Source organism: Lutra lutra, chromosome 11, assembly GCF_902655055.1.
Source record: "Lutra lutra chromosome 11, mLutLut1.2, whole genome shotgun sequence".
NCBI lineage: Eukaryota > Metazoa > Chordata > Mammalia > Carnivora > Mustelidae > Lutra > Lutra lutra.
The window spans coordinates 18,888,846-18,957,374 of record NC_062288.1 but is presented as its reverse complement, the minus strand read 5'-3'; the positions used below and the strand labels follow the sequence as shown (position 1 = coordinate 18,957,374).

Genomic DNA, 68,529 nt, shown 5'->3' with positions numbered 1-68,529 from the left:
GATCACAAGTAGGCCGAGAGGCAGGCAAAGAGAGAGAGGGGGAAGCAGGCTCCCCGCTGAGCAGAGAGCCCAATGTGGGGATCCTGAGATCATGACCTGAGCTGAAGTCAGAGGCTTAACCCACTGAGCCACCCAGGCGCCCCTGAGACAGTGATTTAAAAATTATCTTCCCCTAGGGACGCCAGGGTAGCTCAGTGGGTTAAGCCTCTGCCTTCAGCTCAGGTCATGATCTCAGGGTCCTGGGATTGAGCCCCACATGGGTCTCTCTGCTCAGCAAGGAGCCTACTTCCCCCTCTCTCTCTGCCTGCCTCTCTGCCTACTTGTGTTCTCTCTCTCTGTCAAATAAATAAATAAAATCTTAAAAAAAAATTATCTTCCCACAAAGAGAATTCTAGGCCCCAGTGATATTATGGGTGAGCTATATGAACTATTCAAGGAATGAACAATCCCAATCTTACACAAATTATTTCAGAGTAAAGAATAAAGGAAACACTTCTTGATGTATTTTCAGGTCCCTGGGGAAAAGTATTGGTGACACTTATTAACCGAAAGGAGTTGTATCCAGAATGTTACGGAACTATAACAAATTAAAAAGAAAAAAAGGCAGAAACAACAAAAACAGTAATTTCACAGAAAGAAGAGCAACGTTAAGAAGGGGTACTCAATCTCATTCATAATCAGGGGTATTAAATCCAGTGTGAAATATTTCATACTCACTGAACTGTTAAAAATTGAACATTGAAACAAACCCAAGTGTCTGTAAGACTATGAAACAATGGGCTCCCTCATCCACTACCAGAGGAAATGTAAATTGGTATAACCATTTTGAGAAACGGTTTACATTACCTAAGTTGAACAGGCATCTACACTACAACTCAGCAATTCACTGTATCACACATAATGGCAAAAGCTCCAAACAATCCAAACGTGTATCCATTCAGTATATTTATACAATGAAACTATACCAGTGAGTATTAATAAACTACAGCTAAATTCATCAGCAGGGATAAATTTCAAAAAAAAAAAATGTCCAAGAAAGTAAGAAAACAAACAAATAAACCCAAAATCAAAACCCCAAACCGTTTTGTTTTTATAAACTTCAAAAGCAGCAATCAAAACCACCTATTATTTAGGATGTAAAAGCTACCAAAAAAAAAAAAAAAAAGGAAGAATTACTATAACATTTGGAATTGAAGATCCAATCAGGGAGGGGAAGTGAAAGGAGTTTGAGAGGCATCGGTAACATTGTTTCTTGGTTGGACGGCTGTATATTTTCATATACTTTTATATGGGCTGTATTTCATAACAGAATTATCTTTGAATAGTATAGTAGATTGAATAATGGCCACCCCAAAATATCAAATCCTAATCCTTGGAGTTCATTAAATGTTACCTTGGTAAAAGGGTCTTTGTGGCTGTGATTAAGAATCTTGAGATGTGATCACTTTGGATTATCCAGTGTGCCCCAAATGCCGTCATAATTATCCTTAGGAGAGGCAGAAAGAGTCCAAAGACACATAAGAAAAGGCAATGTGTCTCTGAAAGCAACAACTAAGAGAGATGGAACTCCACTCAGGGAAGCTATTACCACTACAAGTGGATTCTCCCCGAGAGCCTCTGGAGGGAGTGCAGCTCTGCAGACACCGCGATCTCACAGACGAAAAGATTTTGGCCTTCTGGCCTCCAGATCGGAGAGAACAAATTTCTGTGTGTCAAGCCATCAGATTTGCCGCGATTTCTTCCAGCAGCCTCAGGAAACGCATACAAATGGAAAGTGGGAGAGAGCTGCCTGGGAAGGACTGCTAAGGAGACCCAGCCGAATTTAGACAAAGTTGTATCAGTCTACAAAGCTGGGTGATTTTTCCAGCAGAACTCAGCAGTCTGAAGGTAGGACTAGAGAAAGGTGACAGAGTGATATGTGGTTTGGAATCTGCTAGGTGAGGAAGTCAAGAATATTGGCAGAAGGGTTGGGTTAAGGAGGTGAGGGGGAGTGTAATGGGGGAGATCCAGGTTCTTGAGGATGGTATTGTGATTAAGGTCCTATTCACTTATTTGAGACCTCTATCTGGGTCTAACAACAGCCTTCTCAGCTCTGATGATTAATCAATACATCCTGTAAAAAGACTGAAACTTATGTAAATCAATTTCTATATTTCTTCAAACAACCTAGCATCGGGCACAAAAGTCTTTATAGTACTTATATGGGATAATGGCTTGAGACTTCTTTCGGTAAATTACACACAAAGCCGGTTTTTCAGATCGGTCCAGGAGTATAGGATCTGCCATGGTGCCTTCTGTTGACAGGAAGCAATGCTACTCCACCTTTAATATGCATGAAAACATCAGAGGAATGTTCCAATGCAGAGTCAGGTTCAGCAGCTCTGGAGGGAGGCCTGAGATTCTGCATTTCTTCTGGCCCCAAAGTGACCCTGACAGCTGCTAATCAGTGGATGAGTCAGATGAAAAATCTTCCTAAGAAGCTTCTGCAGAACCAATGAGGAATTTGTCATTTTGATGTCCCGGGATTATGATGATGGCTAATGGGACTGTGACAGGGAATCAGACTGCACCTTGGATGGAAACATGAGGTAGTTCACATCTACTAGTATAAGTCAGTTTAGCATACAAGATTAATATGCAAAAAAATTATGTTTCTATATAAAAATATGATTATAATGGCATAAAAATATTAACTATGAGGGATAAATCTGAAAAACCATGTAAGACTCTGTACACTGGAAACTACAAAACACCACTGAAATTAAACACTTATATAAATGGACAGTTACACCATGTTCACAAGCCGAAGGCTCAACATGTCAGTTCTTTCTGAATTATCTGTAGGCTCAACACAATTCCAGTCAAAACCCCAAAAGGCATTTTTGTAGAAACTGAGCTGATTCTAACATTCACATGGAAATGCAAGACCTCTATCAGCAGAAACAACTTAGAAAAAAAAAAGTTGCAGGACTCACGCTACCTGATTCCAACACTTACAAAGTTACAACAATCAACACAGACAAATGGGTCAGTGAAACAGAATATAGTGCAACTGACACACGTATATGGACTTTTTTTTTTTTTTAACAAAGGTGCAAAAACAATTCGCTGGAGGAAGGACAGTTTTTCATCAAATAGTGCTGTAACCACCGGCCAAAAAAAAAGTAACTTTGATCAATACTATGCACTCATAAAACTAAACTCAAAATGCGCCGTAGTCCAAAATGTAAAACCCCAACCTATAAAACTTCTAGAGAAAAAATACAAAATATTTATGACCTTGGGTTAAACAAAGATTTTATAGATGCAACGCCAAAAGCAAAATCCATAAGGAAAACACAATACATTTGAATTCATCAAAATTAAAAACCTGTGGGGTACCTGGCTGGCTCGGTCGGTAGAGCATGTGCCTTCTGACTGCAGAGTTATGAGTCTGAGCCCTGTGCTGGGTGTAGAGATTAGTTAACAACAACAAAGCAAATCTTAAAAAAACAGATTAAAAACCTGTGCTCTCTGAAAGACTGAGAATGAAATGACAAGTTCAACAATGGACTATCTAAGCCTCAAAACTCGGTAAGCAAAACATAATCCGTGGGCAAAAGTTTTGAACAGATACTTAAACATATACAAATGGCCCAGGAGCACATGAAAACATGCTCCACATCATTAGCATCACAGAAACGCAAGCTAGAACCACAATGAGATCCACGCCCATTAGAATGGCTAAATGAAAAGACTCACCATGTTAAGTGTTGACGGAGATGTGAAAGAACTCAACTCTCACACATTGCTGGTGGGAATTCAGAATGCTAAAACCACTGTGGCATTTCTTAAAAGGTTAAACATCCTACCGTGTGATTCAGCTATCACACTCCTAGCTATCAACCCCTGAGGGTGACATATGTCCATAAAAAGCAACTTTACTTGTATTAGCCTCAAACTGGAAAGAGCCCTAGTATCTACCAGGTGAACATGTACACCAATGGTGTATAATGGAACAACACTCAGCACCAAAAAGGAATGGGCTGTTGATATGCAACATGGATCTCTAATTCTGCTGGGTGAAAGAAGTCCCACACGAAGAATAAATACTGTACGAATCCAACGTTTATAACAAATACTCCATATAAATCCAACATTTATGTACAACTCTAGAAAATGCAAACTAACGGTGACAAAGATCCACAGCTGCTGGGAAATAAGTGGGATGGATGGGTGAAAGGGCTTATTACCAAGGGTCATGAGAACATGCTGGGTTTGACTTATATAGATTTATTATCTTGATGTGGTGACAGTTTCACAATACATAAAGACTTGTTAAATTATATGCTCTGGATTTGTAATTATGATATGTCAGTTATACCTGAATGAAACTGTTTTTAAGAAACTGTATTAACTATATTTTTCAAATTTGACTAGCAAGCAAGGTTCCACTTTTGTACAAGCAAAATTCAAATTGTAACAATATAAGAAATTCACTCTGATGGCTGTGTTACAAAATATAACATGTAATAGTATTATCTTATTTTGGTCAATTTAACTTTTTTTTTTTGGAAGATTTATTTGACAGAGAGAGTGACAGCAAGCACGAGCTGGGGGTGGGGAGCAGGGAAAAGGGTAGAGAGGGAGAACAGGCTCCCTGCTGAGCAGGGGACCCAACGCAGGGCTCAATCCCAGAGTCCTGAGAGCATGACCTGAGCCAAAGGCAGACAATTAACTGACTGAGCCACAGAGGCGCCCCTTACTGGTACTTTCATTTATTCCACAATGTAAGAATTGTTGATATTGATCAAATTTTGTATATTACTAGTATGACCAAGATACAAGATGGTATAAATTTGTATTATGTTTGCTATTCTGAAACAAAATGCTATATTTTCAAATGAACATATAGTTCCTATTTTTCAGATTTCAATAATAATCACTATGCAACTATAATTAGAGAAAGATAATAGGAGAAAAAAATGTTTAGTTTCCAAACAAAATGAAGAAATTATTTTTATATATGTCATTTTCCACATAAAAAGTAGGAGAATCTACATATTATTAAAATTAACTAGGCTTAGAAAGGTTACCTTGTAGAAAATCAATAGATAAGTCAGAAGCCCTGTAGAACAGCAACGAAAATGATAATATAGAATATAACTTAACTGCTATGATATATAATAGTAACAAAGACTATAAGACACATAGATGTAAATCTAAATCTTTATGTAGAAAATTATAGTTGACAAATATGAAAGACCTAAATGGAGAGATACACCGTGTTCATAAATACGAAGCCTCAGTATTATAAATGTGATCATCTCCCTAAGTTGATCTATTAATTGAATGCAATTCTTTTCAACTGAGGTCCCACAAAGGTTTTTGGGAACTTGACCAGCTGATCCTAAAATTTATACAATAGAGTACAGGGCTCACAACAGCTGAGACAACTGAGTAAAAATAATGATGGTGCTCTGGTACTTACCCTATCAGACAGTAATTCTTATTAAAGAAAGATAGGGCTAGATATGGTGCTGGTCTAGAGTACACAGAGAGTTACAATTAATACGGAAACTTGATATATGACAGAGGTGACTAAAAGATGAACTTTTATTTTATTTTTTTTAAAGATTTACTTATTTGAGAGAGAAGAAGGCGTATGTGTGCACAGGGGCTGGGGGCAGAAGGAGAGAGAATCTCAAGCAGACTCTGTGCTGAGCATGGAGCCCAATGTGGGGGCTCCACCTGAGGACCCTGAGATCACCACCTGAGCAGAAACCAAGAGTTAGACACTTAATCGACTACACCACTCAGGTGTCCCTTATTTTTTACTTATTATTTTTAAGATTTATTTATTTACTTTAGAGAGCGAGAGCACAAGTGAAGGGGGGGAAGGTAGTGGGAGAAGGGAGAAGGGAGGGAGAGAAAGTATCCCTAAGCAGATTCCCCCCTGAGCACGGAGCCCAAGGCAGGGCTTGATCCCAGGACCCTGACTGAAATCATGACCTAAGCCAAAACCAAGAGCTGACTGCTTAACTGACTGAGTCACCCAGGCGCCCCCTAGAAGATGAACTTTTAAATATAGTATAGTATGAAAATTGGGTATGAGTATTGAAAAATACAAAAATTAGATCCCTATCTCAAACTATATACAAAAATACACTGCCAATGGCTTAAAGATCTAAAAGTAAAAAACAAATCTAACATTCAGAAAACATATTGAAAATTTCTTAAGACACAGTAAGCACAAATCATGAAGAAAGTTAAATCAGAGTTAAGATAACCTTTTGTATGACAGGGGTGCCTGGGTGTCTCAGTTGTTGGGCGTCTGCCTTCGGCTCAGGTCATGATCCTAGGGTCCGAGGATCGAGCCGCACATCGGGCTCCCTGCCTGGCGGGAAGCCTGCTTCTCCCTCTCCTACTCCCCCTGCTTGTGTTCCCTCTCTCGCTGTGCCTCACTCTGTCAAATAAGTAAAATCATTAATAACCGCCCCCAAAACCCAAAAAACTTCTATGACAAAAAATCATAAAGTGAAAACACAAGCCATGGACAAGGAGAAGACAGCTGCAATCTATATAAATGTCAAGGAATTAGTATCCAGAATAAAGAACACCTCAAATCTATAGGAAAAAGAAACACCACAATAGAAAAACCGGCAAAAGATATGAATATGCAATTCAGAGGAGGAGAAAACTAAATGTCCACTAAATACAGAAAGATCATGAACCTCTATAGTCATTAGAGAAATACAGATTAAAAACACACCAGAAACACTATTTCGAACCCATCAGATTGGCAATAGTCCAACAACATCAAGTTGCAAGTTTATGCCACACTGGTAAGGATATGGGCCAACAGGGATTCTTACGTATTGTCGGTGGGAGACTAAACTGGTACAGGCACTTTACTGACCAAGTTGTAATACCTAAGTTTTATCTGAAAATGTGAATTATTTCACATTCCAACAGTTCTACTCCTGGTGGTATGTCCTACAGAAGCCTTCACACATCTCACAAAAATGTTTATTTCAGTATTATCTTGTAATAGTGAAAGTACAAAAAATTTAACTATATTTCAGTAAGGAAAAGGCTGTATCTATGATGTTTGATTTCCTTAAAAAGTCAAAACCAACAAATCTGACACAAATAAAACAAAATGTTTGTAATTTGTTCGATCTCGTGGTAGGGGGACTTGGTCATACTTATACTTATCTATCTGAAATATTATGTAATTTAAAAATTTTAAATTAAGTGTGAAACATAAAAGTACATAACAAGCATCACTGCCCTTAACATTTATAGCAGGTTAAAAATTACTTTAAGTATCCTTATCCAAATGATCTGAATTCACAAAAACATTAGTAATGGGGGCACCTGGGTGGCTCAGTGGGTTAAATCCTCTGCCTTCTGCTCAGGTCATGATCCCAGGGTTCTGGGATCGAGCCCTGCATCAGGCTCTCTGCTCAGCGGGGAGCCTGCTTCTTCCTCTCTCTCTGCCTGCCTCTCTGCCTACTTGTGATCTCTGTCAAATAAATAAATAAAGTATTAAAAAAAATTAGTAATGATGTTTATAAATAATTCTCTGCAACCTATTACCTAGTAAGTCAAAGCTTTTACTTTAAAGAAAAAAAAAAAAGATTTATTTTAAGTACTCTCTATACCCAACGTGGGGCTCCAACTCACAACCCTGAGATCAAGAGTGAGCCAGGCATCCCAAAGCGTTTTACTTCTTCTGTCCTGGAAATTATCCTATAAACTGCTTAACCCTGTGATGTTGATGCAAAATCAGAATCAAAATTGGAAAGTGAAAAAGCAATGGAATGGACTCCTTCCTGAATTTGCTGTAATCTCAATAGCTATTAAGTTTCATGTCATTAACTTTATGTACAACTACCACCAACAGAAAAATAAATGCTAAAAACATCCAGGACTCTGAGGAATAGAAAGGGAGATCTATAAAATCCTGAAGCTTACCTTGCCTTTCTGCCCAAGACCACCACATTCCCTTCTCCAGCTCTAGAGACTCCAGGTTAAGAACCTCTGTATCAGAATCTATCAAACGTTAGTAATCATAGCCAACATTTATAAAGGACCCACTGCTGAATACTATTCTAAGGACTTAATATTTACTAACTCAATTCATTCTCAAGAACAGTCTTTGAGGTCAATAGTTAATCCTATTTTTCAAATAAGCAAATTGAGGCACATGAAAGGTAAGTAATTTGCCTAAAGTTAACAGCTAGTACATGGGGAAGCCAAGATTCAAATTCAGGCAGTTTGGTTCCAGAGAATACACTCTTAATCCAGAAGCTCTGTTGACAATCAATGAGAAAGTTTATCAGAAAAACTTAACCTGAAATTCACACATAAGCATTTTTAAAACAAGACTGAAAGAAAAAAGGATAGAACCAGGGTCTCCAAAGCATTTTTTTGGTCTCTTTTATTTCCTGCCGAACATTTAAAAGAATTATTCCTACTTTGGAAATGAGTTCCATTTTGCATTGTTCCTGCCTTTAAGATGAAAGTTTCTTTGTAATATAACAATCAGTGCACTCTTTCTTTTAACTTCTTTATTAAGTTTGTTGCATAAAAGATATACATTCTCATATTGATAATTCTTGTCATGAACAAACGCAACAAAAAATAAAGGCAACAGCAAGATGTGCTTTACATATAAACAATCATGTGCTAAGAACAAGAAATCTGGCCCTGTACAACAAAAAGATTAGGAAGCAAAATGTGAATAATCCCTGTATTCAGAATATACCCAAATGTGTGTGCAAAGACAGTGCACCCATAATACAGCTCACTTAAATTTCTCTTTATGATGCATAATTCCCTAATGATCTATTTATGAAATAAGAATGAACATTAAGAAACATGAACTCCAAATTGCATTTATTTTCACAATATCAATGCTACACTCAAAATAGCAACTTCATTGAATCTAAATGTTAAATGTTTCCAAAGTAAAAGGCAAATCTTAATTTTTTTTTAAACCCTGTGAAAGGGTCTGCAAAAACAGGTGGCTTATTTTACTCCACTTGCAAGGAGACCATGTCTCAGCCTGCACTTAAGTAGGATGAGCAACGAAGGACAGCAAACAAATACCACTGAGAGTAATGCCCGTACGTATGAAAATATCTAGCTGAACTATGTTCTTTCTACTTATACAGCAAGTCTATTAAACAACCAGCATAATGCAAGCTTACGCCTCACGCGACAGAATCACTAAATTAACTATACATCTATTAGAAATTTCCAAACCCCGTTCCCCAAAACAGTTTTAGTACACCTATTAAGTACTGTAGGTCGCTTAGGAAAACAGAAATAAAACATACAACCAGTCTTTGCAATTAAAAATTTTTCATACCATATAAACAATGTTCAGATACAAATTCTGAACTAAATATGTTTTTCTAAATATGATTTACGTAATCAAGGCTTTCTTAAACAAAGACAGGTCTTAGGTATATGATCTGTACAAACTTACAGTAGTGTCTATTCCAAATAGAGATTTTCTTCCTATTATGATATGAAAAAGTAACTCTTTTCTGAGTGAAAATATATGTTAAGGCTTAAGGTGTAAACACTTTGGAAGGCAAACAACTTAGTAAAGAAATAAACCAGTCATTTAAAAATGTGTATCATCTCATAATAGGCCCCTGAATTTTCAAATTTACATGTGAGAATACATTTACATCTTAACTTTCTAGGAAAGGCATAGACTTTATATAAAAAAGCAGCAAAATTTTAAACCCACCAATTTATTGAAAAAGCCATTACTTTTATTAGAAACAAATAATGCTTCTCAAGATGTTGGCAACTGGTCATAGTATAGACGTTTATTTCATACAGTGTACTTCTCCTTTTAATTACATTCCAGAAGGAGGTGGAATACCTCCTTGGCTGTGGGAAGTGGAAGTGATTGATGGACTGTGTAAACTGGTCTCTTTGTACACAAACCACGCATTTCCTCCCCAAAGTATCAGATTCAGAAAGCCAAAGATCTAAGGAAGAGAAAAGTAAACATGAAAATCTATTATCTACTTAAAAATTTATACCCATCTTAGTTTTCCTTTAAATATTTAACATTTCCAGGCAGTATAGCATTATTTCAATTAAAATGTAAACTACATGTAAAGTAGAATTAAAAAAAGAAGACTTTCCATTTCAATGCTGAATTTGTATAGATAATGACTATTCCCAATGAAATAAAGCTAACGTCTCTAAATCTGTAACATATAAAATTACGACTAAAAGAAAGCTTATCTTTGCATGCTCAACATTACCAAGAAGATGGGGTTAAATTTGAGAAAAATAAGTAAAACCCTATTATTACTTTGCAATTAGACTTTAGTGCTTTCAGGTAAAGAGGAACAGGAATCCATGCTTCCTTCTTTGGGGGCTTTCACTTTTCTCCATCTGAATGGTTATAACCTGCCCCTGGGTCTCTTTTCCTATATCCTTTCTTTCTCCCCTACTGCTTACTATCTCTCCTACTCCAACAGCTGCAGTCAGAAGAGAAAAGGAGTCACACAAGACCTTTACATTACATCCTACATTAGTCAACGTAAAAGGAATTAGTTTTCCCAGTTACAAAGCTGACAAGATAAAAGTCTCAGAGATGAATAAACTGAAGTTACCCTTTTTTTTTGTATATTTTTTTCTCCAAATATAAGAACAATAGTGACTTATATGATGTAAGACTGAAGTAAAGAGCTTGAGAGTAGTATCATACTACTGAAGGCCAAATGCTTTTTATTTTTTGCATATTCACATACAGAAACATTTCTGAAACTGTCAATCTCAGATCACGGTCAATATAAATGCAAAAAAAGACTTAAATCACAAAGTGGTAACACAAAAATTTGACCAAATTGCTTTACAAGGTATGCTGACTTCATCCATGGAAAAACATTTTCTTGGAAAGATAGAGGACTTCCTTAAACATAATATATGCTGTATATTAAGAAAATATTTAGTAATACATTTATCCGTATTTTGGCAAAACAGATGAAATACTATTTAAATTTATATATATCGATTTTTTAAAAATCACTTAAGAAACCATAAAAGTACTACTTTCATAGACCTAGAGCAGGTCAGACCAGAGAACCGGCTGAGAACCGGCAGAGAACTGGCTTGCCAACTTACCAGCTGTGTTACCTTCAGCAAATTCATACATGACCTACATTTTTTTCCCAGTTGGAAAATGAAGATAATAATCCTATCTCCCACATTCCTCTTTGGGTTACTGGATAAGTTAAACGAGATGAGTGTAATGTAATGCCCTTAGCACAAAGCCTGACACGTAGTCTTTATAAATGTTAGTGATGACTATTAGTGCCTTTCAGGTAAAAGTCTTGCCTAGTCAATTTTAATGAAAAGAAAGACTCAATCACGATCTTGTTCAAACCTGTTAACAATAATAATTTTCCTGAAAACTTTTCTCCACTGTTATAAAGGTAACAACTATCTGGTAGCTGGGGTTCTGATATCTCAGTAAACATGCAAACAATACATTCATCGAGAGATTGATTAAAATCTATTGCTTCTTTTATCACTAGTAAGGTTTTTGGTTTTTCTAAGTGAAATAAAGCATCTTATAAATACCACATACATACCACAGATACATTTAAGGATCCCATACTAGTCACAGAGCCAAAATAACACGTTACTTCTTGACGAAGGCAAGGCTGAAGTTCCTTGACAATGCCATGACCAGTAGCTATTTTAATATCTGTAAGAGCTTTAGCCCAGGCTGAAGTGCTCACCAACCACAGAAAAGTGGCAACAAGAGTAACAACAAAGTCCTAAAGTAAAAATAAGTATGAGTTAATGATGAAGAGTTAATTTAAAAATACTATACTTCAAATCCATGATGGAACTGGGATCACAGTGAACTCTATGGTACTGAGAAATGGCCTACATGACATACTTAATAAAAAACGTCATAGTCAGCATTGGACACATCACTGTTTAGCATGACTAGCATACTGCCTGAGCAGTGAACAAAACTCAGTCATCTACTCAGCAGTCTAAGATTTTTACACTAGAACTCAGTTTCACATAGCCCTTACCACAGCCTTGACTAAGCCACTCACTGCCAGGATCACACCTCACACCCTGTTATCACCAAGAACTCTATCCCCTCATAATCCCAGTTTCACCTCACCCACTTCCCAGTCTCATCTCTTGTTCCAGCGCATGCTCCTTTAGGCACCCCAACTTCAAAAATCCTTTGACTCTGCTGAGACTACAATCTGATTTTACCACTTTACTGTCTCTCAACCTCACTCATGCTCTCATTTCCCGTTTAATTTCTATTCTAAGGTCCTTCTTACAACCCCTTGCACAAACTCAACTCCCTCACCTTCTCCTGCTTTCTCATACTCTTCTGGCAAAACTCTAACTTCAGTTAAATCCAATTCCCCATGACTGGAAGGAATTCAAATAAAAAACTTTAAAAAAAAAATCTAGCTGTCTATGATCTGGATAATGAAATGGTGAAAAGCATGCATCTAGGATGCCTTGTTTCTTTTGAAATTCATGACACTAAAATTTTAAGAATACTCATTATATTAAGGACAAAAAAATTAATAATCTCTCAAGGCATCTTCTCACTAGTAATTTCCTCCTAAAGTCTTTGCTATTTACTACATTTCCAAGAACAGGACTAAAGTTTTAAATATTCTGGACAATTTCCTATTGAATAAGATGAAGAAAAAAAAAAGTTTTCTCTTTACTCAATCTATTCTGCTGGGGAACTAAAAATTTTGTTGACTAGCATTGGTTACAAAAATCTAAAGACTTTTTAAATAATGCATTTGTATAATATAATATTTCCTTTAAATTAACCACCAAAGTGGGAATAATGTAAAATTTCTATCTTTTAATGTTACATATTCTTAGCATTCAGGTACACCCAGAGCTACGAGTTCTTACACATCTGCAGCAAAAATCTCTGCAAGCTCAGAAATGGGTTTTGGAGCTTATCAGAAAAGTGGTTCCCTACCCCCATCCCAAATAAATCTAATTGGTTTTTAATTACTTTTTCCAGCCAGCTTTTAGTCATTTATTGAGACTAAACACGAGTAACCACTTATGACATACAGAAACTCTACTATATATATAGCTTGTCCACCAGGTCAAGATGGCAATGAATAAATGGCTTGTGATCAGAGAACCAAAACAATGACTAATTTTACAAGAAGGAGGTATTTGCATTTTGCATTTGAGCTTTCCACTGCTCCTGATCCTCTTTTAAAAAAAATGTAGATCAAAGAAAAAAGGACAGAAATGCAGCTTCCATGTTTTGCACTGTGGGAGTACTCTCCTTTTCACTTCTGCACTCAGCTGTACTTTCGCTGCAGGTAGGTATTTTCTAGAAACAAAAATTGTGCTGGAAACACAATGCCTTTAGGAGAGCTGATAAATAGTATAGGATTATCACACCTTAAACAAGTTCCCTCTGGGCTGAAGTTCATAGCTTTGGCCCATATATGTCAAGTCCTTTTAATTTCCAGGTTTCTTTCTTCCAACTTCCTAATTAAAAAACACTCTGATATTTCTGATAATGCTCTTTAAACCTTCTTTGCTGCGGGACGGCTGGGTGGCTCAGTTGGTTAAGGGACTGCCTTCGGCTCAGGTCATGATCCCAGCGTCCTGGGATTGAGTCCTACATCGGGCTCCTTGCTCAGCGGGGAGCCTGCTTCTCCCTCTGCCACTCTGTCTGCCTGTGCACTCGCTCTCTCTCTCTGACAAATAAATAAACAAAATCTTTAAAATAAAATAAATAAATAAAAATAAAAAAAACAAAAAACCTTCTTTGCTGCTCGCATGACATTCTTATACTTCAAAAGCAGGGGAACTTTTCTGAAAATGATGCACACAGTCACCTTAGGGTGAGGGAGAGGTGGGAGAAATGAGGGCCTCTGAAGATCATCTCTGTTCTACTCAGGACTCTCTTTTTAGGATGCGGCCCACCCACAGTTCTGCAATGCACCAACGGTAGCTGCCTTGGTCCCACCAACGAGGTGGGATAGGATTCATGACAGGTGTTTAGGATTTGGGATACTTTATCTTTGTTTGGTTTCACGTTTTTGGATATTTCTGATTCTCCACATGGCCTAGCACCCTTAAGTTCCTGCTATTTAAAACCAAAAAAAATGCTATATTTACTTAAAAAGGGAAGTTAAAATGCCACAATTGAAATGCTCCTAGAAATACCTTAGTAGAGAATTGAGAACATTGCGAAAAAGGCATGTCCTCATTAACAAAGTGTACTTTAAAAAAAACAATGTCCTATTTGGCTATATTTTAAATTTGGATTTCTCAAGAAAACTTGTTTTACATTTATATGGTTAAATTCAAAGTAGAATTCAAAATTTAATTTAGAAGCTTGAATTTTTACAGACAAGCATCCTTTATATACTGTATCAACAACAACAAAAAACACTTAAAAGGGCTAGTTCTGGATTATCTATAACCACTAACTGATCACTCCAAGACGGAAAATTTCTTTTGATTTTCTGAATGATGCACCTAGATCAGTTTTATAGTTTTAATAGAAAAACCCTTTACAAAAATAGATTTAGGTGCTGCCTTAGAAAGTGTGATTTTAAAAGCTCACTAAACAAAATATGAAAAATAACAGGCTCATTCTAGAGTTAACTTGAAAGTTTCTTGGGATAATGACAAAATGGCAAGAACGGTCTTCATTTAGTATTTAAATTATAAAGAATTTTAACAGGAGATAGTATCTAAATGATAATCATAATTCCTTTATTTTTTTCCTTCCCAAAGTAGGCTCCACAGGGGGCTTGAATACCCCTCCAGTGCAGGACGTGAACTCAGGACCCTGAGATCAAGAACTGAATTGAGATCAAGAGTTGGATGCTGAATTGGATCAGCATTAGAGTTGGATCAAGAGTTAGCTGACTGAGCCACCCAGGTGCTCCACAGTTCCACCCCCCCGCCAACCTTTCAAAAAGATTTTATTTACTTGATAGAGAGAGAGGGAGAATGCACAAATGGTGCAAAGGGGCAGAGGGAGAGGGAGAAGCAGACTCCTTGCTAAGTGGGGAGCCTGAGATGGGACTTGATTCCAGGACCCTGAGATCATCATGACCCAAGCTGAAGGCTGAGGCTTAACTGACTGGGCCGCCCAGGTGCCCCTCTACCTTTCCTTTTTAAGTAAGTCTTGGAAAGTCTACAGAAGTTACAGATTCCTCATATGTAATTTCTGTTGGTTAAGCACTGCAAATTAAAACAGTTGATGCCCATCTTTTTGAAAGACATCCAAGAAAATATTTTATTAAAATGTCAGGTTTAAGAATCTTTTCTCAGATACAAGAAACAAAATAAATAAGAATTTTAGCAGACTGTTTTATTCCTTACTTACCATTTGTATTCTTATGATCCAGGCAGCAAAAATTAAAAATAAATAAGAAATAAAACCCGTTATCTTATTTAATAAATTTTTCATACCCAACTAGCCTTCCCTTTAAAGTAACTTCACAAATAATCAGGAGATGATAGAGTTTTCTCAAGATATAAATGACTGGTATCTCAAAAGCACCCCTACTCTCCCTTCAAGTCAATAACACTTGATGATACTGACTTTGTAGTTATTCTATTGTTATGGACTTCTAGCTTAAAAGAACGGCTTATGTGTATTTGCACCAATAATCCAGAGAAGATTCTACTACTTAAATCTCGGAGATTATTTTTATTTCTAGCTCAGAAGACCCTGAAGCCAAGAAAGATGTTAGAGGACTTCAAATCCGAATCCTTTGTTTCCATCTCCAAGATTCGAAATTAGCTTAGGAACATCACTAGTGAGCATTCTCTAATTCTTATAGAATTATCTGAGTCAGATTTTAAATTAAGGAATTTAGGGATATAGATCAGGAGTCAGCAAACATTTCCTGAAATGGGCCAGACAGTAAATACATTTGGTCTCTCTCACAACTACTTATCTCTGCCACTGTATTATGAAAGCAGTTATAGACAGCATGGAATTGTTTAGGTATGGCTGTGTTATACGACAAAAAAACAACTTCATTAACTAAAAAAAATAAAATATAACCCACAATGAATCAGATTTGGCTGTGGGCCAGTTTGCTGATTTCCGATGTTGACTATTAAGCTCAATAAAACATTGCATAGACATAAAGGAGGTCTTTGAGAAAAGAGAAAAAAGTAGAACACCATCATGAGACTACTACTATGGTCAGCAATTCCTCAAATTAAAGGCATTAATTTCCACTTAATTTCTCTACCTGCAACCTAATATACTCTGTATATTTGAGATCTTTCCAGGTTAAAGTGAGACTGAGAAACAAACAGACCTCTGTATGCCCTAGAGTACAGAGAAGGTGTTGCAAACTGGTGCAAAGAATCAGGCGCAACGTGACAACCAGAGAAAGCTCAACCTCATGGTAAACACAGATCAAAACATGTTTACCTGGTTTATGTCACAAATTTTCATTTCCAGTGTAAGAAAATCTATATCAACTCCAAATATAACTTATATACAACTTTTGTATAAAAAGAAAGTGTTTACTTACAATCATGGGAAGTTTTCGACTATCCCGATACATGCTCATATAACCGAGATAGAGCAGAAGAGCGGCAATGCAGTACAGGAAGACAAAGACTGCAAACGTCACATAGAATTGTGTGGAGGAAGAGTAATCTCCGATAAGCACATAACTTCTCCAATTTACATCACACACGTTTGCATCTGGATGTGCCTGAAATGATGCTTCATTCAACCTATTAAGAAAAGGCTCAAATAAATTTGTGAATGACTTGGGACTAGAATACTGAAACGACATTTCAAAAAACACTCCCAAAATATATCACAGACATTTTCCTTTGGGTAGAAAATTCAAATATTTAAATTAAAAATTTCCTAAGAAATGTACATAAACTATGCCTTATAATTGGTTTATGATAGACAGACTATAGATGCCATTAAACACTTTCACACCCAGAAACTATCTTTCTGCAATAAGAATTTAGCAGATTAAGAGAGCTGATACAAAACAGTCTGCAATTTGAGACATGATATTCTGTTCTAGGAGGCAGAGTCTATGTGACTAGCACCAGGAGAGTCAATTATGATTCACATTTTAACCCTAGATTAATTAGCTGCTAACTTGAGATTGTTTTCAAATTTCCTTATCTATAAACTGCAAAAACACTTATCACTAAATGTGCCATAATAGTTCCTCATATAGGAACTTTTTTTTTTTTTTTAAAGATTTTATTTATTTATTTGACAGAGAGAAATCACAAGTAGGCAGAGAGGCAGGCAGAGAGAGAGGAGGAAGCAGGCTCCCTGCTGAGCAGAAAGCCCGATGCGGGGCTCGAACCCAAGACCTGGGATCATGACCCGAGCCGAAGGCAGCGGCTTAACCCACTGAGCCACTCAGGCGCCCCTCATATAGGAACTTTTTAAGTGAAGGGCTGGGAAATGGAGTGGCAATGATTCATTACCAGGCCCTTGCTATCTGACATATTTTTACCTAAAGGGTTTATTTAATCATCAAAACAACCTTAAAAGGTAAAAGTTCTGGGGCGCCTGGGTGGCTCAGTGGGTTAAAGCCTCTGCCTTCGGCTCAGATCATGATCCCAGGGTCCTGGGATTGAGCCCCGCTTCGGGCTCTCTGCTCAGCGGGGAGCCTGCTGCCCCCCTCTTTCTCTCTGCCTGCCTCTCTGCCTACTTGTGATCTCTGTCAAAAAAAATAAATAAAATCTTAAAAAAAAAAAAAGGTAAAAGTTCTCACTCAATGGCTAGATTTCGAGTCCTAGAGAGGTCAGGTAAGTAGTACATGGAAGAAGATTTACACCACGGCTTAAACACAGGACATATTCAATAAGCTTTTCAATAAACACTTAAGTTAAACAGAAGAATTCACAAAATACTCATTTTTGTCTGAATAAGAACATAAAGAAACACAAACTCCTTGCTTTAAATACATGTCTTAAAATTATATAAAGAATACTTATTTTTTTAGTAATTGCAAATACACGAGAAACTTAAATTTTCTTAAGCTGTGATTGCTTCCACACCATGGCTTCTCATGCTAAGGTGATGGAGCAGTCACTATTTGTTTTTAAATTTTCAATTCACTGTGGGATGACAGAATAAAAATGTCAAGGCAAGGTCATAGAAAAGTTTCTAAATGCTTCCTCTTGTTTTCCATACTTAATTCCTCACAGGTCAGGGACACAGTCTGCAGACAGACACTGGTCCACATGCCACATTTTGAAGAGCAATGATCACCACTTACAAATGAGCATATATGCAATTTAAAATTTTCTCCCCCCACACAAACTGCTGGAAATCTCAAAAAGTCAATATGAAAGTAAAAATTTTCAACTATAAAAACAAACAAATATCTTACCTGAATGGATAACCAAAAGCAGCTGTAATCGTTTTATTTTCATGAAGTTTAGTGCAAGTCACTTGAATTTCTGTTTTGCCCTTAAAACCTCCACAGGTGGCAAAAGCAAAGATAGAAGCAATCTATACAAAGTAAGACCAAAAAGGGGGGGAAGAAGCATTATTGTACCCAAAACATGGGTCACTAAAACCTAAATATAGTACTAAAAACAGGCTCACTAACGTTCTAGGAATTCTTAATTACAAATTAAATGCAGATGCTGAAAAACACTTAAAATCTCACTTCCAACTGTCAACAAATGATTTTCTTTTCCCCTGAGTATAATACAGAAGCTAGTATAACAGCCCATATAATAATTCTTCTATTCATACTGCAGTGTACCTACTAAAATATTAGCATGAAATTCACATGAAGTATTATGAGTATCAAAATCAAAAGGGGGTGATTCGTAACTATTTTTAATGGTAACTGTTTAAGCCAAGAGACTCCTAAGCAAAGAGGAGACGGTATTTCACGAGTTTGTACAATTTCACATTTGAGTATTTCAGTATTTCCAGGTCTCAAAAAGTACTTGGAAATTTGTTCTCCTGATCATCATATACTTAAAAGAATGCAATGTTCTTGTAAATGCTATACATAACAGGAAAAAACTGGAAGCTTCCTAAATGTTGATATGAAATCAAATAAAATGTAATTCATTCATAGGATGGAACATTATGCAGTCTTTAAAAAGTTGGCAAATATTTAATGATACTGAAAAACATTCATTACAAATAAAGTTTGTTTATGGGGTGCCTGGCTGGCTCAGTTGGTAGACCATGCAACTCTTGATCTCAGGGTTGTGAATGCGAGCCCCACACTGGGGGTAGAGCTTAATTTTTAAAAGTTTATTTACACATGCATTGCGCATTGTGTCTATGCCTAGGCATATGATGCACACTGCAAAAATATATCAAAATTTCAACAGTGGTCACCTCTCAACAGAAAATAACAATAATTTCTTTTTCTACTTGAATCTTCTAAATTTTCTACAAAACAAAACAAAAAAGCCTATATACAGTGTAGTGGCCAAAAGCTCAATCATTCAGCAAATTCTGATGGTGCTATTTAAAAAACATATTTGGAATCTGATCAACATCATCGCAACATCCTGATGTAAACCATCATTATTACCTCTTGCCTGAATTACATTCCAACAGCCTTCTAAATAATCCCGCTTCTGTCCTTGTCCCTCCTTCAGGCTACCGTCACTATATCAACCAGGGTAATCTTTTAAAAATACAAGGCAGAAAACTTTACATCCTTTGCTCAAAATTCTCTAACGGCTTCTGAGTTCTCTCTGGATAAAAATCAAAGTTCATATAATGGTTTACCAGATCCTTTCTTCCCTTAATAATTCTGATCAGCCTGCTACTTCTCCCCTTGTCAAATTTCTCTATATAAAAGGGTCTCCTGGGCGCCTGGGTGGCTCAGTGGGTTAAGCCGCTGCCTTCGGCTTAGGTCATGATCTCAGGGTCCTGGGATCGAGTCCCGCATCGGGCTCTCTGCTCAGCAGGGAGCTTGCTTCCTCTCTCTCTCTCTGCCTGCCTCTCTGTCTACTTGTGATCTCTCTCTGTCAAATAAATAAATAAAATCTTAAAAAAAAAAAAAAGTAAAATGGTCTCCTTAGAGCGCCTGGGTGGCTCAGTGGGTTAAAGCCTCTGCCTTCAGCTCAGGTCATGATCCCAGGGTCCTGGGATCGAGCCCCGCATCAGGCTCTCTGCTCAGTGGCAAGCCTGCTTCCACCTCTCTCTCTGCCTGCTTCTCTGCCTACTTGTGATCTCTGCCTGTCAAATAAATAAATAAATAAAATCTTAAAAATAAAAAAAAAAGGGTCTCCTTGCTATTCCTTAAATATAAGGGGTAAACTTCTCCTACAGAGCCTTTGCACTGGCTACTCTTTCTGCCTGGAATACTTCCTACTTCATAGCTTCCTGTTCCAAAAGAACTTTATCAGAGAGCCCTTTCCTAAATACACTATATTAAGTAATAATGCCCTAACCCCACAGTATTTACTTCCTTAATTCATGCTGCTTTATTTTTCCGCCACTGTAATTACCACTGCCTATTAGTACTCAAGTATTTGTCCGTTTTTCACTAGAACACAAACTCAAGGGCAGGGACTTTGTTTTGCTCAGGGTCACATTCATCTAGCAAACAGATAAAATTCAGCGCAGGTCTGATTCCAAAGCCTATACTGTTAAACACTGATTTATAATGCCTCTCATGGATTAATACAGGGCCTTGAATCAGGCCATAACCAGGATCACAACTATCAAGATTTTTTTTTTTTCTGTAAAGCAGAGATAAATGAAAAGGAGTCTGGTTACAGATATGAAGAGTCTGAGGTAATGTCCAGTACACAGTTTGGAATCTTCAGTTAAGCGTTCATAGGTAAAGACAGAAGAATGGATACTCTCTACACATAAATGTTCATGTATACGGAATGAAAACAGAGGCCACAAAATTGGGCATATACCCATTTAGGATTAGAAAACAGAAAGAGGTTATACAAATTTAAGGAGGCCAGAAAGAGACCTATGTGTAACTAGATAAATTCTAACAAAGCTGGCACTGCAGATCACCAAGGAAAGGAGTTTGGTGGTTTTAAAGAGATGTCCACAAACTCTGATACTCCTCCCTGCAAGAGGCAAAGATTAATTTTCCTCCCTTTAAGTGTGGATGGCTTCTAGTAAATTGAATATGGTCTAAGGAATGGGAGACATCCATCCTTTCCAAGACTATGTGATAAAGGGACTACAATTTGTCTTCCTTTCTCTTCTGAAATCACTGGCTCTGGGGGAAGCCAGCTGCCATGCTGGGAGGATACTTAGGCAACTTACAGTGAGATTCTTGTGATGAAGAACCACAGACTATCAGCAACCATGTGAGTGAGCCTGCAAGTGTATCATCCCAGGCTTGCCAAAGGCCATGTGAGTGAGCTGGGTGCTAGAGATGACTCAAGCCCCGCCAACAGCTAGACTGCAAACAGGGAGACTCTGGGCTGAAACCCCTCAGGCTAAAGTGCTCCCAGATTCCTGACCCACTGTCTTAAGAGCTAAGGTTGAGGTAATTTATTATGTAGCAATAGATAACTAATATGAAGTAGGACTTCAATAAATGGTCCAGGGGCGCCAGGGTGCCTCAGTTGGTTAAGTAGCTTCTGCTCAGGTCATGAGGTCCTGGGATCAAGCCCCATGCTGAGCTCCCTGCTCCGCAGGGAGCCCGCTTCTCCCTCTCCCTTCTGCTCCTGCTCTTTCTCTCTCTAATAAACAAAACACAATGGGGGGGGGAGGTCCAGATGGGCTAAAGACAAATGCAAAATGCGAGTCCTTAAAAAACTTTAATGTAAAAGAAAATTTGTGACCACAGAGAAAGGAAAAATTTCTTATGATTAAAAATAAAAACACATACTAACCATAAAAGATGGTTAAATTCAACCACAAAAAAAGAACTTCAGAAACAAGTCAGCTTTTGAACATAAAACAAGCTACAAACCAGGTCAAAGTATTTGCATAAAGTCACGAAGGATCAGTATCTACTAGTATATAGATCTGAGAGCAATTCTCACCCATGTGTACTATAGAACATGCACAAGAATGTTCACAGTGACATGGTTTATAGTATCAAAATAGAGAAGAAGTGGAGCAAAAGGAAAATGGACAAAACATATATATTGTATACACTTACAATGGGAAGTTTTAAAGCAATAAAGATACAGAAACTACAGCTGCCCACATCAATGTGGATGAAACCTAGAAACCTAATGCTGAGTGGAAAAAAAAAAGTTGCTTACGTTTCATACAGTATGATGCCATTCTTTAAAAAGCTTTGGTTACTTAACTACACCACCCCTGCCACTACACTATTTTTGTTTAGGCCCTCACCATTTTTCACAGGGACTAACCAACAGACTCTTCCTCTCATTTCTAATCTCTTCCGTAGCATGGGCTCATGCGGCTGTAGAACATTTTAAAAATGGATTGTCTTATGGCACCTGGGTAGCTCAGTTCTTTAAGCATCCGACTCTTGATTTTGGCTCAGGTCATGATCTCAGGGTCGTGAGACTGAGCCCTGTGTAGGGTTCTGTGTTCAGCAGGGAATTTGCCTGGGATTCTCCCTCCACCTCTGCAAACCACAAACCTCCCCATGCTCCTTCTCCCTCTCTAAAATAAAATAAATCTTTCAAAAAATAAAATAAAAATCGCTTGCCTGAATTAAGATAACTATAAGTGTTAAGTAGACAATGAATTACAAAGATTTAGTATACAAGGGCACCTGGGTGGCTCAGTGGGTTAAAGCCTCTGCCTTCGACTCAGGTCATGATCTCAGGGTCCTGGGATCGAGTCCCGCATCGGGCTCTTTGCTCAGCAGGGAGCCTGCTTCCCTCTCCCTCTCTCTCTCTCTCTGCCTGCCTCTCCGTCTACTTGTGATCTCTCTCTGTCAAATAAATAAATAAAATCTTAAAAAAAAAAAAGATTTAGTATACAAAATGTAAAATATCTCATTGATAACTGTTTATATTGACTACCTGTTAAAACAGTATTTGGATTTATAAATAAAATATAATATTAAAGTTAATTTCACCTGTTTCTTCTCATGTTTTCAGTGTGGCCAGCACACTTAAAATTATTATGTGGCTTGCATTTGTAGTTTGCATTCTGTTTCTACTGAACAGGTGCTTTAGAGTGATGTTACACTGATCTGAAATGAAGATCTGGTCACATTACTCCCCTGTTTAAAAGGATTTCCTCAGTGACTTTCCAGAACTAAATTTAAGAAAAGAAAAAAAGCTCAAACTTCTTCATTTGGCCTAAGAGGCATGGCTTAGGTACCCTCAACCTTATCCTTCCAGATTTATACGCACTATACACCCAGCCAGGTACTGTACAACTCTGTCACACTGTACTACTACTTACTACTGCCCCCCAAACACATCCTGTATTTACAGTGTATTTATTTCTTCTGCCAGGATTTGTCCCCCCCCCACACCCCTCAACTGTTCTCTGACAAGCTCACCTTAAAGGCCCTACCCAGTTTCTTACGGTAGAACTATTCTGTCTCCTGGGCTGCCATAGACTTGGGTTCATTAACTCCACTATAGGCATTTTTCTTCTGTCTTGCCTTATTTAAAAAAACAAACAAAAACAAAACCCAAAATAAAAATAAAAACTAGTTTCTAACTAAATACAAAAATTAGTAGGGGCACCAGGGTGGCTCCGTGGGTTAAGCCTCTGCCTTTAGCTCAGGTCATGTTCTCAGGGTCCTGGGATCGGGCGCTGCATCGGGCTCCCTGCTTGGCAGGGAGCCTGCTCCCCCCTGACCTCCGCCCCCCGCCTACCTGCCTCTCTGCCCACTTGTGATCTCTTTCTCTGTCAAATAAATGAATAAAATCTTTTAAAAAAGTTAGTAAATAAATGGCATACTGTACTTACTGCTCTTTTTGTTTTTTAAGATTTTTTTTTTTTAATTTATTTGACAGACAGATCACAAGTAGGCAGAGAGAGACAGGAGGAGGCAGGCTCCCTGCCGAGCAGAGAGCCCGATGCGGGACTCGATCCCAGGACCCTGAGATCATGACCTGAGCCCAAGGCAGAGGCTTTAACCACTGAGCCACCCAGGCGCCCCTGTACTTACTGCTCTTAAGCATAATGCCTTTCCCTGTCCCTTGGCAGACTGTCATGTCTTTGCACTTGGGTCTTATTCAAGATTTTTAGTGCCTACCTAGGAGGAGGTCTGGCACATAGCAAATGCTCATTAAATAACTGCTTAATTAAAGAAAAAACCAATTTCCAATAATATACAAATAAAACTGTATTTCAGGTCATTTCAAAGTTACCTTTTTGTTACAAGGATAAATAAATGTCATCTTTGCAATTCTGGTCTTTATCTCATGGGAAAAAGGGACAAGATACACACTTTTTACTATATGAATTACAAAACAACCCGAGGGTAAAGGATCTGTCTCACTTCTCCCTCTTCTCTACTGCTGTTTTGATTTAAATTCGAAGTGATACACTGGCAGCCCAGGGTGAAACCTGGCCTACAGATAGTATTTGTGTGATCTTCCCAGAATTCATTAAAATTTTTTTTTAAATTTTTAATTAATTAATTAATTAATTAATTAAATTTTTAATTTAATATTTTAATACCAGCATACTGCACATAAAAATTTGATTTGCTGCTTACCCTGACTGTGGGGAAACTGAAAATACGGCAGCATCAGACCCATATTCCCATAAGCAACAACCACGTGGAACTGAGTGACAGATGACATGCAAGATGGGGCATGTGCTTTTTCCAGACTGTTGCCACTCTGGGGCCTCAACAATCCTCAGGATGCATGTTAGTTACCAGGAATCAATGAGCTTATACTATTGTTTTTCTTCCAAGCAGCTTGTTGTACTCACTCACTTCATGCGGGTGGTTCCTATGTGCGCTTCGGTTTGTATTCCTCGTCCAAACAAGGGAGCACTGGCATGCTCATTTCTACTGCCTCACCACTTACGAAATGCATTTTCCCATTCCTCTCCATTCCATGAAGAATGGCTGAAGCTGCCAGCATGAAATTCTACATGTAGAGTAACTAGTAAGAATCTAAGGACAGGATGACAGCAAGCGTCTACTCAGGTCAAACGGATCCATATTTCATTATGACAGCCTCAAGCTGCCCAAGAAACAGCGCCACTTCACATTCTACCCACCAGACCAATACCAGACACAAACACTAGAATTCTGAGGTTTGTAACTTTGAAGTTAACATTTCAGCTTGGTTCTTTAGAACACTACTTACTCTCCAAAATAAACGGTAGTAGTCAATTAACTGGTATATGAGAAGAAAATATTTGAACTTCTATTTACATTAGACTTAAGGAATTAAAGCCTTATTAAAGTTAATACATCACCGCAACCCATGCTGGATCTGCAGGTCCGAGTCACATGTCAGTAGCACACGCTGGTATCCTGAAGGCAGGATGTCCCCTGACATACAAGGACAGTGATGCCTTCACCTATTCTTTCCCTTTTAGTGTTCATGTATTATAATGTGACTGTGCCTAAGTGAGTTTATGGAGTAAGTGATCTAATTTTAACCAAACCAACCCAGACCAATGGCTTAAAAATGTCTTCAAAGAAACTACAGACTAATAATACAAAAACTCACACCCAAAAGAGAAAATAGAAGCATTAACTCCCTATATGTGCTATATTCATTAGCTACATTCCAAGGAAAAACAGATTCTACTTAATCAGATCACAAGAAGATGGCATATATATCTACATATTTATATATCAGGTGAGTGTTGGAATAAGGATTTAAAAATACGAATGAAATTTACCCCAAGCATATAATACGCCTTTAAGATACTAACATACTGGGGTGCCTGGGTGGCTCAGTCAGTTAAATGTCTAACTCTTGATCTCAGCTCAGGTCTTGATCTTAGCTCAGGTCTTGAACTCAGGGTCATGAGTTCAAGCCCTTAGTTAGCTCACTTAAAAAAAAAAAAAAGATACTGACATAGTAAAATATCCATCTAAGTTATGGATGCATATTGGGGCTCTATGCATAAAATTTTACAGATAGGGATTCAGGATAAAAAGAAGTTTGGAGACCCCTGGTATTTTCAGTGAGTTATTTAGCCTATAGCCAGAGTTCAAGTCCTCGATCCTATTTCTAGACCCTGCTCAACTCACTAATGCTTCTTCAGAGAACACCAGCACTCCTCTATATACGGGTATCTTTTACAAGTTTCTGACTGCTATTGGGTTTCATCATTAATATGACGTCATTTGCTTAAATTTCTGTCCAAGGTTTAGTCTAGAAACTGACATAACTGACATCTTCAGAAATAGACCTAAAAGTACACTGTATTTGAGTGTTTATATGCAAATCAAATGTATGTTGTTTTACTAAATGAAAGAACCACTCAGTGATGAAAATGAACTCTCATGGCATGTTTGCCTTTACAATCAGTAAGATTAGATGCTTAGAACCAAAGCACTGCTTTTTATGAGTTAAAGTCCCCATGCATTTACTAAAGACATTCATTTTATTTATTTATTAATTAATTAAAGATTTTATTTATTTATTTCAGAGAGAGAGATCACAAGTAGGCATAGAGGCAGTTAGAGAGAGGGGGAAGCAGGCTACCTGCCAAGCGGAGAGCCCGATGTGGGGGCTCGATCTCAGGACCCTGAGACCATGACCTGAGCCGAAGGCAGAGGCTTAACCCACAGAGCCACCCAGGAGCCCCCATTCATTTTTATTTTTTTAAAAATTGTAAAAAAGATTTATTTATTTGACAGAGCATGCATGCACTCATGCACAAGCAGGGGGAGCAGCAGGGAGTGGGAGAAGCAGGTTCCTCGCTAAGCAGAGAGGTTGATGAGGGGCTCCTAACCTTAACCCAGAACCTGGATCATGACCTGAGCGGATGACAGATTCTTAACCGATTGAGCCACCTAGGAGCCCCAAAAGACATTTATTCTTAAAAATGTTTTGTTATTGGGGCGCCTGGGTGGCTCAGTGGGTTAAGCCGCTGCTTTCGGCTCAGGTCATGATCTCAGGGTCCTGGGATCGAGTCCCACGTCGGGCTCTCTGCTCAGCAGGGAACCTGCTTCCTCCTCTCTCTCTGTCTGCCTCTCTGCCTGCTTGTGATCTCTGTCTGTCAAATAAATAAATAAAATTAAAAAAAAGGGGCGCCTGGGTGGCTCAGTGGGTTAAGCTGCTGCCTTCGGCTCAGGTCATGATCCCAGGTCCTGGGTTCGAGCCCCACATCGGGCTTTCTGCTCAGCAGGGAGCCTGCTTCCTCCTCTCTCTCTGCCTGCCTCTCTGCTTACTTGTGATTTCTCTCTGTCAAATAAATAAATAAAATCTTAAAAAAAAAAAATGTTTTGTTATCGATGCTGCTATTTCAGTTTATTCCCACTATGAACCAAGCACTGAAGTCCGGTACAAACTGCTTCAGCTTCATTCTTCTATGATCTCCCTCTGCTTGTAAAGTACAATCCTAGAAAGTTCTAAATAGCCTGCTAGTATGGTTCCATAACCCTTAAGAATTTGTATCATGAGAAATTAACTGTTCCTGCTGGAGGAAACGGAAGGGGTTTTTTTTTGCTAACTCTTAACTATTACATGTTGAAAATATCTTTTTTTAAAATTTTATTTTTAATAATCTCTATGCCCAATGTGGGGCTCAAAAATCCCAACCCCGAGATCAAGAGTTGCACGCTCTACCCACTGAGCCAGGCAGGTGATCCTGTTGCGGGCACCGTTACGGCACCCTCACCCTTAAATAATTGTTAAGCTACTGAATAAGAAACTAGAAATCTCTGAGGAACTTAAATATATTTATTTTAAAATCATTTCAGACTGTACTACTTTTACTTTTTTTTGGAGTAAATCTGTATCTTGATTGTTGATCTGGCTGGCTGTCCTGAAGTGCATTTGTGCCACTGATTTTTGAACTTTTAAGTGAAAACTAGTTTTCTTCATGTGTTTTAAGATATCTGATGTAGGCTCGAATTTACAGTTTTTTCCCTCTTTTTCTGTCCCTGTCTAGTAGTTTTATAGTCATTTCTATGTGGCTGCAATTACCACATCTTACAATGGGACCGCCAAACTACCAACATGTGAGAATAATGAAGTGTTCACAAATTCAGATCTTGAGCTAGTGGCTAGGTTGATTCAGGTCTTAAATTAGAAGACTGTATCTCTCTCTTTCCACCTGCTTAAGTAACTGGCTCTTTATAAGTTATAAATCCAGACAACAGGTTGAAGTTTTTTCCGAATATATTACCCAGATCATGAACACTCCTTCTTCTACCCATATTTTGTTTCATTTTTGGTCCCCAGTGATGGTTCTCAATTCTCAATGTGTGGTCTGTGGTGCCTTGAGAGTACCCAAGACTCTTTCAGAAAGTCCATGAGGTCAAAAATATTTTTGTATTATTAAGATATTATTTGCCTTTTACACATGTTGACATTTGCACTGATTTGAGCAAAAGCATTTGCGGGTGAAACTGTTGGGCTTTAGAAAGAATAAACAATAGCATCAAGGTTATTTCACTGTCCTGCCCTTACAGTTAAAAAAAGGCAAGTTTTACTTGACAATGTCTTTGATGAAGCAGCAAAAATTACAATTTTTATGAAATCCTGACCCTTGAGCCTTCTTAATATTCTGTATGATGAAACAGGATGTACAAATACGTTAACCGCACATAATGGTCATCTCCAGGGAAAGCATTTAAAATAACTGAGTTATACACTGAACTAGTTTTTTTTTTTTTTTTTCATGAAACACCATTTTTACTTGAAAGAATAATACACAAAAAGTAGTTATTCAGATGTGGATATCTGGCAGATATTGGAAAACCGGTAGCATTTGTTGCATTGGTGCAATTGAAGTTTTTAAGTGAATTATTACTGTGTTTTAAAATAAATAAATGTGGGACGCCTGGGTGGCTCAGTTGGTTAAATGGCTGCCTTCGGCTCAGGTCATGATCCCAGCGTCCTGGGATCGAGTCCCACATCAGGCTCCTTGCTCGGTGGGGAGCCTGCTTCTCCCTCTGCCTCTGCCTACCACTCTGTCTGCCTGTGCTCATGCTCTCTCTCTCTCTAACAAATAAATAAATGTTCCCTTAAAAGCCTCTGTTTAAATTTCTGATATGGTAAGTATCAATAGATACAACCCACACGAACAAAAAGCTCTTTGAGGTCCTCAATATTTAAGAGCATAAAAGGGTTCTGAGACCAAAGTGTTTGAGAACCATTGTATCAGACACTGCTCTGTTAGCTTAATTTCCCCTTAAATTTCCCTTTTATATTTTATCAGGGATTGCTACTTGTATGTGTGGGGTGAGTGTGTATGAGTGTGTGTGTGTTCTCAAAGAACTTACAACATATATATGTTGTCTATGAAAATTATATCTGGGGCGCCTGGGTGGCTCAGTGGGTTAAGCCGCTGCCTTCGGCTCAGGTCATGATCCCAGGTCCTGGGTTCGAGCCCCGCATCGGGCTTTCTGCTCAGCGGGGAGCCTGCTTCCTCCTCTCTCTCTGCCTGCCTCTCTGCTTACTTGTGATTTCTCTCTGTCAAATAAATAAATAAAATCTTTAAAAAAAAAAAAAAAAGAAAAAAGAAAATTATATCTGATCTACCTACAAGAGTGCTAAATAAAGAGTAGTAAATAATTGAGAATCAGGTAGAAAAGCCAGAGAGCAAAGGCATAGAAGTGAGTCTGTAAGTCTATCAATAAGCTCTAAGTACAGAGAGTCCTACTAGGCATAAAATGCAATTTGAAATCTTTTCCATTATGGGGGCAGAGTAGGGGTGGGAAGAGGAAGTGTACCCAAATGGCAGGGCGGAAAGAAAGGTAAGCTTCCTAAAGAGCAGTCTCTTATAGACTGATAGTCTAAAAATGTAAAAATAAAGCAAATGGACAAAACATCAGTCTGTATATGCCCTGTCCTTCCCACTATGCATTACAAATAATTTGTATTTTCTAGCGTGCTCCTCTGTGCTATTTTTGAATGATAAAATTAGGATAAAACATGGTCTCTATTTGCAACAATTTTATGTTACTTGGGATGACTAAATTTTTAAGTATTTTTAAAAAACTATTGTGTATATTTGAAAGTCTGTTGTTTAAACAAATTGATATATGCAATACTCAAAGAATTACAGGTTTTCTTATTTCCTCTTTTTCACACTAATTTTCTTGGATAATAATTTGCCCCAAAGGAATGTCTTGGTGTCTTTTGAATTTGTTCGTTAATTGTAAATATAAAATTAGAAAAAACATTCAAACTTAATAAAAGAATCAAGAACATCCTACTTGTTTTTAATTCCTAGGATCTTATTATAAACAGGTATCTAACAAACAAGGAAAAAAATCATTTCAGATACCTTCAGCTTTTGTTTTTTAAGCCTTTGATACTCTTTTTATTAATTTATTAAAAGACAATTAGAAACACAAAGGTAGTTATTAAAATGACTAAGAAGAGAGTGTTAAGAGTCCTGAATGTAGTAATCATAATCATGGACACTGGTAAGTTACTTCATTTCTCTAACATGGAGATAACAACACTTATAGGTTGTCAGAGGATTAAATGAGAAAACATAAATAAAGCCCTAGCACATGCATGTCTACTCAATAAATATGTTAACATATTTGACTAGCACAGACAAAAATACTCAGATGGTTAATAATCCTAAAATTCAACTTGTGTGTAATTCCTTCTATACTCCTCAAACAGTATCTCTTCCACAATTCCATGTGTGTGAAATGAGGAAAGCATATTACTTAGATTCATTAAGGGCTAAATATTTGTTCAGCATCCCACCCGATGCAAGATAGCAACAAGAAAGTCCAAAACACAGTGTTTAATATATATATTTTTTAAAGATTTTATTTATTTATTTGACAGAGATCACAAGGAAGTAGAGAGGCAGGCAGAGAGAGAGAGAGAAAGAAGGGAAGCAGGCTCCCCGATGAGTGGAGAGCCCAATGGGGCTCAATCCCAGGACCCTGGGATTATGACCTGAGTGGAAGGCAGAGGCTTTAACCCACTGAGCCACCCAGGTGCCCCACACAGTGTTTAATATTTTAAAAAGATAAAATCATTTCAGGGTGCCTGGGTGACTCAGTGGGTTAAAGCCTCTGCCTTCGGCTCAGGTCATGATCTCAGGGTCCTGGGATCGATGGAGCCCCGCATTGGGCTCTCTGCTCAGCACAGAGCCTGCTTCCCCCACCCCTCTGCCTGCCTCTCTGCCTACTTGCGATCTCTGTCAAATAAATATACAAAATCTTTAAAAAAAAAAAAAAAAAAAGATAAAATCATTTCAATGAAAAACTTTTACCTAAATATTAAGGATATTTGACTAAAAGTAAGAACCAAGTTAAAATTTACCACAGAAATATTGAATACATTAAAAAGCTGATTTGATAAAATTAATCTTTGACTTTCACTTCTCTGTTCTACTTCTATACATGGGGCATTTATTCTTACCTAAATTTTATACTGTCACCTGGATAGACTTCTTCTAAAGGCCTATCAGACAAGTGAAAAGCATACAATTTATCATTTCTAAAGTTTAAAATATGTGATAGGGAACTGAGCAATCTTAAAGGACCAGGAGATACGTAGTCAGTCATATGGAGCTCATAGTTGTCTATCCACTGTTTGGGTCTAGTCTTACAAACACAGCATCTCAGTCCTGAAGAACCTACTAAGAACTACACAAGTACATTATAATCATTCACATAATTAAATATTAACTCAATCATTCCAATAGCCCTACAAAGTATTGTTATTCCCATACAAGTACAACAAAAATTCAACCTTTACTGAGTACTTACAACACATAGAGAAATAAGACAGGTGCCAGGGGTAGTTAAAAAAAAAAAAAAGAAAAGAAAAGAGAAGGAATACAACATGCACAAGATGGTGGCTGCAGTTTAGAAGCAAAGTGCAAATACTTCTGCTCTGGCGATTATAGTTTTAGTCTGTCAATAAATATTTACTGGGCATCTAATCCCTTGAAAGTTATATATCATCAGGTTATATCTTAATCTAACATATTCTAGAAACTTGCTAGAGTTGAGCTGATTGAGGGAATTACTTTTTTAGTTACACAGATGGTAAACAGCCATTATCTAGATTTTAGATTTGTTTATAAACTTATTTATTAACTGTTTTTAGAAGCAACCTGCCACACCTCAATGCGTTATGAAACTTGACCAATTCATTCAAAACAGATTTAAAAATTCCTATGATGGGCCCTTCTCTAGAACCTGGTTCTATCATTCATCCCCTCTCTCCCTCTGTTTTCAACCTCCAACGATACTATTCGCAAGGCTCTTCTTTCCAGCCCACAAACACATTCAGTTTTTCCCATCTTTCAGATGGGTTACCACCCAAATCCCTCCCACCTTCAAGGTCAAATAGTGCTTTACTCTCACTGTCTTCACTTTCTTACCATACATCCACTAGCCTACTACCATCTGGTTTCTGAATTTATTGACGCTGCTCTTACAAAGCCACCAATAGCCTCTGGATTACCAAAACCAAGGTGTGCATTTTAGTCCTTATTTTACTTAACCTCTCTCTTGCACTTCTTGATATTGTTCAATAGTACTCTTTTCTTTAAATTCTAAAAGTGATGCTAAGATGTTATTTATTTTTTTGCATCTTCTTAACCATTCCTTCTCTCCCTTGCTGGCAGGGATCTGCTGAATTTCCAGCCCATTCTTGCCTTTTTATTAAACTCTATAGCCATACAGCTAACTGCCTAAAGATACCTCCTTTCCGTGACCTAGAGACCACAAACTCAATACACCCAAAACTGTACTGAGCTTCAACCAAAAATTTGCTTTTCTCCTTAGTGATGTATCTTGACAGAGATACCACTACCAACCTGTTGGGAATATGGCAGTCCTCTTAGAGTCCTCCTGCTTCTTCACCGTCCAAGTACATTCTAATTTCTATGCCTCTCTTCTCCATTCCCACTGCAATTAACTTTAGGCCCTCATAATTCTCAAGCAACATATCTCCCTTCCTTCAATTATGACCTTTCTAATCCATCCTCTACACTACTGACAAAATGAAAATTTCTAAAAAGTAAATCTAATTATATTATTTATTTGTTTAAAACCCTTAAATGAGTCCCCACTCCAAATGGTAGGCATTCTGGGCTTAAGAAGAAACTATCCGATAACTCCAAATTCTGTACCTACAAATATGTATTTTCCTAAAGAAAGAACCTAAGTTATCAAAGATTAACCCCATAGTATAAACTCCTAACTCTCTATAAGTCCTATGAAACCTTTCAGAATCATCTCAAACTATACCCTCCTTTCCAGTATTAAGTTTAAGTCAACCCCAACTATTTTAAGTTCTCAAACAGGGCTATGCTGCTTCAACTTTTCACACTGCTGAACCCAAGTTTCTCTTTCCCTTGGAAAGCCACGCCCTACATCAGCCCTAAGTGAACACGTACTCATCCTTCAAATGTTCTTTCATCTATGAAATCCTCCCTAGTTCCTGCAAGCAACTGATTTCTCCTCTCTTTCACCTAATACATTTTGCTTATACTTTTATTAAAGTATTTATTGGGATCTCTTATGTAATGGTATGTTGTTCACACTGAAAGTAGTATTTTTTCAAAAAGCTTAAACAGGATATTTTTCAAAATACATCAGACCTATCTATCACTAATAAAACATTATTATCACTAATGTTTTAAAATATCAAGGAAAAAAATTACGTCTATGTTTTAACAAAAAACTGACAAATAATGTAAGCACAAACATAAATGGCCTCATTTATTAAGTGAAAACTTTAATTACAAATGTAATTAAAACCCTCAAAGACTTTTTCTTAACCTTTATATTTGATAAGCCCAATTAAACATGATTTTCCTCCTGCAATTCCATATTTTTATATACTCAAATACTTTTCTTTATATTTGAAAGTGGGTTTATAGAACCCTAGGAGTGAGTGTGTGTGTGTAATACATATATACATACACACACACACACACACATATATATATATAACATATATTTATGTGTCTTTAAGGTAAACATTTGTGTGAAATCAGCACTATTTCAGTTTTCAGAGAACAAGTAAAACTTTGGAGGAAAGGTAGGGATCTTCCTGAAAATCAGCTTCTTGAGTACCCATGTGGGAATTTCTTGTTTCTGTGTGACTTTAAAAAAACAGCCTCAGTCTTTTAACACAGGCAACTGGAAGTTCTTCCTCGTCACCACTCGAACACTAAAATATAGGGTTAAAGAGTTATGGATGTAAATGTCGCTGGCTATAAAAACAACCTGCTTGCACAGTGGACAGATGCCAGCTGCCTATTAATCCGGGCCTGATAATGAGCCCTGAAACATGTACGAGGCCACGAAATCTGAAGCAAATGTGCGGTGCCTGATGTATTCGCTTAACTCCTCCAAGTGACTGATCACTGCCAAGGTCGAATTAATAAATCTCCTTTGATGTTAATGATTGAGAGGTTCCCCGGAAAGGACGGAAAGCTGACTGCAGGACATTGTTTGGAAATACCTAAACGAACTTGATGGCGACTCCTTGCCTGTGTTTGAGTGGACGGGACTGACTTAGACGCGTTTTGCAAAAGACGCCCCCCCCCCCCAACCCCGCTTGCCTGACCCGCTGTTTATTTTTGTCCGTTTTTAACTTGGAGCCGTCTCAAAAGCAAGCTACGAACGGACTGCTCGGCAGCTCACTTGGAGAAGGCACAACCAGCTCTCGACGGAGCGCGGCCTGCAGTCAGCACCGGGCAGAAGGCACCGGCTGGCCCTTTCCGCAGGCCCTTTCCGGCCCCCAGGTTTCGGTTAGACCGCAACAGGAAGTTTTCTCTTCCCTTGCGGGAAGCCTTGCAACCAAAGAGAAATTTGAACTCCCACTCCCGCGGGAGCACCCAGAGGTGAGCCTGGGTGTGGGAGGGCGGCCTCGGCCGGGACGGGACCGAGGCGGTGAGGGACTCGTGATTCGACGCGGACCGCGGCGTCCCCGCCCCGCGCAGGCTCAGCCCGCGGCCTCCCGTCCCCTCCCCGCTGTCCCGACCCTCCCGAGGGCGGCGGGGGCGGTCTCGGGGCCCGCGCGGGGTCGGACGTCCCTGCTCTCGCTCCCGCCGGGACCCCCGGCCTCCCAGCCGAGGGCGCCCGCCGGGCCAGAGTGGGCGCGGGCGCGGTCACGGTCACGGCGGCGCGATTCCAGGCCTCGCTGGTGCGGGCTGCACTTACCCACTCGAGGACCTTGATGAAGCCCAGCGGCTCCTTGAGCGGGTTAATGTTGAGCTGGAAGGAGGACATCCTCTGAGATAAGGAGGGAGAGAGGGTCAGGACTGCGGGGCGGAAAAGGAGGGGGACCGACGAGACCGAGCAGCAGGGCCGCGAGGAAGGCCAAGCGGGGCGGGCTCTGGGAGGTGGGCCGGGGAGACCGTGGGGCGGGGCGGCCCGGGGAGGTGGGCCCGGGAGGCCTCGGGGCGGGGCGGCGGTTGGGCCGCTTGAGGAGGCGCTGAGGCGTGGACGCGAGCGGGGCGGTGGCGGGAGGCGAGGGTTGGGCAGGGGCTGGAAAGGGGAGGTGGCTTCCCGGGCAGCACCTGGCCGAGCCGGCTGATCCGCTGGCGAACCAAGTAGATGTTGGACGCCATGCTGCGTGCGCCGCGCCCCCTTCCCTGATGTCCAGCCCCCCGGCGCTCCGTCTCCTCCCGCGCATGTGCGCTCCCACCCCGCACCTGCGCAGCGCGGTCCGCCGCCGCGCGCAGAACCTTCACTTGGGGATAGTCCCGCGCGGTCCGTCCCCGGCCGCGGCTTTCTTTCAGCCTCTTCTGTTCGCAGTTCCCAACTTGTAGATGGACTTACAAAATATTATTATAGATGAAGCCACGTTTCAACGCTGGTGTTAGGGGCCTTTTGCCAAAATGGAAAGTTGTTACAGAACAAGTCGAAAGCGTTACATCACACATACTTACAGAAATTGAGTTCATTGCCCAAATTATCATTGGAGGCAGAGTTGAAGGATGTATATCGAATAGGTATATTAGACCGCCTCCTCCTGACTCACCTACCCACTTCCTACCCTATCCGGCGTGTCCTCAACTTGGGGGGCTCTAGGTGTCTTTCTACAGAAGGCTAATTCCTGCTCCTTTTCAAGATTCGGCTTAGGTGACGCTTCTCCTCGGCACCCAGTTATCGGACTCCCTGTTGTGACCTCCTTGGCGGCTTCCCCAATATTTTGGGGTCCTTGGAGAGCTGGAGTGGTGGCCTGTTGCCGTGTATGGTAAGATGGTTAACACCGTTTAACACTTAGTAAATAAGGAATTAGCACAGTAGGATCCCAGTATCACCTTGCAAGCACTTGCCTATGAATTAGGTTCCTTGCCGTTGTAGGAGGGTTTGACAACTGTTAATGGGCATCTTTCTGAGCGCACCTGAGACCACTGTAAGTGGTAGTCCAAGTCTTCCGCTGCTTCCTCTATTGTTTTTCTTTTCTGTTCCGTTTCTGCACTTTTTCTCCTGACACTCACTTACCGGAGCTCCAATGTAGTGGATCTCCTTACTGCTTCTCCTGATGTGTTCTCTTTAGTCCATTTTTTCCAAACTTTTATTTGTGTTTTGCTGAGGCCTGGGAGTGGGTTGTGGATAGTAGTGCTCTTTCAGGTTTCATAGTCACAAAGATGCAGTGTTAGATTAGACTTTTTAACATTTCCGAATGAGCTAGCTATACACTGCCAGATCTGAGCGCTGTTCGATTTGCAATTTTATTTATTACCTTTAAAAATCTAAAATATACTGTAATTTAGTGACCCAGCTTTGGCATTTAGTTTTTCATTTTTTGAAGGTCTAAGAAATGAGAATTGGCCAGACTCTTTCTCAGCTTCTGAGAAGATTGATTTTGTGTTTCCACTTTTGTGCTCCTCCTTGCTCTCTCTTCTGCTTCTCATCCCAGAAGTGGAAGGTATGGTTGTTTCTGTCCAGAAAACCTTTAGTGCTAGAGTTTTGCACCTTGAACTTTAAGAAATTCTCATCCTTAGCTATGTGCCACTAGTTTTGAAAAGATAGAGACCACTCAAGGTGAGCAGAAGAGCAGTATTTGGTCACTTGTCGGGACTAATTCGCAGGATCTGACTGGGCCACACAAAGCAGGAGTGAATTACTACAGTTACTTTGTGTTATGTAGAGCTTAGCACCACTTTTGCCAACCATCTCAGTTTAGAGCAACGCCCACTTTCCTGAGAAGGAGCTGGTAGTGGCTGGCAGAGCAAGTGAGATCTAATTAGGCAACCAGATAGTTGTAAATTTTTTTGATCCTGGAAAAACAAGAGTGTTTAAACAATAGCATCTTCACTGAAAGCACAACTGTTCAAAATCTGGGAAGAATGTTCAGATGACTATCACATTGACTGCAACACTGGTCATTTTCTGATTTGTTCTTCAAATCTGAGCTAAGAGCCAGTACCCCTAGGCACAGCGTGTTCTACTCTCTACTCGGGCTGTTATGGAAAATAGTATTTGTAATGCAAAATTGTCCTGTCTGAGGTAGTATTATTGAGTCCTATCCGTGGTAGTATAATTACGCCTGATTTGTCTGCCTAGCTTGTCATTATTTTACTTTATCTTTGCTCTTTATAAAACATGTACCAGGTTATGATACTTGGGCTTTAAGGATGTCAAGAGGTGAGAAGGAAACTGTGTTAGGGAAATCATATTGTTGACTAACTTCCTTTGTGTTTCTCCATGGTAATACCAACTGCTGGTCATTTTACTAGAAAGATGAGACTTTGAACTCATTCTCAATCAATATTGTCTTTCTCCTGAAAAGAAAGTGTTTATTACTGCTGAATTCAAAACCTGAACTTCGTCAATAAACACAGTTCTTTTCTTTTCACTGATGTAGTCAACAATCATTTTAGGAAGATGTAAAAATTGGGATCCTCGCATGGCTCAGTCGGTTAAGCACCTGGCTTTTGGCTCTGGTCATGATCTTGGGGTCTTAGGATCGAGCTCCACATCGGGTTCCCTGCTCAGTGGGGAGTCTGCTTCTACCTCTCTCTCTGCTCCTCACCCCTGCTTGTGCTCTCTCTCTCTCACATAAATAAATAAAAAATCTTTTAAAGAAACTGTTTTAGAAAAATGTAAAAATCACTCTACATTTATTAAATTGTGCAATAGATTAACTCAGAGGGCCCGGTAAATTAATCTCAAAATAATCAAACTGAACTCTTTTTAAATTAAATTTTAATTTTAAAAATAATTTTCAATTTACAGAAAAGTTGCTATATACACTTCACCCAGCTTCTTCTAATATCTTCTATTACCAAGAGATGTGTCAAAACAAGGAAATTAACATTGATGTATTAATATTAACTAAACTACAGAATTTTTCAAACTTCACCACTTGTCCACTAATTTTTTTTTTTTAACCACTCCAGGACCCAATCTGGGATACCACTTTAAACTAGTGAGATCTTTATTGAAGGGATTTTCAGGAATGGAGGGAAATGAAAAAGACAAAATCATTTTCCTTTCTCTTGAAGACTGAACAGAATGCACGAGGATTTGGTAAATGGCAAATGGCTTTGACCCCTTTTGGTCCTGCTCATTAACTATCTGGTGTTAGTACCTGCCTCCCCTTGGTTGTCTCCCTTCACTGTCCATTTCCCAGCAGGTGGCAGTGACCCACTGTGGCGTATGATTGATCCAGCTGCACACCTAAAGCCTTGTGTCTGCTCTCATAGCCGTGGGCCCCACACCCGTTGCACTAAATGTGAGTTTCTTGAGCGCAGGAGAGCCCTCTTGCTGCTCCCAAGTCCATTAGAGCAGTGGTTACAATTTGGTGGTCAAAAGCAGGGCTGTGTTACCAGACTCCTGGGTTTAAACCCTGCCTCTACTTTGTGACTTTCAGCAAAGGCTTTCACCTTTAAGTTTCCCTTTTCTCATTCCCATTTTGTAGAGAGGAAATGAGTGTTGTAGTGAGGTTTACATTTTATAGTTGTCAGAGATCATAGGGAAGAGGGCCCGGTACAGAATAAGCGCTTAGTAAATGTTACCTGTTATTATCACTGTGTTCCAGAAACTGTGGGTGGCTCAGTCTCCCAACTAGGTGGTCAAGAAATAACCAAAACTCAATGTTAGAGCAAAAGCATAAGGACGTCAAACTTTTATTTATTGTCCACAAGAGGATGCGAGTTGTAAGGAAGACTATTCCATTGGTAAAAGGAAAGAACTATGAAACTTGGTAATAGGATTCTAGAAAGCAAAGAAAATGAAAATGTTCACTACTGCAAATCATGCGGGGCAAAGGTCACACTAATCCTCTTGGTGTGGGTCCAATTTTAATATATTTGTGGCTGAAGTGAGCACAGTTCTCATCACCATCTTAAGCTTAGCTCAAGTTTAAGCAATGAATAAACAGGAAAGATGCCCTAATTTGTAGAGATTAATTTTATAGTGACCATCACGAGCACTTCAATTAGGTTTCTAAAGAAAAAAAGCATATTGCATAATAACTTTTATAATAACTCGGAATTTGCATGGTGTTTGGCATTTTTCAGAGAGCTTTTGTACTCCCTTTTTCATGTGACTCTTGAACTAAGGGAGGGTGTTGGAATTACGATATACATTTTGTAGGGACAGAGGCTCAGAGGGATGAAAGCATATTGGAAAGGGCCTCACAGTAGAAGTGACACAGCACCAAAGCTTGAGGGAGGTGAAGGGGCTTCTCCAGGAAGATGGGAGGGGCATCCAGATAGAGGTGCAGCAGAAGGTAGGGAATGATGAGAATGGAGAGGGGAGTTCTTTTGTGGGACCAAATACCTCGATATATCTGATGCTTTGACTAAGGGGAGCAGTGTAGAAGCTGGTTTTTGTGTGCCCGCCTAGGAGTTCAGACTTGATTCTCTGGCAGTGAGTTGCTTTGAGACAGAGGACAATAACACGATCAGGTTTCAGTTTAGGAATATCACTATGGCGGTAGAATAAAAGATAAGCTCAAAAGATAGTTAGTGGGTAGGTTCAAGAGAGCTGAATTTTCTTTTTTCTTTCCTTTTCCTTTTTTTTTTTTGACAGAAGGATAGAGAGAGAGAGAGTAGGCAGAGTGGGAGGGAGAAGGAGAAGCAGGCTCTCCATTGAGCGGGGAGCCTGATGTAGGACTTGATCCCAGAACCCTGGGATCATGACTTGAACCAAAGACAGAAGCTTAACTGACTGAGTCCCCCAGGCGACCCTGAGAGCTGCTGGTCATGGGATCTCAGGTCCCAGACGGGTGGCAATGAGCAGAAGCAGCCAGCCAGGTGACGCCAGCAGCAGAGTACTGCCTGCAACAAAAGCACGAGATTTAGGTGCAGAAACCACTCATTCCTGCTCTGGCTTCATCAGACTTAGAAATTTTCCCAAAGCATTGCCATTGAATTTCCTTTTGCTTACCTCTCTGTGTAATGAGAGTGTAGTATTTGTAGAGCATCAACTGAAGTATGTCAATTAACATGGGTGGGGTACTTCCGACAACAAATCAGGACTGGGGGATGAAGAAAATGTGAAAATGTCTCAGGCTGGTCCCCCAATCCTACCCAGGCTGGAGGGTTCAGCAGGTGGCCTAAGCTATGTAGCAGGGTGGCTATGGAGAGTTTAGTATCCTGTTTTGCACCGCTGCTATCATAAGTAATGATTCAAAGGACTTCCACGTTTTGTTGTTTCCCTGGAAAGAAGAGTGGCCCCAGAGAGGGATACAGAGATTTCAAGTTTAATACTGTATTACACCCAGGGATCTCTCTTGAAACCTTCCAGGAGACAAAACAAAGTGTCCACTAGTTCTGTATGGATGGTTTGTTTATTCTGTTTGCAATTGCAGAGAACTGACTTCCTGCCAGAGAGAGAACAGGGTGTGATAGATCTGGGACAGTAAACTGAGCAGATGAAGTGCTTTGTTTTTAGCATGCTGGACAGGATCGCCCCAGGACCTGAACTTCTTGTATCTAACATAGGAAACCCAAAGAAATGCCCTTCCCTCCTGATTCTGGTCCTGTGGACTTTGGGTCAGGACCACCATGATCTTCTGAGCATTTATTAAGAGAGAACAGTCTACCACAGGGGATGGCTTTCAAAGCTGATCAGTCATACGCCCAGGAGGTCTGTAATCTTATCAGCAAAAAAATCAATTTCCTAACATGATATGAAGAGGGTAAATAGAGAAATCCCCGAGTAAAAGCTGGCCAGGGAAATTCTGATGCTGACGAACTTTTGGCAATGGAAGTTTGTTTACAATTTCTCTTGGAGGCAGAAGAAAGTATTTTATACAGTAGCATGGTTTCTAGAAAGTTAACTGTAGATGTTATTTTTGCAAGTGGAATTTTACTTTACATGCATTTCAGGAGTTAGCCATTTAAAGGATTCTTTTGGAGAACCTCCCTGTGATCATTCTTTATTCTTCATAGGTTTGTATTTTTTGTACTCTTTGCCCATCCCATTTTTCTAAAGCGACGATTATTTGTAATTGTCTTACAAGCTAAATAAGTTGGTCTTGGCTTTCTGAAACAATTTCGTTGGTCTTTTCTTTTTTTCCTTTTTTTTTAGATAAAAGTAAGGTGTTTTGTTTGTGGTTAAAATCCCCTGATTTTTTTTTTTTTTCATTTCCCAGAATGACCATATGATAAGAAATCTAAGAATTTATTGACTTTGACTTTTTTTTTTTAATCAAGGCAAAACCCTGAGAAGAGGACAGCCCCAATCACCCTACCACCTGCCTATAGAAATATATATGCATCCTGCTGCCTTGTCACAGGGATCTTGAAATGCCACCCTAATACTTATGTTAACAAAGTCACATTTTATTTTATTTTTTAAAAAGGTTTTATTTTTAAGTAATCTCTACATCCAACATGGGGCTTGAACCCACAACCCCGAGATCAAGAGTCTCACCCTCCACTGACTGAGCCAGCCAGGCACCCCTACAGCTTCACATTTTAAAATACCAACACCCTGGAGAATTACTGCATTAAATGATCTTTACAGTATAACACTCTAATGGAAAATTATCTGATTATTTTTCTCCTGGCAGTGAGAAACGTGGGAATTTTAGTGGGAGTGCAGGGGGAAAAAGGGTAATCTTGGAATCTGGGGTACCATCTTAGAAAGACAGGCTTAACCAAAGGAAAAAGTTCCAGGCTGCCAAGAAGTTGCAGAAGGGATACTGAATGCCTGGGAAGTATGCTAGAGAAGCTGTTCAGTATTGAAGAAAAGGAAAATGGGAAGCAGAACTAAAGTAAACTTAGATTCCTGCACAACTTAATTTAAGGAAGACTGGATTTTCTCAACACTTTTAATTTCAATAGTTGCCAACCATTTGAGAAGAGACACCTGAGTAGAGACTTCTTTCCAATATTTATCGATCACCCATATGGACCAGGCACTTTGCTAAGTGCTCATCATACAGAGGAGAACCAGATATTTTTGTCTTCAGAGAATTTATATTCTAAAAGGGAGGACCAAAAGCATAAAAAACTAAGGAAAATGTACTTTCAAGTTGTGATATGTGCAATGAAGAGTACAAAACCTATGCTATTGTATTTTTTGTCTTCCACTCTACAATTTGGGTACCTTGCAAAATCTGTGGTACAACAGAGATAAGTTGGCAATGACTACAATCTTCATAATTTACATCATTGACTACTATTGACTTAGGTCCCATGTAAGAAATCCCATGGAGGACCTCTGGGGATAATCTTATGGCATTCTCAGAACCCTCAGAAATTTTTTAAACTTAACATTCTAAGCACTGAGGGGCTCCCCAGAGCCAGCTATGATCATTAAGTAGGTGAGATGAACTGCTGTCTGTGAGGTTCGACTTTAGGATTTAGCTGCTGCCTGCTCTCCCCACCCTAACCCAATGTCCATCCTTCAGCTGCATCTTCCGAAATTTCAGGGTTGAGAATTCTAATAGACTGGCCTAAGGACAAGAACAAAGGGAAAGGTGGTAAGTTATGGAGCTGCTAGTGATAAGAAGAGAGAGGCTTAAGGAATATACCCAGAGCCCCAGAAAAAAAGGTATTGAGAAAACTGATGGAAAATGCTCCATGTAGGAGAGTAAACTCACACTTCCAGATCAGAAACCCAGGTAAAGAGTAGAGGGGGAACAGAATTCCTCCTAAACTTTAAAGGCAAAGTGGGGAGCCATTTGAGGTCCCCGCTTGCTCAACTGTTAGAGGGGACTATAAATCTGTATTACGCCAGACTGCCTGTGCAGTTCTCACCATTCTTTTATGCATGTGATTACTAAAGCCACTGCAAGGAGAAGTCAGGCAGAGGACTTAAGTTATCTCTCTATTACAAGGATCATTGTGCTACAGTCGATAGAATGCTGAGATAGAATGTAAAATATAGTTATGCCTTACCTCTCCCTAGTGAAAGAGGTAATAAGAGGAATATGAACTGGAGTAATCAAGTAAAACTTCTACCGTCTTGAGCCTTCAAGCACCCCCCCCTTTTTTTTTTAATCTGTCCAGCATCCTTTCTGGGGGACCACGTCCCCCAGCCACATTCCAAAGTATTCCTGGTCAGGTGGTTTGGCCCAAGGATGGGTATGTGGTCAAGACGCAGTCAATCAGAGTATGACATCATTCCAGTCACAGTGATTAGTTCCTAAAAGAGTAGTTCCCCAGAAGTCTCTGTGTTTATTCACCAGCTATCCAGAAAAATACCTTTTTTTTCCAGGATCATAGGCTGTAGGAACTCTGGAGGTCTGAGGTAACCAGAGTCCAACTGACTGACGCATGGAGTCAGCTTGAAGATGAAACCAAGCAGAGGCAAACGGGATAGGGAGTGAGGGCAGAGAGGTCCTAACCTGTGCTGTATCCACTCTATAAGATCTTTGTGTGGGTGAAGCTGAGTAGAAGGACAGGTTTCTACCAGTCTCTAGGAATGGGGCAACCTGCTCTCTGACTCACCATAGAACCAGCTATCCCTGTTAGAGGGGGACAATTTCTCATAGGACATTTATCATGGAAGGGGACTGATGATAGCAAATAATGAGGTGGGACTATTTTGAAGTTATTTGCCTTGGGGTAGCCAAGTTTAGTGTATACCTGTCTGCTCTCTCAAGCCTTCCCGTGCACTGCGCTCCCCCCTCCACCAATCCCTGTTCTCATTCCCGTCCCCGTTGCCTTCCATCAACCTGCATTACCATTCACCTAAGGGAAAAAGAGTGAGGAAGAAAAAGCAAGATTGAGATAGCATCCAAACCCATCATAATTAGTCTTCTTGTCTTTCTCAGACATCAGTCTTTAGAATGTTTGAAAGCAAGGCTGTATCTCCCACTCCTGGATGGTCAAGGTCTTACACAGCCCCAGGACTTAGTAAGCATGTCAGTGAACTTGAGTGAATCTGGAAGGGCCTCTGATGGAGACCCCTCAGTATTCAGCCTGAGAAAGTCACTGCTTTGCATGGAAGTGTTGCCTCTCCAAGCATCCTCTTAAAAAATCCAAATACTCAGAGGAAACGTAAGGTACTGCCCTTAATGAAGAGGAGCCCAGCAATTCTCATTTTTGGCAGCTATTGGAACAAGAGGAAACACAAACACTGGATTTTAGAGAACAGTCCGAGTATGATAGAAAGAACACAAGTTTGGTTAACTAATTTGGAGAACAGTTTGGTCTGTCTCCTAAAGTTGAACATTTGTGTGGATATGATCCAACAATTCATTCCGAGGGGTGGACCCGAGGGAAACTCATGCAGATTTGCAACAGGAGACATGTGCAAGAATGTTCATAGTTTCGCAGTGTGAAAACCTGAGAACAGCCCAGGTGCCCATCAACAGGAGAGCGGATGGGTGAAATGTAATATAGTTACATAACATTATCACATAGCAATAAAAACAAATGAACTACTCTAATTCACTACAGTGTGGATAAATCCTAGAAATGAAACAATAAAACATTAAGTGAAGAAAGTAGCTGTCCTAAAAGTATACAGTATCATAATTTGTATAAAGTTGAAAACAACTAATATAAGAATATACTTTATAATCTTAAATCTTAGTTCATCCAAACACTGCCTGAAATCATTGGAAGCATTGATACAAGAGTTAAAACTTGAATCATGAATAGAGTTGGATTGATGGAAATGGAGTGATCTGTTCCAGTGTGTGATTAAGCGTAGACCGAGGCGGGAATATGTTGAGTGACTAAGAGGATAAAAAGATGTCACTCTCAAGAGTACAACTAGACCGTGAACTTTCTAAAGGCTGGTATTGTGTGTTATTTATCCTTATATCCCCCTGGCCTGGCACGGTACATGGATAAATAGAATTCAACAATTGTTTGTTATTTAAGTGGATTAAATAAATTAATAAAAGCATAACTTAGAAAAAAATATACTTTATAGAAATACATATAGATGCAATAAAACTACCTATTAAAAAAAAACACACAAAGGAATTCTGGAGGATGGTTTTCTTGGGTGGATACATGATGGGAGTGGGCTGGGGGACCACATGGTTAGATGAAGGTTATGTCAAGGTTCTAGCTTTTGTTTGGGATTGTGGGTACCAAACACATGATTAAGAACAACAAAATTAGTAAGTCAAGACAAAACTGGAAAGCCTGGGTCCCAGGCTTGCTTGATTTAGAAAGCGCAATCTTTGGGCCATGATGATGAGGGAAAAGTGAAGGGAGGTAGGGAAAGTTCCAAGGAATAACGCTAAGGATGCCTTAGCTTGCTTCACAGAGAGCTCTGAAGACACAGGGCTGGTAGGTGGGCAGGTGTATCTGCTCAGCCACATGGCAGGTCTTCAGGGGGGTTGTTTTAAGAGATGGTGCCTTGGAGTCATCCTTGCAAGGGAGGAGGGTGAAGACGATTGTCGGGCTGGGTCTCTCCAGCACAGAGATAACTACCCCTGGGTACCACTTCTGGGGAAATCAGATCTCACAGCCTGTGTGAGACCTTCTAGCTGAGGCTAGAAGCAGTAGGAGAAGCCACAATGTCAAGGTGTGTGGCTGATTGGCCTAGCTACCCCACAGCAGCAAGGGGAAGGTCCTGACTCTCCCAGGCAGGACTCAAGCTGGCCCCAGGGGGAGTAAGTTCCTGGGCTGTAGAGGCCACAGAGCCAGGGCTGGGGGCTGACAGTCCAGGCTAGAGGGGACACCGCAGGAAATGAAGAGGAGCCCCAAATGTGTCCTGTACGAGCGGGGTGGGGGGTGGCCTGGGAGGTCAGACCCAGCTTTGAACCCCTGTGTGAGTTGGGATACATTTCGTAATTTCCCTCGCCCCACATTGGGAATGTGTGAATGGTCAAAGCTACCACCATGGGTGGTGAGGGTTTGAAAGAGATGATGTCTATAATGCAACCAGTAGTCTTTGGCATCTCAGAAGGCCTCAAAAAAATGGAAATCCCCTTTGTGCCACTCCAGGCCATGAAGCATAGTGAGACAGTGCCCAATGGGGGAGCAGCCCTGGCTTCATTATCCTTCTCTTTTCCTCATCCCACCTCACCCTTGTCCTGACCCTGCGCAGCCCAGGGACCCTAGGCACCTATGTTAGAGGATGAAAGAGAGAAGACAATGTTTACCCCTTTTCTGATGTTGATAGTCCTGGCCTGTACCGCTCCCCTGTGTTCTTGGCTTGTGCAGCTATGGGGTGTGAAGAGGCACCCCAAACAAAGATGGGTGCTTCGAGCAGGCAAGTAATTCCCCACGCCCCTTGCAATGATATTCTTCAAATATTCGTCTAATATTTGCTTTGGTTGGGGCAGAGCTGGCCCAGGCAGGACAGAGGGCCCTTTTTTCCAGTGTGTCAGGCGTTGGGCCTGGGGATGGGAGGTTACAGATGCAGATTTCCATTCATTTCAGGGATGTGTTGGGTCGCTGGTGACTTACAACCTGCCGAGCTGGTCCTTCTTTTACGCATCTAGAGCCCCTTAAAGGGTGACTAGGCCTCTTGGTAGCTGGTGGCTGTCCTTTTTATCGAGATCTTTCTTTTTCGTCCTTTCAGAACATCCATTTCCTGGTTCTTTGCCTTACCCAATTACGTGCCAGTGCCTGTTTTAACCTCGCAGGTTCCTGTGCTTGAATTCTTGCCAAATCCTAAAATAAACGCACACTGCTGTTTTGACTGGTGAAGTGTAGTATTGCATAAGCAGGGCTTTCGATTTTGCAGATCTGAACAAGGGACTTGAAGTTTTCTTTTCTTGCTCTTAATTTGTTGTCAAATTTGGGGGCAAAATGAAATTATATGGGGATTGGAAGAAAGCTCTCAAAAGGGGCCCATTATCAGTGGTGCATATTTTACACACCCTCCCAACTCTAAGACACTCCTCCATAGGAGCCCTTTTGAGGACGGAGAACATTCCTGTCACTAGATTGCCTCTCGTCCCTTTGAGTTATCCCTGTGTCTTCCACAAATATGTAAACAATTCAGGAGGAGTGGCATTCCTGTGCCCTCTTTGCAAATTTTCTTTGCCCCCCTCCCCCAAAGTCCACAGATCCAGTTGGCCCCAACTACTTTCTAGTGGACAGTGGGCAAGGAATTAGGAAGTCATCTAAAGACTTGATACCACAGACTGCAAGTATTACTGGAGAACTAACCTTCTGCCTTCTCCCATAGTACCTCTTGGGCCCCCAAGAGCAAAGCCTGGAATTCTACTATTAGAATTTCTTTCCTTTGGCTACATTTTGAATGTTCCTGACACAACACTGTATTAGAGGACTGGCATTTTAAGGTGTCCTGAGTCATCTCTATCTTTAATGTGAATGGGGAGCAGCTTGGGTCAACAGAGGCGCTGAGGACAGCTGGAGGACGAAGGAGGAAGAGAGGCTGTAATTATGTAGCTCAAGACCCAAAGAGAGGTTCCACTTTGATAGCGGCCATCCAGGGCCTACTTACAGGTGGCTAGTGATATTTTGACATTAAATTCCCTCTCTCTTGCCAACAGAGGTGCTCCTGCTTTTAACTTTCAAATTAGAAATGTCTATTTATGGTAGCAGTGGAAAATTGAGTAGGTTAGCAAAGTCAGCAGGGGTTGGAAAACCCCTAGAAAAAATACCAGGAAAGTGTCACCCAAAATCCAATTTATTTTTTTAAAAGTTAGGCACCAAAAAAAAAAAAAAAAAAAAGTGAGAGCCAAGAAAAAAAAGCTCCTGGAAAGGCAGAAACATGCACTATGATATTTTCTGCCCTCTCTCTTTCTTTGCCCTGTGATATTAGGCCGTCTTTTATGAAGGTCATAGTTTCTGAAAATCAATAACTTTAACTAATTGCTGAGATGTCTCCTGAGGCAGTGGGAGATAATAGGGTAAATAAACACTAGGCAGTTGCTGTATCCAAGGAAGGGATCATTCCAGAATGCAATTAAGCCCAGCACGGGTGCCCCCTTTTAATCAGATCCCTCATTCTCTGTGGGGCTCACCCAATGGCCCAGACTTTATTGAGCTGCTGGATTAAAGGCATGGGAGTTGAGTCCCATTTTGTTCCATGTCTAATCTTAGAGAAGCCATTTATTGCTTTTACCAGTTTTTAGGACCAGTCCCAGGAAGTATTGAGAATTGGGTGTGACTCGTGATTACTAATGTTATATGGTTCTTTGTAGTTTGCAAAGCACATTTATATGCATTGTTGCATTTAAATTTGGTCCTTCCAACCACTCCACATCATTATTATATCATTATTATCACAATTTTGCTCCCGGGGAAACAGAAGGCTGCAGAGATTCTCTGACTGGTCTAAAATCTTAGAAAGGGATGGTTCTAAACTGAGGTTTTCTCCCCCAGGGCCTGCTGCTCCACAGTTCACATTGATTCCGAGGAGACGCCAGTGATCCCCCACTCTCTGCACTCCTAACTTTATTAATAATAATAGTGATGATAGTGACTGCCACTTGGGATGGTCACATGATGCCAGGTACTTCTCAATTCAACCTCATACCCAGCCTATGCTATAGATTTTATGACTCAACTTCTTTTACATTTGAGTAAACTGAGGCTCAGAGAGATTAGGTATGTTATTCCAGGTGCATAGCTACGAAGTGATAGGGACAGGATTAAAATTAACGCCTGTTTGATTCCCTAGCTCTTAACCACGCTTGTTACTATGACCCTGCTGGGGTTTCCTTTGGTTGCTCTTTCGAGGTTTCCTCGTCCTTCCAAATGTCTGATTCAACAGAGCAGAAGCACACAGGGTGCTTTCAAGAGCAGAGAACAAATTACAGGCTATAGAAGGACAAGGAAAGGACCATGGGTCTTCCAGGACTTCCAGCGGGAGACATAACAGATCTGTGGAGCGAAAGTGTAGTAACAGATGCTTTGTCGGGCAGGGGATTGGGGGGCGGATGGGCATGGAGCTCATGGAGGCGTACAGGGGAAACGGGACTGACCAAACCACACCGAGGCATCAAGTCCCTCCCTAAGGGACTCACTGTGGATCCTCTGGCCTGAATCATTCCCTTTTTATAGCAGAATGGGGTGCTTAACCCCCAGGCATCCTGTACTAGTAATGGCCCACAGCAAGGCACAAGGGCAGTGTCGCCAGCTTGGTTTGAAGACAGCAGCCGGTCCTGAACATGGCAGCACAGACGGAGGACTGTAAGACCCCCTGCTTGCTTACAGATGCTCCAGGACTGAGTAAGTCCTGAAAGATAAACTTCGAGATAAAGGCCATAATATACTTAAGTGCTACTTAAGGTTTGGCTTCAGTTCAAAACAATCAGAAGGGGGCACCTGGGTGGCTCAGTGGGTTAAGCCTCTGCCTTCAGCTCAGGTCATGATCCCAGGGTCTTGGGATCAAGCCCCGAAACGGGCTCTCTGCTCAGCGGGGAGCCTGCTTCCCCCTCTCTCTCTGCTTGCCTCTCTGCCAAATTGTGATCTCTCTCTCTCTCTGTCAAATAAATAAAATAACATCTTAAAAAAAAAAAATCAGAAGTCCCCTGCCACTTTCTCAAGATGTTTAGCTCGTTTCCTCACTGAGCAACGCTGGCAGAAGGTTGGAGGATGTTGGTGAGGGAAGGTCTGGGAACAAGACAGTTTGTCCAAGCCCATGAAAAGAAACCCTTTGAAGATTTGGAGGAGGTCGGAGAATCCGTGTGTCTTCCGTCTTCCACCATCCCCCCCGGGGAAGCAGTAGAGCAATTTTTCTCTCTGTCGAAGCTCATGGTTCTCAGCCCGGGCTTCACATTAGAATCAGCTGGGGGACTTTTTCAATCTACCCAGGACTTGAAACCCACCACCCCAAAATCTCTGGGGCTGTGGTCCAGGTACTGTAATTTTTATAAGCTCCCCAGAGGATATTACTGCTCTAGAATTCCACAATCAGAAACAAAAGAACCAACGCAAGCGTCCAATTAAACTTTCTACCCTTCTGGTGCGTTTGGAAGGGAAACAGTCATCATAAGTTACTTTTAAAGAGGGGAAGAGAGGCAGAGAGAGGAGAAGCAATTTGTCAAGATGGAGGGCTGGTGAGGGCAGGACTGGGGTAGGAGGAGCCTCCTTTTCTTTTCGCTCTCACACATCCTTTTTTTCTGGTGGTATATTATAATATCAGTAGTCCAGTGGGCTTTGCTTTCTACGTTCACAGACAGGAGGTCTCTACTCCTTCCCCAGCATGACCTTTCCAGTGAGAACTATACTACCGTTTTAATGCCTTTCCTGGTAAGGAAAACCCACATCTTTCTTTTCTAAACCTCAGCTCTTTGCAAGCCCAAGCAGTGGGTCATGTGATGTCTGCATCTGCTTAGGAGGAGCCAGGGACCACATTCAGTGCATTCTGGACAGAGCGGAACACGTGTGCATGCAGTGAAAACGCATTCAGTCCTACCCCGGTCTCAGCTTTCCATGGAGCTGTAAACCCAGCATGTCTGCCATTGAATCTACAGCAGTCAATTCTTTAAGAGCATGGAACTCAGTCTCCCAGGGGGCCTGGCCTGGAGAGGCTGCCCAAATTCCTGCGTGCTTAAAGGTGCACTCCTGTTTCTTGATTTAACTGGGTCAGTTTTGTTGTTTATTTCTGCCATTCAGTTTCAGGGCCGAGCTGGCAATTCCCAGAGAGCGGGGGCTCTGAGTGACCGGGGCAGGTGTTCAGTAACCCCCTGGGAGTGTTATTGAATTTCGTTCCTCCCCCAGCCTCCCGGTTTATGTATGAGTTGTTATGTGACCGAATTCTATTTTTAACTGCCAACGTGCTCTGTTCCACTGGAATCATGTTCTCTAGACACTGCATTATGCAAGCCAGCTCTAGGGTTTGCCAGGAGCGCTCAGCTAAACGGTGACAATTCCCAGCCGCAATCACTGAGACACGCCCCCTCCGCCCCGCCCTGCCCCAGTGACGCAAACAGCAGGCTTCTGGCTGCAGAATAGAGTCGCAGTTCTGTTTAGGACCTGTCTGGCGCTACCTGAGGAGAAAGTCCTGTCTGGCCACTTCGATCAGCTTCTCTCATCTTGTCTCCTGCCTAACCCCAGAATAAATCCCACGGGTCTTGGTGGGGGACGGCTTTCACAGGGCTGCCGGTGAAGATGAAACTTGAAAGCAATCGTAATGAGGCGCAAGCAATGTAATGCTCATTGTAACTGGTCTCCTCTGGCTGCAAGCAGCAGAGGAGAAACGGGGGTTTAGATGGAAGGTTTCCAGTAGAGAAGCCACTGTCATGGAAGTGTTCCTGTTCGGTCCTTCATTATCCTAAAGGGAGTAGGTTAGATGAAGTCCCAGGTTGTTTTTCTTTGGGCTAATCAGAGAAGTGGTCTTTAGAACTACGTAGAGCCTGGGGTTTTCCCTCTGACGACTTCTTCTTCTTCTTCTTCTTTTTTTCTTTTTCAGTGTTCCAAAATTCATTGTTTATGCACCACACCCAGTGCTCCGTGCAATACGTGCCCTCCATAATACCTATCACCAGGCTTACCCCCCCCCCCTCCAAAACCCTCTGACTTCTTCTGTAGGACTGGCATCTGGCTTATCCAAGATGACCTAGAGAAGGGGCAGGGCCTAGGTCAGAGACTCCCAGTAGTCTCTGCAGGGAGAATGTTAGTATCAGTCAGGATTCCTTGGTGGCAAGCAATAGAAACTAATCCTCTAATAAGAATGAACCTCCTTGGGTGCCTGGGTGGCTCAGTTGTTGAACATCTGCCTTCCGCTCAGGTCATGATCTCAGGGTCGTGGGAGCGAGCCTGGCATTGGGTTCCCTGCTTGGTGGGAAACCTGCTTCTCCCTCTTCCACTCCCTCTGCTGTGTTTCCTCTCTCCCGGTGTCTCTGTCAAATAAATAAATAAAATCTTAGGGAAAAAAAAAAAAAGAATCTCCTTAAGAAGAAAAGGACTTTTTAGAAAATAAGTTCTATGAGAACATGGCTACCTTGTGCACAGCTGCCTCCCTGGCAGAGCAGACCTTGAACCTAGTAGGTGCTCAGTAAAAGTTTGTGGCCTGAAAGAAGATATGGGCGGGGGGCAAAGAATTTTTTGGAAAGACTGAGAATCAGTTTCAGAAAAGGAGCAAAAGGAAATGAATGCTTTCCAGCCACTCTTACGTTTTTGAATGTGTATACCCATGCATCAAAATCCAGAGGAAGAGAGAGAGAGTGGAGTTTTTCAGAGAAAAACAGAACCATTGGAATATACACAGAAAGGGGGTGGGGGAGAGGTAGAGAGAGAAAGAATTATGACGAAGCATCGGCTCACACAATTATGGAGGCTAGCAAGTGCAATGTGCAGGGGTGGTTGGAGTTGGAGACCCAGGAAGAGCTGATGTTTCACTTCAAGGGCCATCAGGCAGGAAGAACTGCTGTTGCAGATGAAGCCCAAAGGCAGTCTGCTGGATAATTCTCCCCTACTCAGGGGAGGGTTGGTCTTTTTGCTAGATTCAGACCTTCAACGGATTGGGCAAGCACCAACCACATATGATTACAATGTTAATCTCATCCAGAATTGCCTTTGCAGAAAATTCCAGAATAATTTTTGACCAAATAGCTGGGCATCTCATTGCCCAGTAGACACATTAAATTAACCGTCACAGAGAGGAGGAGAGAGAGCGAGAGAGAGAGAGAGAGAGCACATCTGGCCTAGTTTGAATTATAGGACCATCCCTCTGGCCGGAAGAAGGCAAGATGTTCTGTTGGGTAATTCCAGAGACTTTGCACAATGGAGCAGAACTTATTTCCCAAAGGGAAAGTGGGGAGCTATTACCAGGAGAAAGGGGAATGGATACTGGGAAGCCACAAGACAAACAACTGGCTCCTCTTTAAGAAGTCTTACTTCATCACTTGCTTCTGTGTGGGTTAACAGCAAAACACATCTCTCTGCTTTGACTTCATCTTTCAGCTCCTCTTCTCTGTGTGAAAGGGAGAGCAGGTGGGATGGGGAAAGAAATAATTTCTCTCCCTTTGCTCCTTTACCTCCATTATGAGTAGATTAAACTATCTGAGGGTAGGCTATCAGCTTCAGACCCTCACTCTTTTTTTTTTTTTTAAGATTTTATTTGTTTATTTGACAGAGATCACAAGTAGACAGAGAGGCAGCTGTGGGGGTCGGGGAAGCAGGCTCCCTGCTGAGCAGAGCCCGATTCGGGGCTCGGTCCCAGGACCTGAGATCATTACCTGAGCTGAAGGCAGAGGCTTTAACCTACTGAGCCACTCAGGCGCCCCAGACCCTCACTCTTAAAGCTTTGTTCTAATGCTTTAGTGCTCAAATGCTGGGTCACTGAAAAGTCTCCCAAACTGTAAAGGGTGCTCATAAGACCACTCTGCTCCATAAGAGTGTGATTCTATTGTATTGTGTGTATTTTCCTTCTTTTTCATTCTTTATAGCTGTCATATAGCTGTAGCTGTGACTAACCTTTGTGGAATTAAAAAGGCACCCATTCCTCAATGCTTTACATCCATTGCTCAGAAATTCTCGTAATGGACTGATTTTTTTAGAACATGATGCTACTATATACAAGAATATTGTTGCAATAAGTCTCACGCGCATACAATGTCAATGATGCCTCCCTAGGTATGACACTCTTGTGCTGTGTACAACTTGACCACCCATACATGGCAGGCCTAAATAATCAAGGGAGAGGTAGACCACCAGAGGCCAGGAAAGCACAATTTGTTCAGTGTTCTTGTGAATGGGGTGTGTGTGTGTGTGTGTGTGTGAGCATGCGGATGCACACACATGGTGCGAGGATGGGGGTATTCCATTTCTTTGGGTTTTGACCAATAGCTGAGCCGCTGATCAGATTCAAGATAGAATTATGAGTCTAAGACTCCTCTGGCATGGCAAGTCCACCATAGCTCCCAAAACCTGCCTGCAAGTAATTAAGGGCTTCTGTTCTCCTCCCAGGAGAGTTCCTAGGAGACGTACATAGCTCATATCAGACCAGCAGGGAGAGTCAATGACAGATATTGCCACTCAAGGGCACATCCTCTGTGATAACCTTTTTCAGAGGTTTGTAAACCTGACCTCTGATTAGCATGAATGCATGGACTCATTGCAAATTCCATGGATTCATGGTGGGGCAGGCAAGATCAAGTCCAAAATAAAAGCAGGTAAGATAAACATAAGAGAAATTCTAATGTGGCTCCCCCCATATCTCAAAGGATTATATTATACACATGCTCAGACCTGCTGCCCATTTTTATAAATAAAGTTTCATTGGGACACAGCCACAACTCACTTGTTTATGTATTGTCCATGGCTGCTTTCATAATCCAGTGGCAGAGCTGAGTAACTGCCACAGAGACCATTCTGTCCCCAAAGTCTAAAATACTTACCTGACCTTTCACAAATATGAAACCCAACCCAGGCTCTGGGCGGCCAGTATTGATTTTTCGGTGTTGGAAATGAAAGGTAAAACTTGTTTGCCACCCCTGCTCTACACTTAAGCTAGTGTTTGGAGAATAGTTCTCTGTGCTAAGGAGGCCGAGTTAGGCCTTGCTTTCTTTCCTGGCTATCTAATTCCGGCTAGTTTTGTTAGAAATCCAATCCATCCACCACAAGGGCGCAGAGAAGCAGGTGTGGATGAAACTGTCCTACCTGGTATGGTCAGCAGCATCTCCTCCCCTCATCGGCCCCTCTGGGACTTGCCCCCAGGTGGATGTGTGTGCTTCTGCGCATGGTTAACACCAAAGGCCCGACTAGAGGGCGGCAAAGATGCTGCCCATTATCAAAGAGGCATGGGAATCTGTGTCGAGATGTTTGAATTTTTTAAAGAGGATTTTTTTTTTTTTTTTGAATTTCAGGTTTGAGGTGGCTGATGGGGTAGGAACCGAAATGGCTTAGTTTCTGCTGATCCTAACAATTGCCAACTCTAAGGACACGCCCTTACGCCTTCTGCTTTGGCTTCGGCCTTTGGAGGTGGGAAGGGAGATAAGGAGTGGGAGCTGCGAAAAGAGCGGAAGAGAAAAGGCAGGCAGAACGAGGGGGTAATGTTCTGAAATTCTGAGTGTTAAAATACAAAGAGGTGGTTGAATCTGAAGCTTAATCAAGTGCCCCCACCCCACCCCGTCAGGTTCCGCAACCGTCACAAAGGGTGAGGGAGAAGCCGAGCCCTTCGTGGGGCTCTGAGCAGGGGCTGCTGAGAAGGGGGTCAGGGAGGAGCCCACGGTTAGGCCCCGCCCCTGCCCGCCTGGTCCCGCCCCCTCGCGCCAGCGCCGAGGCCCCCCCCCCCCACTCCCACAGCAGCGCGCAGGGCAGGGAGGAGGGATTAAAACGGCCGCCATCCGCTCCGGGCGGGTCTGACGAGCTGGGGTCACGAGGGCCGGGTCTGGTCCCGTCGAGTGGGCTGCCGCACGAAGAAGGCCCGGCGCCTTTTGGCTTGCTGCCTGCTCAGAAGGCCCGGCACGTGGCGGGCACCCCGAGACGCTGGTCGCGGCAGCAGCGAGGCGTCCCCACAGCTTCGCGGGGAAGTTGTGAGCAGAGCCGGAGCGGGAGCCGGTGCGGGGGTTGCTGCGTTTCCCGATGGAGGGCGGGCGGCGTGCGCACGTGAGTACTGCGGTCTCGTGGATGCCAGGCTCCACCGAGTTCTAGGTCGCCCACCTGCGCTTTCTTTCTTCTTTGTTTTTATGTCTTCGGCCCCTTTGGTGGGAACCGGTGCTTTCCCGTTCCAGAAGGTTCTGTGGAGCTGTTAAATCAGGTGGTTTTGGCTTTCTAGTCACAGAGGTGGTTCCTGTTGGGGGAGAGAGCTTCTAGATGCCTTGCGTGTGTGTCAAAAAGGCAGAGTCCTCATGGCTCCATGCTGGCGAGCATGCGTCAGGGTTGCTGATGCGGCCAGTAACCTCGGGAGACGAGCTGCTGTCTCCCCCGGACAAAGACCAGGCTTGCTTGCTATAAAAGCAGTGGGACCCCCCGAGCTCAGTGTCCCTGCGCTGTGGTGCATACACGCGGGGTGCGGGGTATCCTGGGTGATGCTGTCCGGCTGCTCGCGTGACACTCGGGGTGAGGAGGACCCGCGCAGACGCGGATGTTCGTGCCGGGTGCTGCGCTGTGAGTAGTAAAATCTCTCGTCTCTGACCTATTCGGGCCAATTTACTAGCTTGAAAGTGGGGTTAAGTCTAAGTTCAAAAAGGGTGGACATGGGGCGCCTGGGTGGCTCAGTGGTTTAGGCCTCTGCCTTCAGCTCAGGTCATGATCTCAGGGTCCTGGGATCGAGCCCCACGTCTGGCTCTCTGCTCAGCAGGGAGCCTGCTTCCCCCTCTCTCTGCCTGCTTCCTCCTCTCTCTGCCTGCTTCTCTGCCTGCTTGTGATCTCTCTCTCTGTGAAATAAATAAATAAAACCTAAAAAAAAAAAAAAAAGGGGTGGACATTTGGTTTCCATAAATGGACCCAAACGGGGCTTCTGTAAAAACACTTTCCTGGGGATTGGTGTGGATCTCGGAGAGAAAATAGTGTGCCTTTCTCCAAGTTTGCCAATTGTGTAGACCGTGATCTGGCGGCTGGATATGCAGGGGTTTGACTCATACTTTATAAATGTAGTTGCTGCACCTGTTCTTACCCAGATCTCCCTTGAGAGCTTGGGCCCGCTGTCAATTGTAATTATTAACCCGGATTCAAATGTTCACCTGCTGTGGGCTGTCCCACCCTCAGTTTAGCTCTCATCTCCACCTGTTGGTGATGAAAACCACTCCCCTTCTCACTTTTTCCTGTCGGCTGGGGAAGTGTGTTTAGGTGCAAGCCATTTTCTCTTAGTTCTGAGAGCAAGCTAACAGGAGCTTAAAAGTGGATGCCACGGTAGAGCGAACATTTTTGTAGCCTGGGGCCTGGATAGCCTAGGATCTACGTCCCCAGGCACTGAAACTGCCATGGCATTGAACTTGTGTCTGAATGGCTCAGCCCTTGCCTCTGCCAGGACACTAGCTATGCATACGCCTCTTCTACCCTGTACCCAACTTGCAAGTGAACTGAGCCCATTGGATGCACTGCCTGGGTGGTGCCGCTAGATGGGGCTCTATTTAATTTCCAGCTGTATGGGTTTGGGGTGGTGGTTTTTACTGCAGAATTCCGGTCCCAGGTTTTCTATAACTGAGACTTCAGTACTATGTGGAAAAATTCCAGAGGTTCATTTGAGATATCCTGACTCCTGTTTGTATGTAGACACAACTATAAAATCTAGATTTTGTTGGTGGGAATGTCTTTTAGTAAATTGTTCGCCCAGGGGCGGAGTGAGTCCTGTTGGACTTCACTTGCTCTGGAGAGTGTCTTTTTGTACTTTGCACAAGAGGGCCGCATGTCCATCCTAATGCTGGCTCTGGTTTGGGGCCACCAGGAAAAGGCCAAGAGAATCCCGAAGTCTCAGGCTTCTCCCCTGTCACCTCCCCAGCCCCTCCCAATCACTGAATCAACACCAGCAATCATCCACCTTGAAATTCATTGGCAGATGAGAGAAAATGAAAACCTCACCTTGCTCTCTTAGGTTCTATTACTCACACCTGAATGAAATTCCTTACTGACGAATGAGAAAATTAAGGAAAATCTCTAAGGGAGGGGAAACAGGAGAAACTTTCCTTCTAGGAGCATGGATTGATGCTTCTGGCCTGGGCTGAGGTCCAGAACTGTGTTTTGTTTTGTTTTTTCTGTGTCCCTGAGTCAGTTGCCCTACCCCCAAGTCTCAGTGTCAAGACAGGATGCTGTGCTCTGAACCCTCCTACCCCACCTCTTGTTCTGAAGTCCTCTATGTATGTTCTGCCTTGGACTCTGGGCCCTGGATATAGCAAGGACAGGAGATTTTTCGCCCTCCTTCAGGTAGTTTACAGGCTGGGAGAATACGAATTACCTCTCTGGTAGGATGGGCACATTTCCAGAAAGAAACAAATACTTCAGCTTATTCCATGGACACTGGAGCTCAGGGTCTGGTGAAAAGTCCCAATCTCTTTGCACCAAGGCCAGTGGAAATCCACAGAGGCTTAAACCTACTATTTCATTTCAAAGAACTTCTTCTCCCAGGCAAACATGGTGGATAACAATGAGGGATTTCAGGCCAGATTTTTATTTTTTCCTGCAGATTGTCTTTGACATTTATTTTTTACTTTTAAAGATTTTACTCATTTATTAGAGAGAGAGAGAGAGAGATGACAAATAGAGTGGCAGGCAGAGAGAGGGGAAGCAGGCTCCCCACTAAGCAAAGAGCCCCATGTGGGGCTCAGTCCCAGGACCCAGAGATCATGACCTGAGCCGAAGGCAGAGGCTTAGCCAACTGAGCCACCCAGGATCCCCTGTCTTTGACATTTATTTTAACTCCTGTGAATTCTAACACCCATATAGAAAAATATATTAACTGTAACGTATACTTTAACTTTTTAAAATAGAAAACAAGACTGGGAGGGAACTTTGTGTCAGGCTCCCTGCCCCTCACCACCAGCTTGTGATTTTTCTCTCTCTCTCTCTCAAATAAAATCTTAAAAAAAACTTGAAACATGAAGAATAAAAGAACACCTACATACCTACCACTAAGTCAATAATTATTAACACTTTGGCATATTTGCTCTTTTATCCATATCTATCATCTGTTTTGTGGGTGTGAATTACATGAAAACAGCAGTTGTGAGGACACTTTTCAATATTTCAACATAACTCTACTAAGAAGAGGGATACTTTACTATTTAATCACACTAGTCAAGAAAATTAATATATAATTTTAAATCCATAGTCAAATTTCCACCAAAAGTTGACCCAAAATTGTCTTATGGCTAGGTTTTTGAAATCTGGACCCACTTAAAGTTTATACATCACATTTGCTTGTATTTTTTGTCTCTTGTTTTTATGATCCTGACCTTTTAAAAAGGCTAGACCGGTTGTCTCAAAGGCTCTCATTCTGCATTTGTCTGCTCTGTCTTCTTGGTGTTTCACCTGCTCTCTGTTATTTCTTATAAACTGAAAGTTAGGGCTAGTGGACTCATTAGATGAGTCTTGTTGTGGTTTTAATTCCTGTCTGTTGGATTTCTTTTTTTTTTTTTTTTTTCTTATCACATTATTTTTTTTTTTTTAATTTTTTTATTTTTTTCAGCATAACAGTATTCATTATTTTTGCACCACACCCAGTGCTCCATGCAATCCGTGCCCTCTACAATACCCACCACCTGGTGCCCCCAACCTCCCACACCCCACCCCTTCAAAATTCTCAGATCGTTTTTCAGAGTCCATAGTCTCTCATGGTTCACCTCCCCTTCCAATTTCCCTCAACTCCCTTCTCCTCTCCATCTCCCCTTGTCCTCCATGCTATTTGTTATGCTCCACAAATAAGTGAAACCATATGATAATTGACTCTCTCTGCTTGACTTATTTCACTCAGCATAATCTCTTCCAGTCCCGTCCATGTTGCTACAAAACTTGGGGATTCATCCTTTCTTTCTTTCTTTTTTTTTTTTTTTTTTACAGCTTTATAAACATATATTTTTATCCCCAGGGGTACAGGTCTGCGAATCGCCAGGTTTACACACTTCACAACACTCACCATAGCACATACCCTCCCCGATATCCATAACCCCACCCCCTCTCCCAACCCCCTCCCCCCATCAACCCTCAGTTTGTTTTGTGAGATTAAGAGTCACTTATGGTTTGTCTCCCTCCCATTCCCATCTTGTTTCATTTACTCTTCTCCTACCCCCTCGACCCCCCATGTTGCATCTCCTCTCCCTCATATCAGGGAGATCATATGATAGTTGTCTTTCTCCGATTGACTTATTTCGCTAAGCATGATACCCTCTAGTTCCATCCACGTTGTCGCAAATGGCAAGATTTCATTTCTTTTGATGGCTGCATAGTATTCCATTGTGTATATATACCACATCTTCTTTATCCATTCGTCTGTAGATGGACATCTAGGTTCTTTCCATAGTTTGGCTATTGTAGACATTGCTGCTATAAACATTCGGGAGCACGTGCACCTTCGAATCACTATGTTTGTATCTTTAGGGTAAATACCCAGCAGTGCAATTGCTGGGTCATAGGGTAGTTCTATTTTCAACATTTTGAGGAACCTCCATGCTGTTTTCCAGAGTGGTTGCACCAGCTTGCATTCCCACCAACAGTGTAGGAGGGTTCCCCTTTCTCCGCATCCTCGCCAGCATCTGTCATTTCCTGACTTGTTCATTTTAGCCATTCTGACTGGTGTGAGGTGATATCTCATGGTGGTTTTGATTTGTATTTCCCTGATGCCGAGTGATATGGAGCACTTTTTCATGTGTCTGTTGGCCATCTGGATGTCTTCTTTGCAGAAATGTCTGTTCATGTCCTCTGCCCATTTCTTGATTGGATTATTTGTTCTTTGGGTGTTGAGTTTGCTAAGTTCTTTATAGATTTTGGACACTAGCCCTTTATCTGATATGTCATTTGCAAATATCTTCTCCCATTCTGTCAGTTGTCTTTTGGTTTTGTTCACTGTTTCCTTTGCTGTGCAAAAGCTTTTGATCTTGATAAAATCCCAAAAGTTCATTTTTGCCCTTGCTTCCCTTGCCTTTGGTGATGTTCCTAGGAAGATGTTGCTGCGGCTGAGGTCGAAGAGGTTGCTGCCTGTGTTCTCCTCGAGGATTTTGATGGATTCCTTTCTCACATTGAGATCCTTCATCCATTTTGAGTCTATTTTCGTGTGTGGTGTAAGGAAATGATCCAATTTCATTTTTCTGCATGTGGCTGTCCAATTTTCCCAACACCATTTATTGAAGAGGCTGTCTTTGTTCCATTGGACATTCTTTCCTGCTTTGTCGAAGATGAGTTGACCATAGAGTTGAGGGTCCATTTCTGGGCTCTCTATTCTGTTCCATTGATCTATGTGTCTGTTTTTGTGCCAGTACCATGCTGTCTTGATGATGACAGCTTTGTAATAGAGCTTGAAGTCCGGAATTGTGATGCCACCAACTTTGGCTTTCTTTTTCAATATTCCTTTGGCTATTCGAGGTCTTTTCTGGTTCCATATGAATTTTAGGATTATTTGTTCCATTTCTTTGAAAAAAATGGATGGTACTTTGATAGGAATTGCATTAAATGTGTAGATTGCTTTAGGTAGCATAGACATTTTCACAATATTTATTCTTCCAATCCAGGAGCATGGAACATTTTTCCATTTCTTTGTGTCTTCCTCAATTTCTTTCATGAGTACTTTATAGTTTTCTGAGTATAGATTCTTAGTCTCTTTGGTTAGGTTTATTCCTAGGTATCTTATAGTTTTGGGTGCAATTGTAAATGGGATGGACTCCTTAATTTCTCTTTCTTCTGTCTTGTTGTTGGTGTAGAGAAATGCAACTGATTTCTGTGCATTGATTTTATATCCTGACACTTTACTGAATTCCTGGACAAGTTCTAGCAGTTTTGGAGTGGAGTCTTTTGGGTTTTCCACATAGAGTATCATATCATCTGCGAAGAGTGATAGTTTGACTTCTTCTTTGCCGATTTGGATGCCTTTAATTTCCTTTTGTTGTCTGATTGCTGAGGCTAGGACTTCTAGTACTATGTTGAATAGCAGTGGTGATAACGGACATCCCTGCCGTGTTCCTGACCTTAGCGGAAAAGCTTTCAGTTTTTCTCCATTGAGAATGATATTTGCGGTGGGTTTTTCATAGATGGCTTTGATAATATTGAGGTATGTGCCGTCTATCCCTACACTTTGAAGAGTTTTGATCAGGAAGGGATGCTGTACTTTGTCAAATGCTTTTTCAGCATCTATGGAGAGTATCATATGGTTCTTGTTCTTTCTTTTATTAATGTGTTGTATCACATTGATTGATTTGCGGATGTTGAACCAGCCTTGCAGCCCTGGAATAAATCCCACTTGGTCGTGGTGAATAATCCTTTTAACGTACTGTTGAATCCTATTGGCTAGTATTTTGGCGAGAATTTTTGCATCTGTGTTCATCAAGGATATTGGTCTGTAGTTCTCTTTTTTGTTGGGATCCTTGTCTGGTTTTGGGATCAAGGTGATGCTGGCCTCATAAAATGAGTTTGGAAGTTTTCCTTCTATTGCTATTTTTTGGAATAGTTTCAGGAGAATAGGAATTAGTTCTTCTTTAAATGTTTGGTAGAATTCCCCCGGGAAGCCGTCTGGCCCTGGGCTTTTGTTTGTTTGGAGATTTTTGATGACTTTTTCAATCTCCTTACTGGTTATGGGTCTGTTCAGGCTTTCTATTTCTTCCTGGTTCAGTTGTGGTAGTTTATATGTCTCTAGGAATGCATCCATTTCTTCCAGATTGTCAAATTTGTTGGCGTAGAGTTGCTCATAGTATGTTCTTATAATTGTCTGTATTTCTTTGGTGTTCGTTGTTATCTCTCCTCTTTCATTCATGATTTTATTTATTTGGGTCCTCTCTCTTTTCTTTTTGATAAGTCTGGCCAGGGGTTTATCAATCTTATTAATTCTTTCAAAGAACCAGCTCCTAGTTTCGTTGATTTGTTCTATTGTTTTTTTGGTTTCTATTTCATTGATTTCTGCTCTGATCTTTATGATTTCTCTTCTCCTGCTGGGTTTAGGGTTTCTTTCTTGTTCTTTCTCCAGCTCCTTTAGGTGTAGGGTTAGGTTGTGTACCTGAGACCTTTCTTGTTTCTTGAGAAAGGCTTGTACCGCTATATATTTTCCTCTCAGGACTGCCTTTGTTGTGTCCCACAGATTCTGAACTGTTGTGTTTTCATTATCATTTGTTTCCATAATTTTTTTCAATTCTTCTTTGATTTCCTGGTTGACCCATTCATTCTTTAGAAGGATGCTGTTTAGTCTCCATGTATTTGGGTTCTTTCCAAATTTCCTCTTGTGATTGAGTTCTAGCTTTAGAGCATTGTGGTCTGAAAATATGCAGGGAATGATCCCAATCTTTTGATACCGGTTGAGACTTGATTTAGGACCAAGAATGTGATCTATTCTGGAGAATGTTCCATGTGCACTAGAGAAGAATGTGTATTCTGTTGCTTTGGGATGAAATGTTCTGAATATATCTGTGATGTCCATCTGGTCCAGTGTGTCATTTAAGGCCTTTATTTCCTTGTTGATCTTTTGCTTGGATGATCTGTCCATTTCAGTGAGGGGAGTGTTAAAATCCCCTACTATTATTGTATTCTTGTCGATGTGTTTCTTTGATTTTGTTATTAATTGGTTTATATAGTTGGCTGCTCCCACGTTAGGGGCATAGATATTTAAAATTGTTAGATCTTCTTGTTGGACAGTTCCTTTGAGTATGATATAGTGTCCTTCCTTATCTCTTATTATAGTCTTTGGCTTAAAATCTAATTGATCTGATATAAGGATTGCCACTCCTGCTTTCTTCTGATGTCCATTAGCATGGTAAATTCTTTTCCACCCCCTCACTTTAAACCTGGAGGTGTCTTCGGGTGTAAGATGAGTTTCTTGTAGGCAACATATAGATGGGTTTTGTTTTTTTATCCATTCTGATACCCTGTGTCTTTTGATTGGGGCGTTTAGCCCATTAACATTCAGGGTAAGTATTGAGAGATATGAATTTAGTGCCATTGTATTGCCTGTAAGGTGACTGTTATTGTATATTGTCTCTGTTTCTTTCTGATCTACTACTTTTAGGGTCTCTCTTTGCTTAGAGGACCCCTTTCAATATTTCCTGTAGAGCTGGTTTGGTATTTGCAAATTCTTTCAGTTTTTGTTTGTCCTGGAAGCTTTTAATCTCTCCTCCTATTTTCAATGATAGCCTAGCTGGATATAGTATTCTTGGCTGCATGTTTTTCTCATTTAGTACTCTGAATATATCATGCCAGCTCTTTCTGGCCTGCCAGGTCTCTGTGGATAAGTCTGCTGCCAATCTAATATTTTTACCATTGTACGTTACAGACTTCTTTTCCCGGGCTGCTTTCAGGATCTTCTCTTTGTCACTAAGACTTGTCAATTTCACTATTAGGTGACGGGGTGTAGACCTATTCTTATTGATTTTGAGGGGGGTTCTCTGAACCTCCTGGATTTTGATGCTTGTTCCCTTTGCCATATTGGGGAAATTCTCTCCAATAATTCTCTCCAATATACCTTCTGCTCCCCTCTCTGTTTCCTCTTCTTCTGGAATCCCAATTATTCTAATGTTGTTTCGTCTTATGGTGTCACTTATCTCTCGAATTCTCCCCTCGTGGTCCAGTAGCTGTTTGTCCCTCTTTTGCTCAGCTTCTTTATTCTGTGTCATTTGGTCTTCTATATCGCTAATTCTTTCTTCTGCCTCATTTATCCTAGCAGTGAGAGCCTCCATTTTTGATTGCACCTCATTAATAGCTTTTTTGATTTCAACTTGGTTAGATTTTAGTTCTTTTATTTCTCCAGAAAGGGCTTTTATATCTCCCGAGAGGGTTGCTTTAATATCTTCCATGCCTTTTTCAAGCCCGGCTAGAACCTTGAGAATCATCATTCTGAACTCTATATCTGACATATTACCAATGTCTGTATTGATTAGGTCCCTAGCCTTTGGTACTGCCTCTTGTTCTTTTTTTTGTTGTGAATTTTTCCGCCTTGTCATTTTGTCCAGATAAGAGTTTATGAAGGAGCAAGTAAAATACTAAAAGGGTGGCAACAACCCCAGGAAAATATGCTTTAGCCAAATCAGAAGAGATCCTGAATTGTGAGGGGGGAGAAAGGGGATAAAAAGGGGCTCAGAAAGAAAGAAAAAAAAAGAAAAAAAAACTATTAAAAAAAAGAAAGCCGATAAAGAAATAAATATAAAAAGAGGAAAAAATATATATATATTAGATAAACTATTTAAAAAACGTTAAAAAAAAGAAAATGGTAAAAGTTAAAAAAAATTTAGCAGAAGAAGAGAAAAAGAAAAAAAAATTGAAAAAGAAAAAAAAATTAAATTAACTGCAAGGCTAAAAAATCATGGGGAGAAAGCCATGAGTTCCGTGCTTTGCTTTCTTCTCCTCTGGAATTCCGCCGTTCTCCTTGGTAGGTGAACTTGGTCCTGGCTGGGTTTCCCGTAGATCTTCTGGGGGAGGGGCCCGTTGTAGTGATTCTCAAGCGTCTTTGCCCCAGGCGGAGTTGCACCGCCCTTACCCCGGGCCGCGCTGAGTAATCCGCTCGGGTTTGCTTTCGGGAGCTTTTGTTCCCTGAGCGCTTTCCGTAGAGTCCGGAGGACGGGAATGAAGATGGCGGCCTCCTGGTCTCCGGCCCGGAGGAGCCGAGAGCCCGGGGCCCCACTCCTCAGTGCGCCCTCAGAGAACAGTGCCAAATGACTCTCGTCACCCTGGCCTCCGGCCGCGCTCCGAGCTGACCGAGCCTGCGACCGGTTCAAGGTTCAACCCTGAGCTGAGAGTCACTCCTCGGCTCTGTCTCTGCAGCCGGCTTCCCCGTTCTAATACCGGTAAGCTCTGCGACACTGAGACACCCCCGATCCTTCTGCGACCCTGCGGGACCTGAGGCCGCGCTTACCCCGCCTGGGCTTCACCCCAGTTAAGCCTCTGGAGCGATGTCCCTCAGCAGAACAGACTTTTAAAAGTCCTGATTTTGCTCCGTTGCTCCGCCGCTCGCCGGGAGCCGGCCCCTCCCCCCGCGGTCTATCTTCCCGTCGCTTTGGATTCACTTCTCCGCCAGTCCTACCTTGCAGAAAGTGGTTGATTTTCTGTTTCTGGAATTGCTGTTCTTCTTCTCTTCAATCTCCCGTTGGATTTGTAGGTGTTTGCAATCTTTAGATAAGCTATTTAGCTGATCTCCCGCTACCCGAAGTAGTCTAAGCTGCTACTTCTCCGCCATCTTGACTCCTCCTCCCCTGTCTGTTGGATTTCTAATGAGATTGAGCACTTTTTCATATAATTGCCATTTAGAGTTCTTCTCTAATGTGCATATTCAAGTAGCTTGCCCATTTTTCTACTGTTGTCTCTTTTTCTTATTGATTTGTAGTTTTGTTTTTTATTCTAGACATGTGTGGAAATGTGTTCTCCCACTCTGTCGTTTGCCTTTTTACTCTCGTGAAGATGGTTTTTTTTTTTAAAGATTTTTTTTATTTATTTGACAGCTAGAGATAGGCTGAGAGGCAGTCAGAGAGAGAGAGAGAGAGAGAGAGAGAGAGGAGGAAGCAGGCTCCCCGCTGAGCAGAGAGCCCGATGCGGGGCTCGATCCCAGGACCCTGGGATCATGACCTGAGCCGAAGGCAGAGGCTTTAACCCACTGAGCCACCCAGGCGCCCCTCGTGAAGATGTTTTGAATAGAAGTTTCTAAATTTAATATCCGATTTATCCAATGTTTCTGTGACTTATTACAGGAAACTTTCCTGAACTGGGGTCCAAAAAAAAATTTCTTGTAGATTAGATCCAGTTATGAAAGGCAACTGAAGGGGTTAAAATCCTCCTGGAAGTGTTTCTGTGTATGGTGTGTGGCATAGGCCAGGTTTCATTTCTTCCCCACAAAACTATTTATTAAAAAGAGTGTCGGTGCGCCTGGGTGGCTCAGTGGGTTAAAGCCTCTGCCTTCAGCTCAGGTCGTGATCCTAGGGTCCTGGGATTGGGCCCCACATTGGGCTCTCTGCTCAGCGGGGAGCCTGCTTCTTCCTCTCAGCCTGCCTCTGCCTACTTGTGATCTCTGTCTGTCAAATAATAAATAAATAAAATCGTTAGGAAAAAAAGAGTGTCCTTTCCTGAGTGTCCAGTGTTACCTGCACCCACAAACCAAGGGCCCCTATGTGTGGATGTGTTTGGAAGATGGCCATTCCATTGGTCTATTTTGCTATCATCAGACCAACACATTTTCTTATTGTAGCTTTGTACAGTGTTGATATCCAACTGTGCAAGTTTTCCTCTGTATTACTTCAAGAGAGACTTGACTAAGATTTTGATATTTTATGTAAGGACTGACTCAAACCTGGAGCTTCCCTTTTGGAATGAGTAGCATGGGGCTAGGATTCTTTTGGGGGCTGTGTTTTTTTTTTTTTTTTTTTAATTTCATTTAAGAGTTTAAATTTTATTTTTTATAAACATATATTTTTATCCCCAGGGTACAGGTCTGCGAATCGCCAGGTTTACACACTTCACAGCACTCACCATAGCACATACCCTCCCCAATATCCATAACCCCACCCCCGCTCTCCCAAACCCCCTCCCCCCATCAACCCTCAGTTTGTTTTGTGAGATTAAGAGTCACTTATGGTTTGTCTCCCTCCCAATCCCATCTTGTTTCATTTACTGTTCTCCTACCCCCTTAGCCCCCCATGTTGCATCTCTTCTCCCTCATATCAGGGAGATCATATGATAGTTGTCTTTCTCCGATTGACTTACTTCGCTAAGCATGATACCCTCTAGTTCCATCCACGTCGTCGCAAATGGCAAGATTTCATTTCTTTTGATGGCTGCATAGTATTCCATTGTGTGTATATATACCACATCTTCTTTATCCATTCGTCTGTTGATGGACATCTAGGTTCTTTCCATAGTTTGGCTATTGTAGACATTGCTGCTATAAACATTCGGGTGCACGTGCCCCTTCGGATCACTACGTCTGTATCTTTAGGGTAAATACCCAGCAGTGCAATTGTTGGGTCGTAGGGTAGTTCTATTTTCAACATTTTGAGGACCCTCCATGCTGTTTTCCAGAGTGGTTGCACCAGCTTGCATTCCCACCAACAGTGTAGGAGGGTTCCCCTTTCTCCGCATCCTCGCCAGCATCTGTCATTTCCTGACTTGTTAATTTTAGCCATTCTGACTGGTGTGAGGTGATATCTCATTGTGGTTTATTTGTATTTCCCTGATGCCGAGTGATATGGAGCACTTTTTCATGTGTCTGTTGGCCATCTGGATGTCTTCTTTGCAGAAATGTCTGTTCATGTCCTCTGCCCATTTCTTGATTGGATTATTTGTTCTATGAGTGTTGAGTTTGCTAAGTTCTTTATAGATTTTGGACACTAGCCCTTTATCTGTATGTCATTTGCAAATATCTTCTCCCATTCTGTCAGTTGTCTTTTGGTTTTGTTCACTGTTTCCTTTGCTGTGCAAAAGCTTTTGATCTTGATAAAATCCCAATAGTTCATTTTTGCCCTTGCTTCCCTTGCCTTTGGTGATATTCCTAGGAAGATGTTGCTGCGGCTGAGGTCGAAGAGGTTGCTGCCTGTGTTCTCCTCAAGGATTTTGATGAATTCCTTTCTCACATTGAGATCCTTCATCCATTTTGAGTCTATTTTCGTGTGTGGTGTAAGGAAATGATC

General features: G+C 41.3%; 1 protein-coding gene across 1 annotated transcript; it reads right to left on the bottom strand.

Moving 5' to 3' along the window:
* Nucleotides 1-8,540: 8,540 nt before the first annotated feature.
* On the bottom strand, nt 8,541-35,673 carry SYPL1 (synaptophysin like 1). Its single transcript, XM_047695736.1, has 6 exons — nt 35,573-35,673; nt 35,214-35,285; nt 18,405-18,526; nt 16,560-16,767; nt 11,613-11,801; nt 8,541-9,995 (listed from the first exon to the last, which is right to left on the bottom strand). The coding sequence occupies exons 1-6, from the start codon at nt 35,621-35,623 to the stop codon at nt 9,861-9,863; spliced, it is 777 nt and encodes a 258-aa protein (XP_047551692.1). The 5' UTR covers nt 35,624-35,673; the 3' UTR covers nt 8,541-9,860.
* Nucleotides 35,674-68,529: the final 32,856 nt, after the last annotated feature.

Coding starts and splice junctions, on each gene's coding strand:
- SYPL1 (XM_047695736.1), bottom strand. CDS start 35,623: ATGGCGTCCAACATCTACTTGGTTCGCCAGCGGATCAGCCGGCTCGGC. Junction 35,286..35,572: donor GGATCAGCCGGCTCGGCCAG/GTGCTGCCCGGG, acceptor TCCTTATCTCAG/AGGATGTCCTCCTTCCAGCT. Junction 18,527..35,213: donor TCATCAAGGTCCTCGAGTGG/GTAAGTGCAGCC, acceptor TACTTTGTATAG/ATTGCTTCTATCTTTGCTTT.